Source organism: Hordeum vulgare, chromosome 2H, assembly GCF_904849725.1.
Source record: "Hordeum vulgare subsp. vulgare chromosome 2H, MorexV3_pseudomolecules_assembly, whole genome shotgun sequence".
NCBI lineage: Eukaryota > Viridiplantae > Streptophyta > Magnoliopsida > Poales > Poaceae > Hordeum > Hordeum vulgare.
In genome coordinates, this window is record NC_058519.1 from 430890305 (window position 1) to 430962393 (window position 72089).

The window sequence follows — 72089 nt, forward strand, 5'->3', positions numbered from 1 at the left end:
GATGCCTATATGCATGATCATTGCCTTAGATATCGTCATGACTTTGCGCGGTTCTATCAATTGCTCGACAATAATTTGTTCACCCACCGTGATATTTGCTATTTTGAGAGAAGCCTCTAGTGAACACTATGCCCCCCGAGTCTACTCCACACCATATTTTCAGCCTTACTCTTTTTCTTCGTTGCACTTTCCGCCTTCAGATCGCACTTTGCAATCAATCTTGAAGGGATTGACAACCCCTTTATAGCGTTGGGTGCAAGCTCTTTTGGTGTTTGTGTAGGTACTCTCGACTTGACGAGATTCTCCTACTGGATTGATACCTTGGTTCTCAAACTGAGGGAAATACTTACTGCTCCTGTGCTGCATCACCCTTTCCTCTTCAAGGGAAAAACCAATGCAAGCAAGTCTCCGTCAACGTGTCAATTTCTGGCGTTGTTGTTTGAGAAGTAGCAGAAGGATTTCTGGCACCGTTGCCGCAAAGGATCAAGTCAAGAACTCATCCAAGTAAGTGTCGCAAACTCATCTCTTGCATTTACTTTTTCGCCTCTCGTTTTCCTCTCCCCCACTTCTGAAGAACAAAAATTTACAAAAAACTATTTGCCTTCTTCGTTTTCCTTTTTCGTTCGCCCTTTTCTCTCGCTCGCTCTTTGTTCGCTTGTGTGCTTGCTTGCTTGCCGAAGTCACTATGACTGAAAACACCAAACTTTGTGACTTCTTGAATACTAATAATAATGATTTAATTAGTACTCCGATTGCTCCCGCTACTAGTGCGGAGTCATATGAAATCAATGCCGTTTGCTGAATCTTGTTATGAAAGAGCAATTCTCCGGCCTTCCTAGTGAAGATGCCGCATCCCATCTTAATATCTTCATTGAGATTTGCGATATGCAAAAGAATAAATATATGGATAATGATGTGATTAAATTGAAGCTTTTTTCCTTTCTCGTTGCAAGGTCGAGCAAAAACTTGTTTTTCGTCTTTGCCCAAAAATAGTATTGATTCTTGGAATAAGTGCAAAGATGCTTACATATCCAAGTATTTTCCGCCGGCTAAGATTATCTCTCTCTGTAATGACATCATGAATTTTAAGCAACTTGATCATGAACATATTGCACAATCTTGGGATAGGATGAAATTGATTATTAGAAATTGTCCCGCTCATGGCTTGAGCCTTTGGATGATTATACAAATCTTCTACGCTGGCTTGAATTTTGCTTCTAGAAATATCTTGGACTCCGCCTACGGTGGAACATTCATGGAAATCACGTTAGGAGAAGCCACAAAACGCCTAGATAATATCATGAAGAACTACTCTCAGTGGAACACGAAAGGTCACCTACTAGTAAGAAGGTACACGCTATAGAAGAAATTAACTCGTTAAGTGCTAAGATGGGTGAGTTAATGAATTTGGTTGCTAGTAGAAGTGCTCCTTTAGATCCTAATGATATGCCCTTGTCTTCCTTGATTGAGAGTAGCAACGCTAGCTTGGGCGTTAATTTTGTTGGTAGGAATAATTTTGGCAACAACAACGCTTTTAGAGGAAACTATGTTCCTAGGCCTTTTTCCTAGTAACTCCTCTAATAACTTTGGCAACTCCTACAACAATACTCATGGAAATTATAATAGATTACCCTCTGATATAGAGAGTAATATCAAAGAGTTTATTAACTCACAAAAGATTTTCAATGCATCCATAGAGGAAAAACTACTCAAAATTGACGATTTGGCTAGGAGCGTTGATAGAATGTCTATTGATATTGATGCTTTGAAAGTTAGATGTGCTCCTCCCAAGATCAGTATGGATGAAACTTTGAAAGCTATGCGTGTTTCCATGAGTGAGAGCAAATAAAGAACCGCCCAAATTCGTGCTAGACATGAATGGCTTAAAAAGGCGTGTTCTCGTGATAAGAATCACGAAGATCGTAAAGTGCTTGGTGTGACTCCCATTGAATCTTTGTTTTCTTGTGTCAAACCTAATGATGATGGGGCTGGATATGAATCCACCTTGGTTGAAAAACGCCCCAATGATTCGGAGTCCATCTATCTTGATGCTAAAAGCATTAAAAGTGGAGTAGAAGATATTAAAACTTTGAGTAGTAATGGAATTACTACTTTGGATTTCAAGGAATTCAATTATGATAGTTGCTCCTTGATTGAATGCATTTCCTTGATGCAATCCATGCTAAACTCTCCACATGCTTATAGCCAAAACAAGGCCTTTACCGATCATATCGTCGAAGCTATGATAAAATCTCTTGATGAGAAACTTGAATTGGAAGTATTTATCCCTAGAAAGCTTCATGATGAGTGGGAATCTACTATAAAAATGAAAATCAAAAACTATGAATGCAATGCTTTGTGTGATTTGGGTGCTAGTGTTTCCGCGATTCCGAAGTCTTTATGTGATGTTCTAGGTTTTAATAAGATTGAGGAGTGTTCTCTTAATTTGCATCTTGCGGATTCTACTGTCAAGAAACCCATGGGAAGGATCAATGATGTTCTTATTATTGCAAATAGGAACTATGTACCCGTGGATTTCATTGTGCTTGACATTGATTGCAATCCTACATGCCCTATCATTCTTGGTAGACCTTTCCTAAGGACTATCGGTGCTATCATCGATATGAAGGAAGGGAATATTGGATTTCAATTTCCTTTAAATAAGGGCATGGAACATTTTCCTAGAAAGAAAATAAGTTTGCCTTATGAATCCATGATGAGGGCTACTTATGGTTTGAGCACCAAAGACGACGATACGTTATTCTATCTCTTTATGCCTAGCTAAGGGCGTTAACAATAGTGCTTGTTGGGAGGCAACCCAATGAATTTATCTTTTTCTTTTATGTTTTGTTGCGTCCACACTATCATAATTCTGTTGTGATTCTGTCTTTTGTGTTTCTTTTTGTGTTTGAGCCAAGCAAAACCATTATGACTAGTCTTGGTGATGGTTGTTTGATCCTGCTGGAAAAAGACAAAAACTTTTTGATCACGAGATTATTTTTCATTTTTATTCAGAAAGAGATTTTGAGTTGATTCTTTTTATGCTGGTTGACATGCCTTTTTCCCAAGCAGTCGTAATTTTTCAGAATTTGTGAGATACCAGAAGTATACGAAGTATACAGATTGCTACAGACTGGTCTGTTTTTGACAGATTCTGTTTTTGTTGAGGTGGTTGCTTGTTTTGATGAAACTATGGATAGTATCGGGGGTACTAGCCATGTAAAAGTGAGAATAAAGTAATCTAACACCAATATAAATATAAATGAAGTTTACTACAGTAGCTAAAGAGGCGGTAGTTTGTTTTCTTGTGCTAATGTTATCACGAGTTTCTGTTTAAGTTTTGTGTTGTGAAGTTTTCAAGTTTTGGGTGATGTTCTCATGGACAAAGAGATAAGCAGTGGAAATATCTCAAGCTTGGGGATGCCCAAGGCATCCCAAGCCAAATTCAAGGACACCAAAAAGCCTAAGCTTGGGGATGCCCTGGGAAGGCATCCCCTCTTTCGTCTTCAATCCATCGGTAACATTATTTGGAGCTATATTTTTATTCACCACATGATATGTGTTTTTCTTGGAGCGTCTTGTATCGTAGGAGTCTTTTCTTTTTGTTGTGTCACAATCATCCTTGCTGCACACCTTTTGAGAGAGACATGCACTCATCGTGATTTTGCTAGAATGCTCATCGTGCTTCACTTATATCTTTTGAGCTAGATAATTTTGCTCTATGTGCTTCACTTAGATCTTTTAGAACACGGTGGTGCGTAACTTCGTAGTTGGCTTGTTCTATGAAAGTAGTCCCAAAGTTGATAGGTACCCAATGAGGATACAAAAACCTCCATCTTCATGTGCATTGAGTAGAAAGAGAAGTTTTGATTCCTCTCAATTAGTTTTGAGACATGGATTTGGTAATATTAAGAGTTATGTTAGTAGGGTGTTGTGAATCTAAAAATAATTGTGTTGAAGTTAGTGATTCCCGTAGCATGCACGTATGGTGAACCGCTATGTTAGGAAGTCAGAGCATAATTGATCTATTGATTGTCATCCTTTGTGTTGCGGTCGGGATTGCGCGATTGTTAACACCTACCAACCCTTCCCCTAGGAGTATGCATTTAGCACTTTGTTTCGATTACTAATAAAAACTTTCGCAACAAGTATGTGAGTTCTTCATGACTAATGTGAGTCCATGGTATAGATGCACTTTCACCTTCCAGCATTGCTAGCCTCTCTAGTGTCGCGCAATTCTCACCGGTACACAAACCCACCATATGCCTCCGTGAAAATAGCCACCATACCTACCTACTATGGCATTTTCATAGCCATTCCGAGATACATTGCCATGCAACTCCCACCGTTCCGTCTCATGACTTATGTCGTCACTCTCATATTGCCATTGCATAATCGTAAGATAGCTAGCGAGATGTTTCAACGTCATACGCCAAGCTAGATCGTTGCACATCCCGGTACACTGCCGGAGGCAATTCCTATAGAGTCATCATCGTTATGATTTTTGAGTTGTGAGTAAATAAAAGTGTGATGATCATCACTATTAGAGCATTGTCCCATGTGTGGACAAAAGAGAGTCCAAAGAGCCCCCCCCCCCAAAAAAAGGCCCAAGAGCCCAAATAAAAAAATAAAAAATAAGAGAAAAAGAGAGAAGGGACAATGTTACTATCTTTTTCCACACTTGTGCTTCATAAAAGCACCGTGTTCTTCACGATTGAGAGCCTCTCGTTTCTTCACCACCATATGCTAGTGGGTATCTTCATTATATAACTTGGCTTGTATATTCCAATGATGGGCTTCCTCAAAATTGCCCTAGGTCTTCGTGAGGAAGCAAGTTGGATGCACACCCACTAGTTCTCCTTTTGAGCTTTCACATACTTATAGCTCTAGTGCATCCTTTGTATGGCAATCCCTACTCATTCACATTGATATCTATTAATGGGCATCTCCATAGCCCTTTGATACGCCGAGTCAATGTGACCATCTCCTCCTTTTTTGTCTCACAACCACCACCACACTCTATTCCACCTATAATGCTGTATCCATGGCTCACGCTCATGTATTGCGTGATAGTTGTAAAAGGTTTGAGAAAGCAAGAGTGCGAGAACAATTACTTGGCCAATACCGGGGTTATGCATGATTTAAATTAGTTGTGTGGGGATGATGGAGCATAGCGAGACTATATGATTTTGTAGGGATAACTTTCTTCGGCCTTGTTATTTCGAAAGTTCATGATTACCTTGCTAGTTTGCTTGAAGTATTATTGTTTTCATGTCAATAGCAAACTATTGTTTTGAATCTTACGGATCTGAACATTCATGTCACACCAAAGAAGTTGCAAAGGACAACTATGCTAGGTAGCATTCCACATCAAAAATTCAGTCTTTATCACTTCCCTACTCGAGGACGAGCAAGAGTTAAGCTTGGGGATGCTTGATACGTCTCCAACATATCTATAATTTTTGATGGTTTCATGCTATTATCCTGTCAAACTTTGGGTGTTTTGTATGCCTTTTATATCTTTTTTCGGACTAACCTATTAACTCAGTGCCAAGTGCCAGTTCCTGTTTTTTCCGTGTTTTTGACCCTTTTCAGAGGAGGATTTTAAACGGAGTCCAAGCGGAATAAAACTTCCAAAAATATTTTTCCCGAAACAGAAGAAGATCGGGAAGCTTAAGAACCAAGGTAGGGGGCCCCACAAGCTCCCTAGCCGCGGCCAGGGGGGCCCATGCCTCCCAGGCTTGTGGGCTCCCTGGGCCACCTCTCCCTAGGTCTTTGGCCTATAAATTCCCATAAATTCCAGAAAAAATCAGGAGATCATCGAAAGTACTTTTCCACCACCGCAAGCTTCTGTCTCCGCAAGATCCCATCTGGGGCATGTTCTGGTGCCCTGCCGGAGGGGGATTCAGATACAGAGGGCTTCTTCATCAACACCATGACCTCTCCGATGATGCGTGAGTAGTTCACCATAGACCTACGGGTCCATAGCTAGTAACTAGATGGCTTCTTCTCTCTCTTGGATCTTCAATACAAAGTTCTCCATGATCTTCTTGATCTATCCGATGTAATCTTCTTTTGCGGTGTGTTTGTCGAGATACGATGAATTGTGGATTTATGATCAAATTATCTACGAATCTTATTTGAGTTTCTTCTGATCTCTGTTATGCATGATTTCATATCCTTGTAATTCTCTTCGAGTTGTGGTTTTGTTTGGCCAGCTTGATCTATGATTCTTGCAATGGGAGAAGTGCTTGGTTTTGGGTTCATACCGTGTGGTGACCTCACCCAATGAGAGAAGGGGTAGCGAGGCACACATCATGTTGTTGCCATCAAGGGTAAAAAGATGGGATTTACATCATTGGTTTGAGTTTATCCCTCTACATCATGTCATCTTGCTTAAGGTGTTACTCTGTTCGTCATGAACTCAATACACTAGATGCATGATGGATAGCGGTCGATGTGTGGAGTAATAGTAGTAGATGCAGAAAGTATTGGTGTACTTGTCTCGGACGTGATGCCTATGTGTATGATCATTACCTTAGATATCGTCATGACTTTGCGCGGTTCTATCAATTGCTCGACAGTAATTTGTTCACCCACCGTAATATTTCCTATTTTGAGAGAAGCCTCTAGTGAACACTATGGCCCCCGGGTCTACTCCACACCATATTTTCAGCCTTACTCTTTCTCTTCGTTGCACTTTCCGCCTTCAGATCTCACTTTGCAATCAATCTTGAAGGGATTGACAACCCCTTTATAGCGTTGGGTGCAAGCTCTTTTGTGTTTGTGCAGGTACTCTGGACTTGACAAGATTCTCCTACTGGAATGATACCTTGGTTCTCAAACTGAGGGAAATACTTACTGCTCCCGTGCTGCATCACCCTTTCCTCTTCAAGGGAAAAACCAACGCAAGCAAGTCTCCGTCAACGTGTCAATTTCTGGCGCTGTTGTTTGAGAAGTAGCAATAGCCACTTTGCCAAGTCCCAATACCTTGCTTTTACCTTTATCAGCATAAGTGATTTGCTTCAGTGGTGATGGAGTCAGTGGCATATTCATCAAGAAGTTTTTATCACCAGACATGTGATTTGTGCAACCACTGTCAAGAATCCACTCTGTATTCTTGGGTTTATCATCCTGCAGATGAATTAGTACAACTTACCATCTTATATGCTTCAGAATTGAAGAATATGATATCAATTTCATAAGATAAGTATTTCATCATAAACATTAAATTTGAGGACATGTGAAATGTTATCATTTCATCAATTTTAGCTTGCGTCCAATCAAGCAATTTCCTTATGTCTCCAGCAAATTCTTCAGATGATGACTTTCATCTGGAGACCTGACCTGCAAAAGTGATTAGTTCAATTTCTTCGCCACCCACATCTGAAGGGGTGGCAAAGAGTTCATCATCATGCGAGGTCCATGTGAGAAAGGAGGCATTTAAGCTAATGCACTTCTTTTCACGGCAGGGAGGTTAGAGTACTCAAATGAATAGGCACGGAAATTCTTTGAGGACTTATGAGTATAATGATTTGAGGAATAATGCTCATATTCATATCCTCTATAATTTCCCTGCATATCAGAAGCATTAGCACGAGTACGAGCATAGTATTGATCATTTGAGGCTTTTGATCCTCGTGAAGACTTTGGTCCACCTGAGAAATTTGATCTGGGGTTCAGGTTCTTTACAGGTGGTGTCATGAGGACATTCACCTGAAGATTTTCCAAGCAACTTTTGGGGACCCAGATTTTCCTCCGGGGTGGTCCAATATATCAAGCAAATACTTCACTAGATTGATTTTTGAACAATTTATAATTAGAGTCAAATGACTCATCAGAGGAATACGATATTTCACATGCAAAGCCTCTTAGAGTGGATGGATCAACGGGAGGTCCTTTAGCAACAACCCATGAGGTTTTGGGGTACTCCTCAGGTTTCCAGTATGATCCATCGGCATTCTATTTCCTCTCAAAAGCAATGCCTTCTTTCCTTGGGTTCCTGTTCAGAATCTGCTTTTTGAGCACATCGCAAAGGGTTTGATGTCGTTTGAGACTTTTGTATATGCATGTCACATACAATTCCTTCAACCCTGCATTTTCGTTAGTAGCATTTGTGGTTTCCTCAAGTGAAGAATTTATTCCACAGGAACAGTTGAAGAATTTGTACTAATAGAAGCATTTGATGATTCTGGTGAAGAATCAGCAGTTTCACGCTCGATGCATTTCAGGCATGGTGGAATGAATTGAACCTGATCGGTACTGATCTGTTGAGCAAGCAATGAATCGTTTTCCATTCGAAGATCATCATGAGACATTTTCAACTTCTCAAGATCAAGCTTCCTTGAAGAAATTCATAGGAAAGTTTCTCATGATCAGCCAAAAGTCTGCCATAACGATCTTGAAGACTATCAAACCTAGACTGAAGACTTTTCACATCTTCAGTGAGGACTTGAGTATGATTCATTTCATCATTCAACAGATCATTGCTTCTATCTAGCAGTTTTTGAAGCTTTTCAATGGCACTTTGTTGCTTAGTGGAAATGTTGGCAAGTTTATAGTAACTGGGTTTTTGATACTCATCAGGTTCGCAGTCACTAAAATCAGAGGAGGAAGTATGGTTTGGTACATTTGAACCTTTTGCCATGAAGCAATAGGTTGGAGCAAGGTCGTCAGCCTTTTCATTAGTGTAGATAGCATTGCAATTTTCTTCAGGGTTGAAGATTGACTTGCTGAGAATGTGGTAGCCAGTGCAAGACTTGCCACACCAGACTCTGAATCCTCTTCAGAACCTTCCTCTTCATCACATTCCTCAGATTCTTCTTCAGAATCCATTTCCTTGACAATGAGTGCGCGAGCCTTTCTGAAATTGGTCTTCTTGTGCCATGAGGACTTTGAGGACGAGGACTTTGAAGATTTCTTGTTTTTCTTTGAGTCATCAGAACTTTCATCCTTGTATTTCTTCTTCTTTGATTCCTTGACCCAGCGAGGAGAGTCAGTAATGTAGTGACCAAATTTCTTGCATTTGTGGTAGGTTCTTTTCTTGTAATCCTCAAATGAAGATTCTGATTTCCTCATATCTCTTCTTGAAGATTTACCAAACTGGCCACGCCTTATGAACTTCTGGAATTTCCTCACGAGCATAGCAAGTTCCTGTCCCGGTTCTGCAGGATCACCAATGCTGCAATTTGAGTCTTCTTCTTCAGATGAGGAAATATCATTAGCCTTCAGTGCACGGGGTCTTGAGTAGCTTGGTCTATACAGTTCTTTCTTTTCTTCTTGTTGGAATTGATGAGTCTCGAGTCTCTCGAGTATATCGGCAAGATCAATCATTTTGTAGTCTCTTCGTTCTTGAATCATCAGAACCAGAGTGTCAAATGATGGGTCAAGAGATCTTAGCAATTTATTCACAACATCATGGTGAGTGATGTCTCTAGCTCCTAGTGCTTGCAGTTCATTTGAGATGTCAATGAGGCGACCAAAGCTATCTTGGCAGCTTTCATTGTCAAGCCTCTTGAAGCGATTGAAGAGATTGCGAAGAACATCAACACGAGAGTCACGTTGTGTTGAGACTCCTTGATTGACTTTGGACAGCCTGTCCGAGATAAGTTTAGTAGTGCCCAAAGCACTCGCTCTGCCATACTGACTGTCGTGGGTATAAGCCTGACAGTAGATGTGTAGGGTACGAATGAGATGGGCAGAGTCCTAGCTACGGCAAGGTTGTATGAGTTCAGGCCCCTCTGCGGTGGAGGTAACAGCCCTACGTCTGAGTGCTCTCGGAGCTTGTTGTCGAGTGTAATATGGAATACAATGATTTGCTAACCCCTCTACCAGTGGGGGAGGGCGGCTTATATAGAGTGCGCTGCCCTCCGCAACGGTTCCGGTACAGGGGTGAAGTAACGGGGGTTGAATGCGTACGTTACAGGTAACGTATGCCCTAAATGCTAATAAATGCACCCGGAAACGTACGGCAGTTTCCCTCCAGAGAGGTTACGATGTACCGAGTGTATCCAGTCGGTTAGCTTGGTATCCTCCGAATGCTAGTCTCCGACTGGATGGTTGAGGACCTGTTACCGACTGGATGATGGGGACCCCTTAATTCAGTCGGGACTGACTAGGGCCTTTCCCTTAGTAAGGGGTAGTCCTTGGGTAGGACCTATATGACAGGCCTATGACCCTACCCTAGGACTATGACCCCATCATTAGTCCCCGAATGGATTGGGGTTGAAACGACGAAGCGGTGCTTGAAGTCTGGATCTGACTGGAACAGATTCGGTTTGGGCGTTGCTTGCCTCGATCCATTTTATCTTTTCTGACTAACGATCCGAGTGGAAGTACTCGCGAAACAGACTGTCGGAAGCCGAGTGCTTCTGCGACATCTTTTGACGCGACCGGTCAACTGACAGCGGCGGATTTTCTGGGATCTTCAAATTTTGGTTTCGGCGCGTCCAGCGGGGATGACGCCGGCGCGCTCGAGTAGCGCCTGACGCCTCGATTCTCGTGCCTTCAACTCCTCCACTTATATCGCCGCGGCCGGTCGGGCGGATAAGGTTTCGGGGCCACCTGCCAGTGACCCAGTCGAAACCCTATTTAAATCTCGGCGGCGAGGCTTCTTCGTTACGCTCGCCGAATCTTTCGCTCTCTCCTGCTCCGTCTTCCTCGCCACCTACAGCGCTCCTACACTCCTTCCTTCTCTTTCCTCCCGAGGGTTCGCCGTCGCCTGCATGACCAAGGGTCAGACCAGCAAGATGGAGGCGAGGAAGAAGAAGCGCAAGGCGGCGGCGCCTGCTCAGCAGCGACAGCGGCCGCTGCTGGCGGGGTGGATTCAAGGTGATTTCCTTCCCTCCACGGTGACGGAGGGGGATCTGCTGTAGCTAGTGGAGCACGGAATGCTCTTGCATAAGTCCTGGAGACTGCCGGCGGAGGACGAGGTCGAGCCAGTGCCTCGGGAGGGGGAGCGCGTCCTGCTCCTCAGCCATGTCCACCGAGGTTTTTCTTTGCCCCCGCATCCTTTCTTCAAGGGCATCATGAATCACTTCGGGGCCCAACTTCACCATTTTCCTCCGAATGCCATCGCCCATCTTTCTGCCTTTATAGTTTTGTGCGAGTGTTTCATCGGCTGCCCTCCCCATTGGGGTTTGTTCAAACACATCTTTTCCGCCAGATCCCAAACCATCAAACGACTTAGCCAGTCGGATGATAAGACGCATCTCCTCCAGCTCTGCGGGGGTTTAGGTTTTCAGAAGAAGAGTCAGAGTAGTTATCCTGCTCTTCAGTTAAGTGAGTCGGTCAGGAACTGGCAGTCGACGTGGTTCTACTGCCAGGATATCGCCTGTCCGAATGCGTCGACTGGGCTGCCTCCTTTTAGTTTAGACCGGCCCGCCCCACCTAAGCAACTCGCGCTCACGAGGGCGGAGAAGAACGACATCCAGCCTCTGGTCGGGGCGCTCGTAGACGTCGTCAGGAGGGGGTCACTGGCATAGACTTGCTCGAGGTCTTCCTTGGTCGGCGTATCCAGCCCCTGCAGGCTCGCGACCACGCCATGTGGCATTATACGGGGCCCGAGGATTCCACTCGGACCAATGTTGTGGGCGTGACTGAGGAGAGGGTGACCTCATGGGTGCTCCAGATCACGCCCCCCTGGGAGAATCCCAAAGGATCACGGCGAGTGAAGCCCTTCTGCATGGATAATCCTCCGCCGAATCAGGTGAGAGACTCTTGTCGAGTGCTCCTAACTGACTTAATCTTGTCGTTTGCTTGAATCTCTATGTGATGTTTGATGTCGCCGACTGAATTTTATGCAGGAGTGGACCAACTGGTTTTCTCCCGTCTCGAACGGGAACTCGGCCGAGGAGGAGGAAGGCAGCCAGGAGGGCAGCGTGGAGAGTGCTGAATATGTCTCCGACAGCGGGGAGTCGGAGGAAGAGTCCAGCGAGGAGGAGGAGGAAGATGAAGAGCAGGACTCGCCGCCTCCGCAAACAGAGCATCGGACCAAGCGCCGACACGAGCCTGCCGTTCCCTCGGCCCCTCCAGCATCGTCGAGTGTTCCGCCCATTGCCCCGATGGTCCCGAGTGCTTGGAGCACTAAAAGGGCCAGGGATGCTGCCGCTGAGCCTGCGGGTCAGTCTTCTAAGGCGGCCAAACCGAGTGGGTCCAAACCTCGGAAGGCTCTGCCGCGGATGAGGGTTGCTGTCCCCGTCACCTCCACGTAAGTGTGTCGGTCTTCTAATTTCTGATATCCGAGTGAATTCTTGTTCATTGGTCTAATGGATTTCACTCGACAGAGTCGCCACTTCTGCTACCTCTCCGGCGCGCCAAGAAGACGACCCCATGGACACGGACAACGTCGTCTCGTCCCCAGCCAGGTGCGTTGTAGTGACTCCGAGTGTTTTGTTCTATCATAGGTTCTGTCTCTTTCTTTTTCTGAGACCTCGTGTCGTTTGGCCTGTCAGGGGCGATTTGCCTGGACGAGGGCGACCAGGGGAGAGCCGACCCAGCTGTGGAGCCTATTCTTGAGGCTGCTCCTCCTGCTGCCGCTCTCGCCGCCGACGTGCTGCCGACTGAGGCGCTGCCATAGACTGAACCAGTGTTGGTGGCTGAGGAGCCGACTGGGGCGGTCCTTAGGATGCCTCAGGAACCTCCGACGATTCCAGGCTCGTCGAATGCTGAATTCGGCATTCAGCCTCTTCCGGAGGAGCAGGTGGGAGCGGCCAAGGGGGCTATGGTGCAGGCGGAGCTGATGGCTGGAGAAGCCAAGAGGGCCCACGACTCCGTTGCGGCCTTGTACCAGCGGAGCTTGGAGCTGCGCGATGATATCCGAGTAAGTGGTCTAGTAAGTATTTACTTTTGTCCTGTAACCCACTGAGTGTTCTTGAATAGCAGTTGTTGTTTGCAATGGGTTCACTCTGAGTGAACCCAGTGGGTGTAGTCCCCGAGACTTCTGTCGAGTGCTTGCACCGACAGTTGTCTTTATACATATTGTCTTTGCTTTGGTCGTGTCTGTAAATAATATGACCGACTCCTAGCAGTTGTGGCACTCGGAGTGCATTTACTGTAAGAGTCTCCGAGAGTAAGTTGTACTTAGGTCGGGTAGCATTTGCCTCATAGGCGTAGGTGATAACATGCATCTCAATAGGGCAGGCCTGCTTGAGCTGCATGCCAGTGGGGTCACTCTTAGTGAACCCACTGGGTGTAGTCCTAGAGACCGCTGTCGACTGCTTGCGTCGGCAGGGGTCTGAAGAACTTAGACTTTTAACTGTTGAACTTTCTGATTGTGTCTTGGTGTTTGGTGGCAGAAAACCTGTGAAATGGGATCAGCCTATGAGACTCTCAAGGCGGAGAGGAATCAGTTCGCTGGTGAACTTGATGCGGCCATGCTTGCAATGGTCGGCATGAAGGATGCTCTGGCGGAACGGGAGAAGTCATTGGAGCAGGCGCGTGAAGTGAACAAGGTGTTGACTGAGGAAGTGGAAAAGATGGGGAAACAGAGGACTGCGCTGATGAGTCAGATGGATGTGCTGAACAAACGATGCAGAGCGCAAGAGAAATATGTCAGCGACTTGGCTCGACAGATGATGACGCGTCTGGCTGGTAAGTCCTTCTTTTTCCGAGTGGTTGTGCTAAGCGCGTAACACTCGGCGCTTATTGTCTGTTTGTCCTATTGTCGCAGATTTTTGCTTTGATGCCGAAGCTGAAGCGGCTGACGTGGAGGGTTCGATTCTTGAGAACGTTCCACTCGGCGACGACGCCAATCGGGATCTGCTCCGTGCGCACATCCGAGTGGGCAAAGTTGGTCCTTTCATCGGTCGACTAAGAGAAGTCGTCGGCCGAATCGACAAGGAGCTTTCGCCAGAAGATGAGTCGCGACAAGAGATGGAGAACCTGATGACCCGACTGGGGGAGATTCCCAACAGAGTGCAGTCGTGGAAGAAATCTGCAACTCGCTGCGGTGCAGATGTTGCTGTGTCCTTGGTCCGAGTCCATTGCAAGGAGGTGCGTGAGGAAAAACTGAAGATGCTGAAGGTCGCCAACACGAAGAAGCTTCGATTCGAAGACTTCATGGAGACGTTCCTTGAGAGTGCTACCCGCATTGCCGACGGAATCGACTTGGACACTTTCGTGGAGCCCTCCAGTCCTGGCGCCGGCCCAGCTGACGCGTAAGAAACTTTATCCTCGGTATGCCGAGTGTTTATCTGTAAGGTACTTTGGCCACTTCTGTTGGCCGTCACACTTTTAAATCGGTGCGGGTAAGCTTGATCCGCATCGAGTTAGCTATCTTTGCGAGAATTTTGGAATCCGATTTTTGCTCTTCTGTTGCAATGTTGATTCGAGTTTTTGTTTGGCGTTTCTTGGTGAAGCAAAAGGCAAACAGTCGATGCTGGATCACGGCTAAGCCCCCCCCCCCCCGAGTGTGACGTGAAGTGCACACTCGGATAAGGTTAATACTTAGGCGATGCTGGATCGCAGCTAAGCCCCCGAGTGTGACGTGTAGTGCACACTCGGAGAAGGTTGGTACTTGGGAGATTCTGGATCGCAGCTAACCCTCCGAGTGTGACGTTGAGTGCACACTCGGAGAAAGGTAATACTTAGGCGATGCTGGATCGCAGCTAAGCCCCCGAGTGTGACGTTAAGTGCACACTCGAAGAAAGTTAACACTTAGGCGATGCTGGATCGCAGCTAAGCCCCCGAGTGTGACGTTAAGTGCACACTCGGAGAAAGTTAATACTTAGGCGATGCTGGATCGCAGCTAAGCCCCCGAGTGTGACGTTAAGTGCACACTCGAAGAAAGTTAATACTTAGGCGATGTTGGATCGTAGCTAAGCCCCCGAGTGTGACGTTAAGTGCACACTCGGAGAAAGTTAATACTTAGGCGATGCTGGATCGCAGCTAAGCCCCCGAGTGTGACGTTAAGTGCACACTCGGAGAAAGTTAATACTTAGGCGATGCTGGATCGCAGCTAAGCCCCCGAGTGTGACGTTAAGTGCACACTCGGAGAAAGTTAATACTTAGGCGATGCTGGATCGCAGCTAAGCCCCCGAGTGTGACGTTAAGAGCACACTCGGAGAAAGTTAATACTTAGGCGATGCTGGATCGCAGCTAAGCCCCCGAGTGTGACGTTAAGTGCACACTCGGAGAAAGTTAATACTTAGGCGATTCTGGATCACAGCTAAGTTTTTTTTGAGACCGGAGTCTGCGACCGTAGAAGAACTTTGAACCTGCAAAAAACTCAATCTGCTTTATATTATTTCGCCAATACTTGTTCTTTACATCGCTTCAGTCGACGGTCACGTGTAGAAGCGCTTCAGGAGATCTCCGTTCCATGCGCGCGGCTCGTCTGTCTCCCTCTCGATGTTGTAGAGTCTGTATGCCCCGTTGTTCAGCACCTTGGAGATGATGAAGGGTCCTTCCCAGGCCGGAGCCAACTTGTGAGGTCTTTGTTGATCCACTCGGAGCACCAGGTCGCCTGCTTGGAACGCCCGACTTCTGACGTGGCGTGCATGAAAACGCCGCAGATTTTGTTGATAAATGGTCGAGCGAGTTAATGCCATCTCGCGCTCCTCTTCCAGAAGATCCACTCCGTCTTGCCTTGCTTGTTCTGCTTCGGCTTCGGAGAAGAGTTCAACTCGTGGCGCATTGTGAAGCAAGTCACTCGGAAGGACCGCTTCTGCTCCATAAACGAGGAAGAACGGTGATCGCCGTGTAGATCTGTTCGGGGTTGTACGAAGTCCCCAAAGCACTGAAGGTAGCTCGGTAACCCAAGCGCCAGCGGCATGTCCTATCTCTCGCAGGAGTCGGGGCTTCAATCCTTGCAAAATAAGTCCGTTTGCCCGCTCTGCTTGTCCATTGGACTGAGGATGTGCTACGGAAGCAAAATCCACTCGGATGCCTTGGCTTGTACAGAAACCTTTGAATCTGTCCGAGTCGAAGTTTGTCTCGTTGTCCGTGATTATACTGTGAGGTACACCGAATCTGAAGATCATGTCCCTGACAAACTTGACGGCTGTTGAGGCGTCGAGCTTCTTGATGGGCTTCGCTTTGATCCATTTCGTGAACTTGTCGACTGCCACCAACAGATGTGTGTATCCACCTTGGCCTGTCTTGAATGGGCCGACTGTATCTAATCCCCACACTGCAAACGGCCACACCAGAGGGATCGTCTTCAACGCAGACGTTGGCTTGTGGGACTTGTTGGAGTAGAACTGGCAACCCTCACATCGATCAACCATATCCTTAGCCATCTCGTTAGCCTGCAGCCAAAAGAAGCCTGCCCTGAATGCCTTGGCTACGATTGCTCTCGAAGAAGCATGATGACCGCAGGTCCCCGAGTGAATATCCTCCAGAATCAGCTGCCCCTCCTCTGGGGAGATGCATCGTTGAAGAACGCCTGAGATACTTTCCTTGTACAATTGGCCTTCAATGACAGTGAATGACTTCGACCTGCGGACTATCTGCCTGGCTTGGACTTCGTCTTCTGGAAGTTCTTGCCTCAAGATATATGCCATGATCGGCACAGTCCAATCGGGAATGACAGCCAGAATCTCCATGACCAGATCAACCACAACAGGTACATCGACTTCAGTCGGATCTGTTGTGCTCTTGGGTTGTACCGGTTCTTCTGTGAAAGGATCTTCTTTGACTGAGGGGAGGTGGAGGTGCTCGAGGCAGACGTCACTCGGGACTGGTCTCCGAGTGGATCCGAGTTTCGCTAACTCGTCAGCTGCTTGGTTCTTCAGTCTTGGAACATGGTGAAGTTCTAGACCTTCAAACTTCTTCTCAAGCTTCCTCACTGCATTGCAGTATGTAGGCATGGTGGGGTTTCTGACGTCCCACTCTTTCATCACTTGATTGACCACCAGATCTGAATCGCCGTAGACCATCAGGCGACGGACGCCGAGTGAGATGGCCATACGCAACCCGTAGAGGAGAGCTTCATACTACACCTCGTTGTTGGAGGAATCGAAGTGTATCTGTAGCACGTACTTGAGCTTGTCGCCCTTCGGTGATATGATCACAACACCAGCGCCAGAGCCATTGAACATCTTGGACCCATCGAAGAACATTGTCCAATGGGCCGAGCAGATGTGGATCGGTTGCTGTTGTTCTACCCATTCTACTATGAAGTCAGCCAGAGCTTGAGACTTAATAGCTTTCTTGGCCTCGAACTTGATGTCGCAGTACAGCATCTCCATCGCCCACTTCGCCACTCGGCCTGACGCATCTCGATTGTGGAGAATTTTCGACAATGGAGCATCAGAAACGACACACACCGAGTGGTCTTGGAAATAGTGAGCCACCTTCTTCGCAGTCATGTAAATCCTGTAGATAAGTTTTTGATAGTGGGGATACCTCTGCTTGGAAGGAGTCAGGACTTCAGAGACATAGTACACTGGCCGCTGAACTTTGTCTGCTTTGCCTTCTTCTTCTCGTTCGACTGTAAGAACAGTACTGACGACTTGATTTGTAGCCGCGATATACAGAAGAAGGGGCTCTTTACTGAGCGGAGCAGTAAGAACCGGTTGGGTGGAAAGTAGGACTTTGAGGTCGTCGAATGCGACTTGGGCTTCATCTGTCCACTCAAAAGTATCTGATTTCTTCATGAGTCGGTACAGAGGAAGTGCTTTTTCGCCGAGTCGACTGATGAACCTGCTCAAAGCCGCTAGGCAACCTGTGAGCCATTGAACATCGTGTATTCTGACCGGCCTCTCCATTCGGACGATGGTCCCGATCTTTTCGGGGTTGACATCGATCCCTCGTTCGGAAACGAAGAAACCGAGTAACTTTCCGCTGGGAACGCCGAACGAACATTTGGCGGGGTTGAGCTTGGTATCGTACCTACGAAGGTTGGCGAATTTTTCTGCCAAGTCAGTCAGCAGGTCGGAACCTTTGCGTGACTTGACTACGATATCATCCATATATGCCTCCATATTCCGACCGATCTGATCGAGGAGACATTTTTGGATCATGCGCATAAAGGTAGCTCCTGCATTCTTCAGACCGAATGGCATAGTGATGTAGCAGAAGCACCCGAATGGGGTGATGAAGTCTGTTTTTAATTCATCGGGACCATACAGACGGATCTGATGATAGCCCGAGTAGGCATCAAGAAATGACAGACGCTCGCAACCCACAGTCAAATCGACAATTTGATCTATGCGGGGGAGCGGAAAATGGTCTTTCGGGCAGACCTTATTGAGATGCTTGAAGTCGATGCACATTCGGAGTGACTTGTCCTTCCTGGGCACCATGACAACATTGGCGAGCCACTCGGAGTGGTGAACCTCGCGAATGAAGTTGGCTGCCAGCAGCTTGGCCACCTCTTCCCCGATTGCCTTCCTCTTGTGCGCGGCGGACCGGCGTAGGCACTCTCGGATAGGCCGAGCCGTGGAATCCATGTGCAGTCGGTGCTCAGCCAAATCCCTGGGTACACCTGGCATGTCAGAGGGTTTCCATGCGAAGATGTCCCAGTTCTCACGGAGGAATTGGGTGAGCTCGGCTTCCTATTTAGGATCGAGGGTGGTGGAGATGTTCGTCGGGGTAGCAGTGGCGTCCGTCGGGTGGATGCTGACCTTCTTCGTCTCTCCCGCCGACTGAAATGCAGACTCTGAAGCTGGCTTCTTCGAGCGCATCAGGTCGGTGGGGTCGACTGTTTTCTTGTACTCGTCCAGCTCGAGGACGGCCATCTGCTGGTCCGCGATCCTTGATCCCTGCTGCAGACACTCTTCAGCCCGCTGCCGATTGCCTGTGATGGTGATCACACCTTTCGGGCCCGGCATCTTTAACTTCAGGTACACGTAACATGGATGGGCCATGAAGTGCGCATACGCCGGGCGACCCAGAATTGCGTGATAAGCGCTCTGGAAGTCAACCACTTCGAACGTCAGCTTTTCCTTGCGGAAGTTCTTGTCGGAGCCGAAAACGACGTCCAACGCGATCTGGCCGAGTGACTTGGCCTTCCGTCGAGGGACGACTCCGTGGAACTGCATGCTGCTCTCGCTGACTTTGGACATCGGGATGCCCATCCCCTTGAGGGTGTCGGCGTACATGATGTTCAAGCCGCTGCCGCCATCCATGAGGACTTTGCGCAGTCGGACTCCTTCTACCACCGGGTCGACGACTAGGGCCTGTCTCCCCGGGGTGGGTACATGTGCCGGATGATCCGACTGGTCAAAGGTGATCGCAGTCTGGGACCATTTGAGGAACTTGGGGTTGGAAGGGGTGGCCATGTTCACCTCTCTGTTCACCAGCTTCAGTGGGCTCTTGCTCTCGACGTCAGCAAAGATCATCAGGGTTGCATGGACTTGGGGGAACGGATCCTCCTTATCCTCCTCATCCTGTTCATGGTCCTTCTCACTCGGTTGCCCTTCGCTGAACCCCTGGATCAAGAGGCGACACTGTCGAGTGGTATGCTTCGCATATATGGCTTTTCCTTCTTCGTCCATCTTCGTGTGAACCGGACAGGGCTGGTCCAGGATGGGATTATTGAACTGCTTTTTCTTGGGGGTGAACTGAGCCTTCCCTTTACCCTTGAACTCGGCATTGGTTACGGCTGCAACCTCCGCTTGCGGAGCGGTCGGAACTTTCTGCTTTTGCTTCCGAGTGTTGCCCCCATCGCCATCAGCGACTGTTTTGTGCTTGCCGCTCCGGATGCGGTCCTCTTCTTCGCCATTTGCGTAGCGTGTTGCTATCTCCATCATCTTGCTCATGGAAATGTCGCCTGTTTGGCCGAACTTTAGGTACAGATCCCTGTACCGCATGCCTGCCTTGAAAGCGCAGACTGCTTGATGCTCGGTGACGTTCTCCACCGTGTGATAGAGAGTTGTCCAGCGCTGGATGAAGTCACGCAGGGGCTCATTCTGCTTCTGGACGCAGTGCTGGAGCTCCACTAGGCCAGTAGGGCGCTTGCACGTCCCTTCGAAGGTCCTGATGAACACTCGGGCCAGATCTGCCCAACTGTAGATGCTTGAGGGGGCCAACTGGTTTAGCCACGCTCGCGCCGAGCCGTCAAGCATCAGAGGGAGGTGCTTCATGGCGACATGGTCGTCCCCTCCTCCGATCTGGACTGCCACTCGGTAGTCATCCAGCCACGTTTCTGGCTTGGACTCTCCTGTGAACTTGCTAATTCCCGTCGCCAATCGGAAGTTGGGAGGGATGTGAGCCGAACGGATGGCTTGACTGAAACACTCGGGACCAGACACGGTGGCCCTGTTTCCACTTGGACGGTCGGTATCGCGACCATCGCGGTGGGCTCGACCTCTGTCGACTCTTCGTTGGGCGATATGCCCTCTTGCATCGGGTCTTGGGTCGTAAGTGTCGCCGACTGAACGCCGATCATCATGATGTCGGGACCCATATGGCCCACCCCGCGGAGGGGTGCGTGAGCGGCGGTGATCTTCATGAATCATGGAACGACTGCCTCCCCTGTGGCGCTGATGGGAACCAGGGCTGTGAACCGACCGATGCGTATTCGCGTGGACGGAACCGTTATAGATCCGGTTGTGCGACTCGGAGACCGCCGAATTCTGTTGCTGCGCCGTGTGCAACAGGGCTCGGATCTGCTCGATCCCTCTACCAGCCTCTGAATCAGTCGGCTGGAGGGAATCGGCTATCTTGGCAGCTCCAGCCAAGTTGAGGAGGGGTGGGCGGAACAGCTCCACGTTGCTCCACCGAGTGTGCTGACTAGCAGAACGGCGAGGTGGACGACGTGCGCCGGACGCTTCGCCGATCTCGTGCTCGTTCCGGCCAGCCTGACGGGGATCTTCATGGGAGTTGGCCATGTGTACTTCTGCTTCGGGCCCGTGACCCGCATACTCGGAAGGAAACTTAGTCGGAACCGAGTCCGAGTGCTGGGCCGACGGGGCAACCACAACGGACTCAAGAACCGCCACTTGCGAAGATGCGTTCTGGCGCGCCTGGGCGTGTTGCACCCAACGCTGGAGCCGCGGACGGCGGGACCGCTTGACGCGGCGCGTGACGGCGGTGTAGGTCGACACGGGAGCCGACCGCTGGAGAAGAAGAATGCCGCGGGCGCCGGCACGGAAGTGCGTAGCCCCGCGACGGGGAAGCTCCTCGATGTCGAGGGGCGCATCCCGAAGCCACGCCGGGTCATCGACGATGAAGGAGAGAGCGCCGAAGAAGATCTGGTGACCCATGCTCAAATCTCCACCGGACGACATGACGAAAAAGAAGTAGTCGCAAACTCGCCGGAAGTCGCTTAGACGCCTGCCCCACGGTGGGCGCCAACTGTCGTGGGTATAAGCCTGACAGTAGATGTGTAGGGTACGAATGAGATGGGCAGAGTCCTAGCTACGGCAAGGTTGTATGAGTTCAGGCCCCTCTGCGGTGGAGGTAACAGCCCTACGTCTCAGTGCTCTCGGAGCTTTTTGTCGAGTGTAATATGGAATACAATGATTTGCTAACCCCTCTACCAGTGGGGGAGGGCGGCTTATATAGAGTGCGCTGCCCTCCGCAACGGTTCCGGTACAGGGGTGGAGTAACGGGGGTTGAATGCGTACGTTACAGGTAACGTATGCCCTAAATGCTAATAAATGCACCCGGAAACGTACGACAGTTTCCCTCCAGAGAGGTTACGATGTACCGAGTGTATCCAGTCGGTTAGCTTGGTATCCTCCGAATGCTAGTCTCCGACTGGATGGTTGAGGACCTGTTACCGACTGGATGATGGGGACCCCTTAATTCAATTGGGACTGACTAGGGCCTTGTCCTTAGTGAGGGGTAGTCCTTGGGTAGGACCTATATGATAGGCCTATGACCCTACCCTAGGACTATGTCCCCATCACTGACCTTTGCTCAGATGGCTACAGATGATATTCTTCGCTTGTGAGTCAAGTTGCTTGAATTTCTTCACATCAATAGCAGAGACTGTAGCAGAAATGGATGGAATACCATTTTCCACAATATACCAGAGATCATTGTCAGTAGCCTGAAGATGCATCTACATCTTGGTCTTCGATAGGAAAGTCCTTTCCTTCGAAGGTAGGACATCCTACAGTAACCTTGATCATACATGCGGTCGACATAACTAAAACTCCAGGTGGTTAACCAAAATCACACAGAACAAGGGAGTACCTTGCTCTGATACCAATTGAAAGTGCGTTATATCGACTAGAGGGGGGGGTGAATAGGCAATTTTTAGAATTTCATCGCTGAGGAAATTCCTTGTGAGGAAAGTCGTCAATGATGAATTAAGTGCAGCGGAAGTAGTACAGGATCAGGTGTGCAAAAACTACTATAGCATATTAATCGTTGAGGATTAGGAGATTCGGTTTGCACAGTTCGCAAGTACAGTGTAAGCAGGTGAAGATTAACTCAAGTGAAGAATTTGAGGTTGACGAAATTCAGAGAAAGTCTTCAAAAAAAATTCTTCAAACAATGCATATCAAAGTCTTCAACATACAATTTGAGGAAATGAAAGAGTTGAAGAAATAGAACCCGTATCACGATGAAGACAATTGTTGATGACCCAGTTCCAACTACTGTGACAGTTGTATGTCTGGTTTGGAGCGGCTTGGTATTGAAACCAAAGCACAGACAGTCCCTACCGTATTCTACTTAAGCTAAGGACACACAGTCCTCGCCCAACACTCGTGGTAAGTCTTCAGGGCATACTTCCAAACCCTCACGAACTCAGTCACCCGATGATCCACAATTGACTGCTGGATACACAGTCATCAAAGGTAAGAGGCTTCAGTTCCACACTGGAACAACTTCTTTAGTGATGCTCAATCACTTGGTTTTTGATTTGGGGTATTTCCTCACTTGATGATTTTCTCTCGAGGACTCTGAGGAATTTGGGTTGCTCTAAATGACAAGTACCTGTTTCTCTAAGAGCAGCCAACCATCAAGTGGTTGTGGGGGCAGCTATTTATAGCCTGGGAGCATCCCAACATGACTTGACATAAATGGCCTTAAATAATGTGTCCGTTGGGTGGATAAGATCAGTGAGGTGGCACGTGTCGCGACAACGGTCGGAACTTTCAACTCTGGAAGTCCTCATGTCTCTCATATTCCTCACTTTGAGGCTTTGGTAGGCTTAGGCTTGGTTTGAGCATCATGATGAAAATCATTCCGTAGCTTCACCTCGACCCCCTTTAACACTACGGTGTTTCTATTAATCAATAGTGAAGAAAATGGAACAGAAAGAGTAAATCTTCATGCTTCAAAGTCTTCAGACTGTTTTCTTCAGAACACACCGAATTCCTCATCTTCAATATCTTCATGAGGAATATCAATTTCATCGCAATTTCTTCGCGATCAACGTCTTCAAGGTAAGACCAAGGTCTTCAGCCGAAGACATACATTTTTAGGGGTCGATATTCATCGTATAACTCAAACTCCTTAGCGACTTATAGAGCCTGTGTACACTCACAAACATATTAGTCTCTTAACCTATAATTCTTCAAACCACCAAAATCACTAAGGGCACTAGATGCACTTACATGACTCCTCCCTCGCGCTTGGCAGAGCGTCGTCACTGCCACGGATGGCAGCGTCGGCTGATGGCCCGTCCTCACGCGACACCCCACTGGCCAATAGTGACGTCGTCAAGCACCAACATAACACGACGCACGACCCCGGCCCCGGCGAGGTATCCTCCTCCTGCGAGGCCAACGGCCAGGCCGACGGCGACCGTTATAATTTACTCCAAATTAGGAACCGCATGGGAGAAGGAAAGGACAAAAGCTTATCCCTGTGACCATTTTATAGTAAGGTCCCTGAATTTGCAGGGATTAACAAAACAAGGCTAAACAGTGGTCGAGACTAGTTTCGCCACAATACCCATCTTGTTATGGGATTTCACAAATTGGTCGTGTTAACAGTGCTATTTACTAGCATTCACTTGTTATAGACCCTGTTATTTCCAGTATTTGTCTTATATATTGTATTTTCTGTTGAGTATGGATGTATTCCAGATCTTAAGTTGATGTAATATAATTCCATGTTCACCACATGTCGAGATTAATTACGTCCATTTGCAATTGAGATTTTTAATCTATTGCAAAGATAAATTCAGTAACTTTCCGTCACTGTTTCTCCGTTGAGTGTGATGTATTCCGGAATGTATGTCTCTACATGTTTGCTCCATGTCGAAATTAATATGTCCATTCGCAATTGAAAATTTTAATTTCTTGAAAATACCCATGCAACATTCAAAGTGATTTCTTCAAATTGATGCTTGGGATCACAAGGTAGTGTGTAGATCTACTGCTTTGTAGATTATCACCACTACTGTTAAAGCCTATATTTTTTCATTTCGACATTATAATTGTTTTACACAGTGCTCTCCCACACATTTTACTAGGTCATGACATACTACATTAAGAGTGCGTATCTACTGGGTTCATCAAATTATACTCCCTTGTGCTATGAGATCTACTCCCTTTTTGGAGATTATCTTCAAGGTGTCATACTTAGCAATTTGAGATTCACATTAATGGTTTCAAGATAATTTCTTGAAATACCCATTAATTTTGCTAAGTTCATTACAACATCAACTATGATGGTCTTTAATTTACTGACCGTAAATTAATTATCTCTGGTAACCGATGGCTACAAAATTTGAGCATTCACCCTCAATGGCCACCAGTGCCCATGATCACTCTCGTGTCTCGTGGGATAATGTGTGAAATTCAAGACCGTAAGATTCATCTCTTGTTAGGATCACACCGCTAAGATAAAAATGTTGTCTTATACATCATAAGACACTATATTGATTCATATCTCAACACTTGGTTATTGTGTATCAGCAACTCCTAGGACACAATGAACCTCAAGGGCAAAGGACGGGACCCTATGGGCACGAAGAAAGTGATGGTTGAATATGCCTCAACTAACATGTTTGATGACTATGGATAGTCTCTCAATCTCTTGAGTGGTCAATATTTATTTATGTCCATTTATGATGTTGTATTAACAACATAAGTATTGTTGTCATCATATATTGTATATCACAATATATTGTATCAACACTTTGGTACAAATATATTTATATGTATCCTATATATCTCATAGTGATTTTCATATTGAGAATCTTCATGTCTATATAGAGATTTCTACGGGGGTCAATCCAATGAAAGATGATTTGTGCCTTGTGGACATATGCACCACAAACTCTATACTCAGGGAAATGAAATATTTCCACTCTCGTTGAGAGAAATGAGATCTTTTAAAATCGCTAGACGCGTTGAGGTATTTGTTGGCTGAACTCGAGTCATATTTACTATCCCAATGGGTACTTGAGTAACGTCAGGATGCTTTATTGCTTTCCAGTTTAACTCGTACCCTACTAAACTATAGAGGTGTCCGTCCAAATAGTTTCCACAACTAAACTTATGATGACAACAAAGAGGACTAACTTATCTTGACCACATAGTAGATATGGCAAGCACATTCTCTCTATATCAGCTGTATTGTACTACACATCCTACAAAACCCATAACAAATGTTGCATCTAATATAGTTTTCCAAAATGTCTTGTATGTGACAAACTTGGCATAACTGCCTTGGTCATCATTGACATTGCGTTGGAACCAAAACTACCAGAAATTCCATTGGTTTATGATTATTATGATGCTAAGTTCTAACAATATTCGTGTGCACTACATGTGACACACCGAAGCTAATTTTAAGGCTCGCGCACCTTAAAGTCTATGCTGACCACTCAGACTCCTTGAATGCATCAAGTTGAGGTAAGTGTCTCTTTCCATCCATTAACTAGGCTATTCAGGTATTCCATGGTTCTAAAAGACATATCTACATGATGGTCTTGAATGTGTACTTTATTCACACAAAACCATTGGCTCATTATCCTGACATCGATTTCAACCCAATTGAATGGATAACATTGCAGAATTCTCTTTGAGTGCCTTCTCTATGGCTATAACGACTAAGATGCGACCATTTCCTTATTTGGGGGCGAGGCCTCAAAGGGGGAAAGAGGTGCATCTACGTGTTTCGCAAGCAAGATAATCATAGCAAGTTGAATAACTGAAAGAGTGACAAGTAGGGCATATAGTTGCCATCTGATAAAGTACATAGTCATATAGTCATACATTATTCAGAACATAGAATGGTCCGGCTACAGACAAGATAAACAACAAAAGCAATGATATCCCGCATGTTGTCCCCACGATCGCGACCAAGCCTCTAGTCCTCACGATAAGTCACGTACAGCCTACCGCTGTCCTCATCGAACTCTCACTTCAGTTGGCTGTCATCGGGAACTCCTGCATCAGGGGTACCTGTACCTGTGGGAATTTGAAGTAAACCGTGAGCCACGGGGACTCATCAATCTTATGACCTTGGTATCGAACCTAACTGAGTTAAATGGGTGAGGAAGGTTAAGTTTTTGAGTTTGCAACAACCTAAGCTCATATGGTGGCTATCTTACGATGAACATAGTTAACATATGGTGGCCTACGCAAGACGGTCGAAAACTATATTGATCACTAAGTGATCCTGAACAGCTACTTGCGTCATTCATAACCCCACCGTGTTCTCGATCCGAGAAGGAGCTCTGAAGGGGACATTCACGGTTATCCACTCAGTTGGCAAGTTTTATTAGAATTACTTTAAGTTGTCTAGAACCGGATGTTAACAAAATATTCATTTTGCACATAACCGCGGGCACGACTTTCCGAAAGATTAAACCCTGCAGGGGTGCTCCAACTAGTCCATCACAAATTACCACAGGCCGCATAGTAATCCTCTTGCACGAAACTCATGATCTCGTCGGACTCCTTGGAGGAAAACCTCAACTCTGAGAAGACCGCAAAGTCTCACCGGAATCCCAATGCGCAAGATATATCACTAAGGTAAGAGAAATCTGGCAAGACCTCCCGACGTGTCGACGATCCCGATAAGAGCCGTGTATCTCGTTCTCAGGACACGATGGATAAGCTACGCGTATGTGGCCTGACAGAAATCACTCAAGTTGCCCTGAGTTGGCCCCGCACAGTGCTCTAGTTGAACCAACACTCATGAGGAGCACTGGCCCGGGGGTTGATTAGATTCCTCGGGGTAGCTATTCCCTATGAATTTATTTATTAAGTTGTTAGCAGATTAACACCAAAGTTGGGTCCTGCCAGGCAAGTCTTAACACTCTACGATTTATCGAGGGGTCCCCTTAACAACCCCGAACGTGTTAGGAGCGCTGAGTTATGGAATAAAACACCGTAGCTGAAACTAAGGCGCCAACAACGGAACAAATCACCCGACAAAAGGCTAGGCCTTCCGTTATTTACCAAGTATATAGGTGCATCGATTAAATAACAGTTAAATATAATGATATCAAATTGCCCATGTTATCACATGGACCAGCTGGCACCTGCAACTAGCAATGCTATCAAATTAGTGGTTGAGCAAGCTTACTTAGCCAAACAATATTTGCTAGGAGGGGAGGTGTTTGAGGTTTCATGGCAATGTTTGATGGCCTATATATCATGTGTTCGGCAGCGGAGATGTAATGAAGGAAGCGTAACATTAAGCATAATAAAGCTAGAAACGGTGTCAAGGTCATGATCATCTTGCCTGTGAATTCTTCAGACTGGAACTGCTCTTGTTCTTCCTGCACGAACTCTCCGGACTCCTCGTACTCATTTCTGGCCCCGGTAACTAACCAAAAGAATACAACAACTAATAAATACCAGCAGCAAATGATGCAACAGACAATATGAGGCATTCGTGCACTGCTCCAAACAAGCACATAAAATAGCCCTACATCGATAATTCTATTATCACCTCACCACAAGGGGATTTTTTACAGAGATGCCCAAAACCAGAAACTAACAACACCATTGGATTCACTCGGTCTTTCTACCCCAAATCCATATATCATACTGCCACCTTTTTATACACAAAAACTCCACAATAGTAAACGAATAAATTCACAGGATCAAACTACAACATTAATTCAAGAACAGGGTCTGTTCTTAAGGCAACCCAATTTGGCAAGTCCAAATCTGGACATTTCCAGAAATGAAAATATTCCATTTTTAGCATCAGGACAATCAAAAACTAAATAAAATGACAGGGAAAAATAATATGAGGAGATGGTCCCACCTGGCAGTGGCCCCTCTCCGAGTGACATGTGGGACTAGGGGGCCCACTGTCATACAGACACACAACACCACACAACTACACACACACTAGCCACACCAGATCCACACACAACACACTGGATCCAGCACAATTCAGAAAAAGAATAGGCAGAGGGGGGTTTCGAACCCACCACCGCACACACACATGCGCAATATGCTACCACTGGGCTAGCAATCTGCATATGAACTAACAGAGGCTCCAGCCAACGTAAGCTATTCTGCAGGAAAAGAATTCCACCAAAAAATAAAAGGGCATGCGTGGGGATTGAACCCGCAACCTCAGGGTCATTGCGCCTTCTCTGCTAGGGGATCCATACCAACAAAAGTAAAAGCAACGCCTTCTCTGTTAAACAGAGGGGCGCCGGCGACGACTACATGAATGAACACGGGGAGGGGCTGTTGCTGCGAGCTGCTGCTAGTTACGTGATACGTATCCAACGTATCTATAATTTTTTATGGTTTCATGCTATTATGTTGTCAAAATTTGGATGTTTTGCATGCCTTTTATATATTTTTTGGGAAGAACTTATTAACTCAGTGCCAAGTGCCACTTCCTGTTTTTTCCATGTTTTTGACCCTTTTCACAAGAGATTTTGAAATAGAGTCCAAACGGAAGAAAATCCCCGAAAAGATTTTTTCCGTAACATAAGAAGATCGGGAAGCTTAAGAGCCAAGGCAGGGGAGCCTCAGGGGCCCCACAAGCCCCCACTCCACGACTAGGGGGGAGGCCGCGGACCACAGGCTTGTGGGCCCCCTGAGCGCCCTTTGCCCTAGGGGTTGCGCCTATATATTCCCTAAAAATCCCAAAAAAATCAGGAGATCATCGAAAGTACTTTTCCGCCGGCGCAAGCTTCTGTCTCCGCAAGATCCCATCTGGGGCACGTTCTGGTGCCGTGCCGGAGGGGGGATTCGGACACGGAGGGCTTCTTCATCAACACCATGACCTCTCCGATGATGCGTGAGTAGTTCACCATAGACCTACGGGTCCATAGCTAGTAACTAGATGGCTTCTTCCCTCTCTTGGATCTTCAATACAAAGTTCTCCATGATCTTCATGGAGATCTATCCGATGTAATCTTCTTTTGCGGTGTGTTTGTCGAGATCCGATGAATTGTGGATTTATGATCAGATTATCTATGAATCTTATTTGAGTTTCTTCTGATCTCTCTTATGCATGATTTCATATCCTTGTAATTCTCTTCGAGTTGTGGGTTTTGTCTGGCCAACTAGATCTATGATTCTTGCAATGGGAGAAGTGCTTGGTTTTGGGTTCATACCGTGCGATGACCTCACCGAGTGACAGAAGGGGTAGCGAGGCACGCATCGTGTTGTTGCCATCAAGGGTAAAAAGATGGGGTTTTCATCATTGGTTTGAGATTATCCCTCTACATCATGTCATCTTGCTTATGGCGTTACTCTGTTCGTCATGAACTCAATACACTAGATGCATGCTGGATAGCGGTCGATGTATGGAGTAATAGTAGTAGATGCAGAAAGTATCGGTCTACTTGTCTCGGACGTGATGCCTATATGTATGATCATTGCCTTAGATATCGTCATGACTTTGCGCGGTTCTATCAATTGCTTGACAGTAATTTGTTCACCCACCATGATATTTGCTATTTTGAGAGAAGCCTGTAGTGAACACTATGGCCCCAGGGTCTACTCCACACCATATTTTCAGCCTTCAGATCTCACTTTGCAAACAATCTTGAAGGGAATGACAACCCCTTTGAAGCGTTGGGTGCAAGCTTGTTTGTGTTTGCGCAGGTACTCTGGACTTGACGAGACCCTCCTTCTGGATCGATACCTTGGTTCTCAAACTGAGGGAAATACTTACGGCTCCTGTGCTACATCACCCTTTCCTCTTTAAGGGAAAAACCGACGCAAACCAGAGAAGTAACAAGAAGAATTCCTAGTGCCAAGGAAGGACTTTTGTTGCCGTAGCAGAAGAATTTCTGGTGCCGTCGTCGGGGAGGAAGATCAAGTCAAGAACTCATCCAAGTAGGTGTCGCAAAATCATCTCTTGCATTTACTTTGTTTGCCAGTTGCCTCTCATTTTCCTCTCCCCCACTTCAGAATTTGCCTATTTCGTTTGCTTTTTTTGTTCGCCCTTTTTCCTCGCTTGCTCTTTGTTTGGTTGTGTGCTTGCATGCTTGCCGAAGTCACCATGAATGAAAACACCAAACTTTGTGACTTCTCGAATTCTAATAATAATGATTTTATTAGTACTCCTATTGCTCCCGCCACTAGTGCGAAGTCATACAAAATCAATGCCGCTTTGCTGAATCTTGTTATGAAAGAGCAATTCTCCGGCCTTCCTAGTGAAGATGCCGCATCCCATCTCAACATCTTCATTGAACTTTGCGACATGCAAAAGAAGAAAGATGTGGATAATGACGTGATTAAATTGAAGCTTTTTCCTTTCTCGTTGCGAGATCGCGCAAAAACTTGGTTTTCTTCTTTGCCCAAAAATAGTATTGATTCTTGGGATAAGTGCAAAGATGCTTATATATCCAAGTATTTTCCGTCGGCTAAGATTATCTCTCTCCGTAATGATATCATGAATTTCAAGCAACTTGATAATGAACATGTTGCACAATGTTGGGAGAGAATTAAATTAATGATTAGAAATTGTCCCGCTCATGGCTTGAGTCTTCGGATGATTATTCAAATCTTTTATGCTGGCTTGAATTTCGCTTCTAGAAATATCTTGGACTCCGCCTCAGGTGGAACATTCATGGAAATCACGTTACGGGAAGCCACAAAGCTCCTAGACAACATCATGACGAACTACTCTTAGTGGCACACTGAAAGGTCACCTACTAGTAAGAAGGTACACGCTATAGACGAAATTAACTCGTTGAGTGCTAAGATGGACGAGTTAATGAATTTAGTTGCTAATAGAAGTGCTTCTTTGGATCCTAATGAAATGCTCTTGTATTCTTTGATTGAGAATAGCTACACTAGCTTGGACGTTAATTTTGTTGGTAGGAATAACATTGGCAACAACAATGCTTTTAGAGGAAACTATGTTCCTAGGCCTTTTCCTAGTAATTCCTCTGAAACTTTTGGCAACTCCTACACAATTACTCATGGAAATTACAATAAATTACCCTCTGATCTAGAGAGTAATATCAAAGAGTTCATCAACTCTCAAAAGATTTTCAATGCATCCATAGAGGAAAAGCTACTCAAAATTGACGATTTGGCTAAGAGCGTTGATATAATTTCCAGTGATGTTGATGCTTTGAAATGTGCTCCTCCAAAAATCAACATGGATGAAACTTTGAAAGCTATGCGTGTTTCCATGATTGAGAGCAAAGAAAGAACCGCCCAAATTCGTGCTAGACATGAATGGCTTAAAAGGCGTGTTCTCGTGATAAGAATCACGAAGATCTTAAAGTGCTTGGTGTGACTCCCATTGAATCTTTGTTTTCTTGTGTCAAACCTAATGATTATCGAGTTGGATATGGATCCACTTTGGTTGAAAAGTGCCCCAATGATTCGGAGTCCATCTATCTTGATGCTAAAAGCATTGAAAGTGGAGTAGAAGACGTTAAAACTTTGAGTAGTAATTAAATTACTACCGCGGATTTCAAGGAATTCAATTATGATAGTTACTCCTTGATTGAATGCATTTCTTTGATGCAATCCATGTTAAACTCTCCACACACTTATAGCCAAAACAAGGCCTTTACCGATCATATCGTCGAAGCTATGATAAAATCTCTTGAAGAGAAACTTGAATTGGAAGTCTCTATCCCTAGAAAGCTTCATGATGAGTGGGAACCTACCATCAAAATCAAAATCAAAAACTATGAGTGCAATGTTTGTGTGATTTGGGTGCTAGTGTTTCTGCGATTCCAAAGTCTTTATGTGATGTTCTATGTTTTAATGAGATTGAAGAGTGTTCTCTTAATTTGCATCTTGCTGATTCTACTGTCAAGAAACCCATGGGAAGGATCAATGATGTTCTTATTATTGCCAATAGGAACTATGTACCCGTGGATTTCATTGTGCTTGACATTGATTGCAATCCTACATGCCCTATTATTCTTGGTAGACCTTTCCTAAGGACTATTGGTGCTATCATCGATATGAAGGAAGGGAATATTAGATTTCAATTTCCTTTAAGGAAGGGCATGGAACACTTTCCTATAAATAAAATAAAATAAGATTGCCTTATTAATCCATCATGAGGGCCACTTATGGTTTGAGCACCAAAGATGACGATACGTGATTCTATCGCTTTTATGCCTAGCTAAGGGCGTTAAACAATAGCGCTTGTTGGGAGGCAACCCAATGAATTTATCTTTTTCTTTCTGTTTTGTTGCGTCCACACCATCAAAATTCTGTTGTGCTTGTGTTTTTTGTGTTTCTTTTTGTGTTTGAGCCATGCAAAACCTTTATGACTAGTGTTGGTAATGGTTGTTTGATCCTGCTGGAAAAAGACACAAACTTTTCGCTCACGAGATGATTTTTCATTTTTATTCAGAAAGAGCTTTTGAGTTGATTCTTTTTTCTGCTGGTTGATAATGTTTTTTCCCAGACCTTCATAATTTTGCAGATTTTTGAGGTACCAGAAGTATACGAAGTATACAGATTGCTACAGACTGGTCTGTTTTTGACAAATTCTGTTTTTGTTGAGTTGGTTGCTTGTTTTGATGAAACTATGGATAGTATCGGGGGGTACTAGCCATGGAAAAGTGAGAAGATAGTATCCCAACACCAATATAGATAGAATTCAAGTTTTCTACAATACCAAAAGAAGTGGTAGTTTGTTTTCTTGTGCTAATGTTATCACGAGCTTCTGTTTTTGTGTTGTGAAGTATTCAAGTTTTGGGTGATTTTCTCATGGACAAAGAGATAAGGAGTGGAAAAAGCTCAAGTTTGGGGATGCCCAAGGCATCCCAAGCCAAATTCAAGGACACCAAAAAGCCTAAGCTTGGGGATGCCCCGGGAAGGCATCCCCTCTTTCGTCTTCAATCCATCGGTAACATTACTTGGAGCTATATTTTTATTCACCACATGATATGTGTTTTGCTTGGAGCGTCTTGTATCATAGGAGTCTTTTCTTTTTTTGTGTCACAATCATCCTTGTTGCACACATTTTTGAGAGAGAGAGACATGCACTCATCGTGATTTTGCTAGAATGCTCACAGTGCTTCACTTATATCTTTTGAGCTAGATACTTTTGCTCTAGTGGTTCACTTATATCGTTTAGAGCACAGCGGTGCGTGACTTGGTAGTTGGCTTATGCTATGAAAGTAGTCCCAAATGTGATAGGTACCCAAAGAGGATGCAAAAACCTCCATCTTCATGTGCATTGAGTAGAAAGATAAGTTTTGATTCCTCTCAATTAGTTTTGAGACGTGGATTTGGTAATATTAAAAGCTATGTTAGTAGGGTGTTGTGAATCTAGAAATGCTTGTGTTGAAGTTAGTGATTCCCGTAGCATGCACGTATGGTGAACCGCTATGTTAGGAAGTCGGAGCATAATTGATCTATTGATTGTCATCCTTTGTGTTGAGGTCGGGATCGCGCGATGGTTAACACCTACCAACCCTTCCCCTAGGAGTATGCGCTTAGCACTTTGTTTTGATTACTAATAAAAACTTTCGCAACAAGTATGTGAGTTCTTCATGACTAATGTGAGTCCATGGTATAGATGCACTATCACCTTCCACCATTGCTAGCCTCTCTAGTGCCGCGCAATTCTTGCCGGTGCACAACCCACCATATGCCTTCCTCAAAATAGTCACCATACCTACCTACTATGGCATTTTCATAGCTATTCCAAGATATATTGCCATGCAACTCCCACCGTTTCGTCTCATTACTTGTGCCGTCACTCTCATATTGCTTTTGCATGATCGTAAGATAGCTAGCGAGATTTTTCAATGTCATACGCCATGCTAGATCGTTGCACATCCCGGTACACTGCCGGAGGCATTTCCTATGGAGTCATCACAATTTTGAGCTGTGAGTAAATAAAAGTGTGATGATCATCATTATTAGAGCATTGTCCCATGTGAGGAAATAAAAAAAAGAGGCCAAAGAGCCTAAAAAAAGAGAAAAGAGAGAAGAGATAATGCTACTATATTTTTCCACACTTGTGCTCCATAATAGCACCATGTCCTTCATGATTGAGAGCTTCTTGCTTTGTCACTACCATATGCCAGTGGGAATCTTTGTTATATAACTTGGCTTGTATATTCCAATGATGGGCTTCCTCAAAAATTGCCCTTGGTCTTCGTGAGCAAGCAAGTTGGATGCACACCCACTAGTTTTCCTTTTGAGCTTTCACATACTCATAGCTCTAGTGCATCTCTTGTATAGCAATCCCTACTCATTCACATTGATATCTATTAATGGGCATCTCCATAGCCCTTTGATATGCCGAATCAATGTGACCATCTCCTCCTTTTTGTCTCACAACCACCACCACACTCTATTCCACCTATAGTGCTATATCCATGGCTCACGCTCATGTATTGCGTGATTGTTATAAAAAGTTTGAGAAAGTAAGAGTGCGAAAACAATTACTTGGCCAATTCCGGGGTTGTGCATGATTTACATTAGTTGTGTGAGGATGGTGGAGCATAGCTAGACTATATGATTTTGTAGGAATAACTTTCCTTGGCTTTGTTATTTTGAAATTTCATGATTACTTTGCTGGTTTGCTTGAAGTATTATTGTTTTCATGTCAATAGCAAACTATTGTTTTGAATCTTACGGATCTGAACATTCATGTCACGTGAAAGAAGTTGCAAAGTAAAACTATGCTAGGTAGCATTCCACATCAAAAATTCATTCTTTATCACTTCCCTAATCGAGGACGAGCAGGAGTTAAGCTTGGGGATGCTTGATACGTCTCCAACGTATCTATAGTTTTTGATGGTTTCATGCTATTATCTTGTCAAACTTTGGATGTTTTGCATGCCTTATATATATATTTTGGTACTAACTTATTAACTCAGTGCCAAGTGCCAGTTCCTGTTTTTTCCATGTTTTTGACCCGAAACAGAGTCCAAACGGAAGAAAATCCCCGAAAAGATTTTTTCCGTAACGGAAGAAGATCGGGAAGCTTGAGAGCCAAGGCAGGGGAGCCTCAGGGGCCCCACAAGCCCCCACCCCGCCGCTAGGAGGGGAGGCCGCGGCCCACAGGCTTGTGGGCCCCCTGAGCGCCCTCTGCCCTAGGGGTTGCGCCTATATATTCCCTAAAAATCCCAAAAAAATCAGGAGATCATCGAAAGTACTTTTCCGCCACTGCAAGCTTCTGTCTCCGCAAGATCCCATCTGGGGCACGTTCTGGTGCCGTGCCGGAGGGGGATTCGGACACGGAGGGCTTCTTCATCAACACCATGACCTCTCCGATGATGCGTGAGTAGTTCACCATAGACCTACGGGGTCCATAGCTAGTAACTAGATGGCTTCTTCTCTCTCTTGGATCTTCAATACAAAGTTCTCCATGATCTTCATGGAGATCTATCCGATGTAATCTTATTTTGCGGTGTGTTTGTCGAGATCCGATGAATTGTGGATTTATGATCAGATTATCTATGGACCTTATTTGAGTTTCTTCTGATCTCTCTCATGCATGATTTCATATCCTTGTAATTCTCTTCGAGTTGTGGGTTTTGTCTGGCCAACTAGATCTATGATTCTTGCAATGGGAGAAGTGCTTGGTTTTGGGTTCATACCGTGCGGTGACCTCACCCAGTGACAGAAGGGGTTGCGAGGCACGCATCGTGTTGTTTCCATCAAGGGTAATAAGATGGGGTTTTCATCATTGGTTGAGATTATTCCTCTACATCATGTCATCTTTCTTAAGGCGTTACTCTGTTTGTCATGAACTCAATACACTAGATGCATGCTGGATAGCGGTCGATGTGTGGAGTAATAGTAGTAGATGCAGAAAGTATCGGTCTACTTGTCTCGGACGTGATGCCTATATGTATGATCATTTCCTTAGATATCGTCATGACTTTGCGCGGTTCTATCAATTGCTCGACAGTAATTTGTTCACCCACCGTGATATTTGCTATTTTGAGAGAAGCCTCTAGTGAACACTATGGCCCCAGGGTCTACTCCACACCATATTTTTAGCCTTACACTTTTTACTTCGTTGCACTTTCCGCCTTTAGATCTCACTTTGCAAACAATCTTGAAGGGATTGACAACACCTTTGAAGCGTTGGGTGCAAGCTTGTTTGTGTTTGCGCAGGTACTCTGGACTTGACGAGACCCTCCTTCTTGATCGATACCTTGGTTCTCAAACTGAGGGAAATACTTACTGCTCCTGTGCTGCATCACCCTTTCCTATTCAAGGGAAAAACCGACACAAACCAGACAAGTAACAAGAAGAATTGCTAGCGCCAAGGAATGACTTTTGTTGCCATAGCATTTCGCTGTTACTACACTTCATGCACGTGTTGAAGCTGCTGCCGCTAGCTACCGAAGCTATGTGCACGCTCTGAAGTTGCTGCCACTAGCTACTGAAGCTCTCTGCAGCTGAACCTGCAACTACGCTCTGCTGCTGCTACAGATGCACACGCGCGATGAGCAGCTCGCCGGCGGACATGGCTACCGACGATGGGGCCTAGGCTAGAGAGGTGAAAAGCGGAGGAGAAGGTGCTCATCTCACATAGGGTCAGAGAAGGGGAGCCCAGCGACAGAGAGGAAGGAGTGCGCAGAGCTGCTGTTGGAGGCTTGCCGGAGGTGACGAAGACGCTGGCCGTCGTGGACGTCGTTGAAGAAGACTCCGCTCCCGATCTCTGCGAAAATGGAACCCCACCTGGGTCCTATTTCTCTTGGCAGCGTCGGAGAGGAGGTGAGGTCGATGCTACGCCGACGTCGAGCTCGGGCCGCAGCTCACCATGGCGATGGGGACGATCTGCTTGTTTCTGGCGGCGCTAGAGGGAGGAGTGTGACGCCCTCGATTTAATCGTACGCTAACCATACACGCAAATGCGTACGCTCAAACTCAAGGACTCACGAGAAGATATCACAAGACAACTCTAGACACAAATAAAACAAAACAAGCTTCATATTACAAGCCATGGGCCTCGAGGGCTAGAATACAGAAGCACGAAAAACACACGAGTCAGCGGAAGCAACAAAATCTGAGTACAAACTTTAAATAAGAGGTGCCTTAGAGAAGGCTAGCACAAAAGAAACACGATCGAATGAGGCGAGGCCTCCTGCCTGGGAACCTCCTAAACTACTCCTGGTCTTCAGCGACCTCCACGAAGAAGTCACCATCGGGGTGGCAGGCGTCGGCAAGAAACTCCATCATCTGGTCTCAGCAACGGATCAAGGGGGCAAAGGGGGAGAAAAGCAACGGTGAGTACTCATCCAAAGTACTCGCAAGACTTATATTAGAACTCTGCTAAGTATGCATCAGTATCAAAGAAAAGGGGGTTTATATGTGGACTGACTGCAGCAATGCAAGAATAGAGAGAGAAGGCCTAGTCCTATCGAAGACTATCATCTTTAGGGGTCTTGCAGCAATAAACGAAAGTAGAGCAAGGTAACACAATTAAAAAGTCATATTGTTGCAGCAATATTAATATGAGGTCACGCCCAGAGATCCTCCCTTGACTCCGTGCGACGAAGCAATCCCGGAGCAACTATTCCAGTTAAATAACAATTGTAGTTGTATAAGATCATGCCACAACTCCAAGTCGTCCTATAACCGTGGACACAACTATCCGAATAGTTAATTTTCATCCCTATAGGGGTGCACCAAGTTTCTTGTCACGCTCGATAACACTCTCGCCGGACACACTTTTCTGGGTCATGCCCAGCTTTGGAATATCGACACGTCGTAGCCCCACCTAAGCTCTATAGAGAGGCCAGCCCACCGGTCTAACTCATAAGCACAAAGGGGTCATGGGCCCACTTGCCCTCCACGCTCCTGCACGATGCGTGAGCGGCCGATGTTAGTCCTAGCACCCCTTAATACAAGAGCGATGCATCTCGGGACCACTCGGGCACGTGTCGCTCCATCGCCGACATCTGAAAGAGCTTTGATTGATACCGCAACGTCGAGTACCTGTAATTCTTCCCGCGTAGTCGGTTAGTGCGAAAAGGTCTCCGACCAACCCAGATCAAATACCCAAATCCATTATCAGTTTAATTATGTCATCGACACAAACACGCGGGAATCCACCCGCCTAACATCTATTCATCAAAGATCCCAGTAACATGATCAAGTAACTGTGTGGTAGAAACATCAGGGGGAATCTGAGGTATCACCCTCGTTGGATTCCGAACGATGTATCCGTCAAGGTGGACCTAGAGGAATCACCCTCGAGGGTCCCACACTTGAGGGTTTGCACGACAGAGGCATCGTCGGGAATGGTGAAAGAGGAATCACCCTCGATAACCACGACCATCTACCTGTACTACAGAGATATCATCAGGAGTACTTCGCGAGGTGTCACCCTCGGTACCCGATAGTATGTCTGTAGCGTCGCACAACTAAGGGGGGTGTAAGTGCTGTGTCGGGTTTGGCTCGTCGATCAGGGATCGAGACTCGACAATTTAGCGGGGCAACTGAACTAAGGGGTCAGAGGGGATGACTGCTCCACCTATACTAAATAGTTTAATGTGCAGTACTGAAAGTAGCAGTTCATAAAAAATAAGCTATGCATCAGATATAGGAGCTAACTACAACAGTAGCAAAATTCAAATGCAAGCATGGGGAAGAAAGAATAGGTGATATAGGAATGATCAAGGGGGTTTGCTTGCCTTGTTGACCTGTGGCAAAGGACTGGTCGTCAGGAGGGTAGATGTACCCGGTAGCAGCGTCAGTCTCGGGGTCTACCGGTAAGAAGAGGGGGGAGAAACAATAAATAACACCAACAGGTGCAACACTAAGCATGACATGGCAAAAAGCAGGCTAGGCATGAGCTAACGCAGCAACACATGTCGCAGACGGGTCAGAAGAATATCTGACGATATTTTCCGGGTCTCTCGCTACTACTGGTCACACTGAAACCGATGTAAAGGTTCCACGTTTGCTATGCTAGGGACGCGTGACACGTGAATGGACCGTGTATTAGGGTTCGTCTCGTTCTGCTGATCAACTTTCATGATGAAAATATTTCCATTTGAGCTACGGGTTATTTTATATTAATTTTCAAAGTTTTATTAATATTTAGGAATGAAAAACAGATTTAATTAATTTAATTAAATGCTATTATGACATCATCATGATGCCATGCTCACACCAGCAGTTGACTCGTCAAACTGACGAGTGGGTCCCATGTGTCATAGACACAATTTTTAATTAGGGTTAAATATTAATTAATCAGATTAATTTAGTGGGGACCCACGTGTCATACTCTAATAGGATAATTTAATTATCCTAATTAATAGATTATCTAATTTATCTATTTAATTAATTAACTAATTAATTAAATAATATATCTAATTATTTATTTATTTATTTTATTATCTATTAAAACATATATATATATAATTATTATTTCTTTATACTTATTATTATTATTATTGTTATTTCATTTTTATAAGGGGGCCCACATGGAAGTGACCCCACGGCCAAACACACACATACACATACATTCAGTACATATACTTTATGTTTCTTCTTCTACATACATGCATACATACATAATACATACATACACTTGCATACACATAGGGGCTAATCCCCTCTGTCAACACGGAGGAATCCAAGGTGCACAACCGGCGGCTCGCCGGAGTAGGGAGGAATCCAAGGTGCACAACCCGCGGCTCGCCGGAGTAGGGAGAGGAAGGAGAAGGTGGGAGGAGCCCGAATGGGCTCACCGTATGTTGCCGGGAAGAGGGGCGGCGAGGCTCGATGGAGCCGGCGTGGAGGATGACGAGGAGGCCGACAGTGATGGCCGACGAGGGGAGCGCCAGCGAGGTGGAGACGCACGGTGGAGGCGAGGCACGGCGGATCCGACGGGGGGCCTCATCCGGTGTGGATCCGGCATGGGGCCAGTGCGGTTCGGTGCTGGAGAAGGAGACAACGGGGCAGTGAGGGGAGGAGGGGCCCTGGCACGGTGACTGAGTGAGGCGCAGGAAGATGGGGTCTTCGGTGGGGGGACGGCTGGCGCTCGAGGGGATAGCAAGGGCGTCAGCGACGGGAGGAGAGGCGGTGGGGAGGAAGCGGGGCGACGGGGATCCAAGGAACGAGCGGCGCTGGGCGGGCGTGGGCAGGAGGCTGACGTGGGGGGGGGCTCGCGTGGGGAGGGCACACGTAGCGACGGGGTTTGGGGCGTGGCGGACGGGGCGACGGGGGTTCGTGGGGCTGACGAGGGGTGAGGAGCAAGGGGGATCCCCTCGTTTGATTCTAGCGGCGCGTGGGAATGGGGAGGGCGAACGCTAGGGTTCCCCCTGGGGGTCTTATACCCTCAGGTGGGTGGGCCGGTGGGGGTGTGGCCGGCTGGGCCACTTTGGCGCAGTTGGGCCAGGCCTTTTGGGGTTTTTTGTTTGTTTGCCTTTTTTTGTTTTTTATATAGTTTTTGTTTTAATTATATAGGGGTTTTAAATAACTTCAAAAATGCCCAATTCACTTTTATAATTTATTAGGGAATTTTTATAACTCCCCCAACATTTTTATTTTAACATTCTAAAACTTTTCTCGTTCAACTAATGACGAGATCAACGATAGAAATCACGGTGACGTGGCATCATTAGCGTGGGATCAGTTTAGCTTAATTACATACACTACTATAGCAAAAGATGAGGATGTCACAACTCTCCCCTACTAACAAGAATTGTCGTCCCGAGAATTAAGAGGTAGAAGGAAAGAGCTCGGGGTATTCATCACGAACATGATCCTCGCGTTCCCAAGTGGCTTCGTCTTCAGAATGATTTGACCACTACACTTTAAGGAACGTGGTGACTTTGCGACAAGTCTGACATTCAGCCTGGTCGAGAATGCGGACCGGATGCTCTTTATAAGATAGGTCTTGTTGGAGCTCAAGCATATCATGATTGTCACGCCCAAGATGCGACCCTATCCTCAATTAGGCACGAAGGCCTCGTCAGGGATAGAAGCGCATCTCGTCGTGTCGCAAGAATGGATATCGTCACAAGTACATGTACTGAAAAGAAGAGATATACAATAGAATTGGCTTACACTCGCCACAAGCTACATCAGAGTCACATCAGTACATTACATAAACATCATGAAGAAGAGCAGGGTCCGACTACGGACGAAAACAAACGACAAAAGAAGAACGACGTCCATCCTTGCTATCCCAGGCTGCCGGCCTGGAACCCATCCTAGATCGATGAAGAAGAAGAAGAAGAAGAAGCAACTCCAAATGAACAATCAACTCGCTCGCGTCAAGTAACCTTTACCTGTACCTGCAACTGGTGTTGTAGTAATCTGTGAGCCACAAGGGACCCAGCAATCTCATTTCCAAAGGTATCAAGACTAGCAAAGCTTAATGGGTGAGATATGGTTAAGTGGTGAGGTTGCAGCAGCGGCTAAGCATACATTTGGTGGCGAAACTTACGAGTACAAGAAATAAGAGGGGGAAGATCTACGCATAACGGACGTGAACTACTGATGATCAAATGAATGATCCTGAACACCTACCTACGTCAGACATAACCCCACCGTGTCCTCGATCGGAGAAAGAACTCACGAAAGAGACAGTCACGGTTACGCACACAATTGGCATATTTTAATTAAATTACTTCAAGTTATCTAGAACCAGTGTTAAACAAAGTTTCCACGTTGCCACATAACCGCGGGCACGACTTTCCGAAAGATTTAACCCTGCAGGGGTTCTCCAACTAGTCCATGACAAATTACCACAAGCCGCATAGAAATCCTCAATCACGAAGCTCGCGATCTCGTCGGATTCCCCAATGGAAAACCTCAACTCTGAGATTACCCAAAGCATCACCGGAATCCAGATGCACAAGATATCTCGTCAAAGGTAAAACTAATCCAGCAAGGCCACCCGGTGTGTCGATGAACCCGATAGGAGCCGCGTATCTCGTTCTCAGGACACACCGTCTATGCAAAGTGGACGGGAACCAAACCTCGAGTTGCCCCGTGGTGGCACCGACGACTGCTAGGTGGGTGGACCAACACTCATGAGGAGCACTGGCCCGGGGGTTGATTAAATATCCTCGGGTTAATTACTCCCTATGCAGTTCATTAGTTATTAGGCAAATGTAGTACCAAAGTTAGGCCTTGCCAGACCATCTTTAATCTAAAACGAATTATCAAGGGGGTCCCCATAACAAGCCCGATCGTGTTAGGAGCGCTCATTTATGGAACATAACACCGGTAGCCGAAAACTAAGGGGGCAAAGGTGGAACAAAACACCAGGCTAGAAAAGGCCGAGCCTTCCACCTGTTACCAAGTATATAGGTGCATTAAATTAAATAGCATTTAAATATGGTGATATGACAAGGAACCCATGTTATCACATGGAATCATCTGCACCTGCAACTAGCAACGCTAACAACATGGTTAAGCAAGCAGTAACATAGCCAATCAGTGGTTTGCTAGGTCGAACAGGTTGAAGGTAATCATGGCATTGTTGAGAGGCTGATATTTAACAAGTGGTAGGCAACGAGACATAAACGATAGAAGCGGTAAAACTAGCATGACAATGATAGTAATGGTATCTGGGGAAATGGTCATCTTGCCTGAGATCCCGCTTGGAAGAAGAATCACTCTGTGAAGCGGACGAACCAACGTAGTTGAACGGGTCCTCACATTCCGACACGCTTGCGGAACTCTATCGAGACGGAACAAACCGGAAACAAACATCAACACAAATATTCACCACACGATGCACAACATGATGCACAACCTAATATGATGCATGAACAGATCAAAATGCAAGGGATGGCATGGCAATTCACCTCACACAAACTCTACACATTAAGTGAAGCTCGATATGCAACGGGTTGCATATTGACGAAACTCCACGATTAAATTATTTAATTCACTCCCGATTATTTTACACTGCGATATTAAGTGTGGTTAACATGGCAAGGGGTGAAGCGATGATCCTACATGGCATCCTAGTCGGTTAACACGAGGGGCTTAGAACGGACGCTACGGCACAAGAGCCATGCAACACAAGATTATATGCCATGAATGCGTCATGCATGCGAGTTCAAACAACACGGGAAAGAAGAGAAGACGCATATGTCGCCACGGCGAGTGAAAGGGGAACTATGGTGGCAAGACGGTAATGAAGCCACGACAACGTTCCTATCCCGATACTCAACAAGATATCGTGCCAACGTACTGGAAGCGCGCGCGTGACATGCCAAGAATGATGGGGTGATCCACGGTTACCGGGTTCCCATGTGTCGGGGCACGACGAAAGAGAAATAACGTGCACCTAACATGGCCTATACGAAACGGACGACAGCACACTCATACAACAATGCGTGCCTCGAAAAATAATAAAAACGCGGCAGGGAAATATATGCATGGCCGAATTACAACATAATGTATAGGGCCAGAATTGTATCAAGCCCGAGGGCTGAGTGTGTGTGTGTGCAAAAAGAAAAAGCAACATGTCATAAATTTGAGTGTTGGGCATTGCACCCAAGACCTCCTGGATGGAATACACAACACAAGCCAGCTAGCCTAGCTTCAAGTGTGGGAACAAATAGGCCACGGTTAAACCTGAAATAGAGACTAACCTGCTACTCTAAAGGCACTCACAAAAAAATGCAGTGATGGGGATTTGATCCCGCGAACTCCACAAGCAAGACTGTGATATCTGGGACTCGAACCCGCAACCTCGTGGTTAAACAAGGGTGGAGCTAACCACCCTGCTACAATATTTGTTCATGACAAAACATAACGGCGATACTAAATAACCTGAAGTACAACTGATTTAGGAATACAAAAGCTACAGAGGTCTCACAGCGGGGAACAGAGAAGCGGCCATGGCGCGGGGGTGCTTGCTCCAGCCGGTCCCGGCACGGCTCCTCGCGGCGGGGATGGGCCGATCCAGCCTTGGGGAACCACATCTGGCCAGAGGGGGAGGTCTATGGCAGCGATGGCCCCTGCCCATGGCCCTGGGGTTCCCTGGACCCGCGAATCCTCGGGGATGCTGGGATGGCGCGAGGTGCGACGCCTTGGACGGCCACGGGGGTTCGTGTGAGAGGAGAGAAGGCTACACGCGGGGCGCAGCACGGTCGGAGCTCACTTCCATGGCAACACCTGCACAAAGAACATGGGGAGGGAGAGAGCTTAGACGAGAGGAGTGGAGAGACACGAGGAGGAAGAGAAGCGAGGGCCCTGGCCTGGTGGTGTTCGTTGGCGGCGGCGTCGACTTGGCGCAGCAGGTCGCCGACAGAAGACCGGATCAGAGGCTCCATGGGGTTGGCGACGAGGCGCTGCAGCTGCGGGAGGAGCGTGAGGTCAAGGCCTCGGGAGCGGGGCTTTCGCTCGCCTCTGGTGCATGTACGTGCGTGCAAACGGTGGCGCTGTCGGGACGAGGGGGAGGGAACTGAGACAGGGGGGAGGATGCGGCGCTGAGGAGACGAGCAGGGGATCGGGCGAGCCTGCTCGTGTCGCTAGGGCTAGCAGGGGCAGGCTGGGCCTTGGGCCGGCTCGGGCGAGGCTAGGCTTCTCACTCTCCCGAAGAAAAAATAAATAACAAAAGCCGGTTTTAATAAGAATAAAAATACCACAACCAAAAGAAAAGTTTTTTTTAACCAAAACAAAAATACTTTTGGGGCTCCTTAAAACATGCTCCAACTATAAAAATTAGTTGGGCATTTTTTAAACAAATAAAAATGAAACCTTTTTTTAAGAATTAATATAAAACCCTTTTCCTTTAAAGAATAAAATAAGAGCTCTTTAAAGAAGAAAAGAAAATGAGACGTTTTAGAAAAAAATAAACAAAAGGGAAAAATAAAGGAAACCAAGGGGTGGCCCTCACATTCAATAAAAGGGTTTTAAGAGAAGACGCTCTTTTTTTAGAAGGGTTAAAACGGAAACTTTAGCAAACCGCAAAAACGAAATAAGAGGGGAGAGTGGAGTAAAGGTTTTAGGTCCTCGGTGCAAAAGGGTTTAGCGGTGGCTCTCACGCACGCATTCTCATCACGCCAACAAACGACGTCACACTCACAAAGCACTAATACCCAACAACACGGAGCAACAAGCAACACCGACAAAACACAGTTGACATGATGCCATGCATGATGCGGCGATGCAAACTAAATGACGATGCAACAAATAAAACTAATCACACGGCGGAAACGGAAATAAAGGGGAAATCTTCTGGGGCGTCGGTCTCGGGCTGTCACAATGATCCACTGCTCGAATAGGATCCTTGAAGCAGCGGCGGAGCTGAGACACATGGAAGACATCTTGAACCTAACAAAGGTTTGTCGGCAGTTCCAATTGATAATCCACTCTTCCATGCCTTTCGAGAACAGTAAAAGGACCAATATAGCGAGGAGCTAACTTGCCCTTGATCCCGAAACGGTGTGCACCTCTCATTGGTGTGACACGAAGATAAGCCTCTTCGCCAGGTTGATAAACCATATCTTGATGATGACGGTCATACTGATTCTTCTGACGAGACTGAGCAGCCTACAGATTGTCATGAATAATGCGGACTCGATCTTCAGCATGTTGGATAATATCCGGACCGAAGAGTGATTGGTCCATTGAACGGTGGCTCTGGAATTCCATACGAAGCCAAGTGTAAAAGATACCTTGGAGTCAAGGATGTACAAGAGAGTCAGGTTTCAATCCTGTGGAACTTTGGGTTACGGGCCCACCATGTGGTCCTCGAGCAGGCAGAGGGGTGACATATTATACGGTCTTGGTAGCAAGACATGTTAGAGGATAGCCTGTCAGTTATGTTGGCAACAATGTCGGTACCAAGGGTGGGGAACAAATAGAACCATTTTCCTCCTCATTGCAACGAGGCGGACAAATAGGCAAGGCTCTCGTCCACCGGGGGCTACCGGAATGTTATCCACAATAGTAACAGGGTCTTACCTTCAGAGTTGTATACCGATGTTATTACCTAAGTAGGGAATTAACAATGCTTAGATGAGTTATGCCATAAGAAAAGTCAAACAGACCAATCGGAAGGAAAATGTGTTCACGCACACAAATTTTAGAGTATACCATTCCCGAGGAAAATATAGAGTATGGTATACATGATAGGCCATCAAGTACATAACCATTTTGATAATAGGGCAAGGGGAATCATGATGTTTACCCATACCATATGGTTTGGATAACTGATCATGAACAATTTAGCATTGCACTTCCAATGTTCCTGTTGATAACTGAAGTACCACATTCGTGCTTTGGGATAGCATCTACATGGTTATCAGGTAAAGGTCGGACCAACAGTTATACAAAGAGGACCCATGAGGAACAACTTATGAAATAAGTCCTATAGTTTTCGCATGGAAGATGGCGAATCTTACATATGGAAGAATTTATAACAATAGGTCCTGCGGCCCGGTGTGCCAGACAAGACATCACCGTACCGGGTTACATACAACCAAAGTTATAACTATTGGGAATGTTCCAACCATCATATCTGCCCCGAGATTCAGATCTGATTGGTGTCAGGATACCTCAGGCTCACGATGCGCGAGAAGAAAAGATGATGTTGCAAGATTCTCAGGATATGAACTACACATCAATCTTGGGATCACGAGTTAGATTGTTAGACATATGAAGACAATGTCGATACATTCGTGCCCACATAGAATTCTTACATCAAAATGCAACTGAGTTCTGATTTGAGACCAACATCGAGGATATCGAGGTCCTTGTGTAAGCCTCGATCAGCTCTTATGAAAGGAAATTCTTTTCCTTGATCAAATTAGTCAGAGGCTTGGGGTGCTACGGGAAAGTTATACCAAGTGAAGATAGCAAATCTTCAAAACATATAACACTTCGCACATGCATGAATGACTTCGGATGATCCTAGAGGAAGCGAAGCAAAACTTTCACATATTCACGGTGGCAAGAGTGCACGTGAACTTTGGGAAAACACTTCTTCTATCAACATATCCTTCATGAGCTAGGCACAAGGCTAATGCTTTCATAAGCTTCACCGTTGCACCATGCATAAGTTGAGGGTGTGGTCGATGGGCTCAGCAACAATCCCTCAAGATTTTGACAGGGATGAATTCCCAAAATTATAATATCAAGGAGATAGCATTTGTCAAATCAAATGGTATAATGTCGTATGCTCGAGGGAACAACAACAATTAAACATTGGTTGAAGGGCATAGTCGGAAATACGGACGAAGTAGCACAACCAATGTAAAAAATGATGTGTCAACAGCCAACACACCAAGAATGAAAATATCAGTCGTTAACCTCAAGGTGATAGGGTTGACATAAGTATTGGAATCACACATCAGAGTTCACTTGTCGGTATACCGGTTAGAAACAACACGTGGACCAAGAATGAACGGCAATGGCGAGAAGTATCACTATATCAAGAATTATTAAGAGGTGCAATGATGCTCACAACATTCTTGACATAAAGATGGAAATACTCCAAGGTAGAAGATAACATAAGCTGGATAGCGAGGAACACAGGGGACAACACAAAACAGGAACAAGTTTGTGTAGGAGGGAAGGCAACAAGGATGTAGATGATAATGTAAATCATCGAGGGGCAAGGATGGCATTTCTCATCATGCATTCGATTGATACCCTGCAAGAGCTCGGGACGCTGATGGTGATCACGACACATTTGTCGAGAAGCTTCACGAAGATGTAATCATTCAGCAACAATATCAAGCAAGGGAATGATGAAGCAAGAGGTTGTCGGAATCACAAATAAGGTTGCTAGCTTATAATTGAGATTGCCTTTCAAGACAACCAACATGATGTGGAAAGCTTGATGCAAGCTTAACGCACAGTTGGAATTGTGTTCCTGGGATGAAGGGTATAGATAGCATGGTAGAGCTCCAACATGACAATGATGATGTAGCTTAGCAGCTTGGAATGACATGATCGAGTACAAACTCATACACAAAGAAGATCACTAAAAGTTGTTGAATCGCAATGCGTACTCAACTCAGGTATCGACGTACTCGCGTGTCCAACACCTCAAACACGAGGAAACTGGAATTAGTGAAAATATCATAGTTGATGAGGAGCTCACAAGAAGTTATATGGCTCCGCGATATCCTCGAGCTACAAGGAATAATACTCGGAGGTAGATCAACATTAAGGCTTGGACCGATGTATTGATCTGAAGAAGACAAGTACTTTAACTCGTCTGAGAATGAAATCAAGGTAGGACAACATGGTCGGAACCACGATTGCAAATGACAAGATCACGAATACCAGATTTAAACCACAGAATGAATGGTTATTGATACGAGAAGTTTCTATGATAGGATCAACGTCATTTTCCATGGGCATGAACACAAGTTCAAGGTCGACTCCCACTTCATCAATGCATCACCTGCCATTTACTCCCCGCCTTTGATGAGGTTGTAGCTTCGGAAGATTATCTCGCAAAACACCAGAAGAGCAAGACTCGTGAAAACTCATCGGATCATATTGTTTTATGAAGGCATAGGTTCAACCTGTCTGGGCATCTTAGGAACGTATACTGCAAACTTCAAGAGTAATTAACACATGCTTGAAGAGCATGGCTGGCAAGGGCATAGGATACAACTCATCAGAAGGAGAAGACACAATTTACCAATGGCATTATATATCAAGGGAACAATATCAGAAGAATTTTTGGAATGTAAAGGATGTCGTCGGATAGTAACCCAGCAATGGGTCTGGCAATCCACAAAGGACCTGATGTGAGTATCGGCACTCAATCAGAGGGAGATAGTATGCAATGCGTCGGGTTATAGAACATCTGAAAAATACTGATACTTAATCACCAAAGGAATTAGGATTTCCCGGTTGGTGTATCATCTGATCAAATGCAAGTAAGCTGAATGGATTTAGATGGACAACCACCACAGTTGATTTGTCGAGAACCAGCTCTGTCTGGAAGGACGTCTGAGCCGGAAGATAACTCATGAGTATCTGCAGATGATTGTGTGCATTCACACAAAGGTAGAATCAATAAGATCATAGGAAATTCACAAAGGATTTTAGTGAATGTTGCTAGACATATGGATTTAACCATAACACAAGCAGGTGAGAAAGGTCAAAAGCAATAGGCTACTGGGGATTCCGAAAGTACGAATAGTAATTCGAAGAACTTTCGTAACCCATGACAACTGATGAAAAACGAATCCCCGATAAGATAATTCGTTACCTCTCGTAAAACAAGAGCAATTGGAAAAGAAAGTATGGACGACATTTGTATGTCGTCATCCATAGGGGTTGACGTTGGAAGGGAAATCGCAGAAGCGATGAGCACAAGTTCTCAAGAGAACATGAGAGAGTATCCTCGGCGTATTCTGACGGATCAAGCCATCGTCTGGAATACAGGGCTCTCCAGGAGGAAGTATTTATGAGAACCTAGAGTTAGAGTTAGTAAATCTTTAACCCGAAAGAGAAGAGAGAGTAGAACCCAGAGTATAGAAAAGGAGTAAAAGATACTAATACCACCCAATTGAGATGTGGGCCCGTAAGCCACAACATTAGTGTTAGTAAAGTTTTTCAAACAATAGACTCAACTTCGGCCAAGGAGTTGGAAAAGGGGGCTACCTATAGGCAGTCGGCTCTGATACCAACTTGTGACGCCCTAGATTTAATCGTACACTAATCATACACGCAAATGCATACGATCAAACTCAAGGACTCACGAGAAGATATCACAACACAACTCTAGACACAAATAAAACAAAACAAGCTTCATATTACAAGCCATGGGCCTCGAGGGCTAGAATACAGAAGCTCGAAGAACAAACGAGTGAGCGCAAGCAACAAAATCTGAGTACAGACATTAGACAAGAGGTGCCTTAGAGAAGGCTAGCACAAAAGAAACACGATCGAATGAGGCGAGCCCTCCTGCCTGGGAACCTCCTAAACTACTCCTCGTCTTCAACGACCTCCACGAAGAAATCACCATCGGGGTGGCAGGCGTCGGCAGGAAACTCCGTCATCTGGTCGAAGCAACGGATCAAGGGGGCAAAGGGGGAGCAAAGCAACGGTGAGTACTCATCCAAAGTACTCGCAAGAATTATCCCAGAACTATGCTAAGTATGCATAATATCAAAGAAAGGGGGGTTTATATGTGGACTGACTGCAGCAATGTGAGAACAAAGAGAGAAGGCCTAGTCCTATCGAAGACTAGCATCTTTAGGGGCGTTGCAGCAATAGACGAGAGTAGAGCAAGGTAACACAATTAAAAAGTCATATTGTTGCAGCAATATTAATATGAGGTCACGCCGAGAGATCCTCCCTCGACTCCCTGCGAGGAAGCAATCCCGGAGCAACTATTCTAGTTAAGTAACAATTGTAGTTGTATAAGATCAGGGCACAACTCCAAGTCATCCTGTAACCGTGAACACGGCTATCCGAATAGTTAATTTTCATCCTTGTAGGGGCGCACCAAGTTTCCCGCCACGCTCGATAACACTCTGACCGGACACACTTTTCTGGGTCATGCCCGGTCTCGGAATATCGACACGTCGCAGCCCCACCTAAGCTCAACACAGAGGCCAGCCCGCCGGTCTAACTCCTAAGCACAAAGGGGTCGTGGGCCCACTTGCCCTTCGCACTCCTGCACGATGCGTGGATGGCCGATGTCAGTCCTAGAACCCCTTAATACAAGAGCGATGCATCTCGGGACCACTCGGGCGCGTGGCGCTCCATCGCTGACGTCTAAAGAGCTTCGGCTGATACCGCGACGTCGAGTACCCATAAATCTTCCCGCGTAGCCGGTTAGTGCGAAAAGGTCTCCGACCAACCCAGATCAAATACCCAAATCCATTATCATTTTAATTATGTCATCGACACAACCACGCGAAAACCCACCCTCCTAACATCTATTCATCAAATATCCCAGTAACATGGTCAATTAACTGTGTGGTAGAAACATCAGGGGGAATCCGAGGTATCACCCTCGTTGGATTCCGAACGATGTATCCGTCAAGGTGGACCTAGAGGAATCACCCTCGAGGGTCCCACACTTGAGGGGTTGCACGACAGAGGCATCGTTGGGAATGGTGAAAGAGGAATCACCCTCGATAACCACGACCGACTAGTTGTAGTACAAAGATATCATCACGAGTACTTCGCGAGATGTCACCCTCGGTACCCGATATTATCTCTGAAGCGCCGCACATCTAAGGGGGGGTGTAAGTGTTGTGTCGGGTCTGGCTCGCTGATCAAGGATCGAGACTCGACAATTAAGCGGGGCAACTGGCCTAAGGGGTCAGACGGGATGATTGCTCCACCTATACTAAACAGTTTAAAGTGCGGTACTAAAAGTAGCAGTTCATCTAAAATAGGCTATGCATCAGATATAGGAGCTAACTACAACAGTAGCAAAATTCTAATGCAAGTATGAGGAAGAAAGAATAGGCGATATAGGGATGATCAAGGGGGTTTGCTTGCCTTTGTTGCCCTGCGGCAAAGGGCTGGTCGTCGGGAGGGTAGATGTACCCGGTAGCAGCGTCAATCTCGAGGTCTACCGGTAAGAAGAGGGGGGCAATAAATAACAGCAACAGGTGCAACACTAAGCATGACATGGCAAAAAGCAGGCTAGACATGCACTAACGCTAAAACACAAGTCGTAGACGGGTAGGAAGAATATGTGAAAACGATGGAAAAGTTTCATGTTTGCTATGCTAGGGACGCGTGACACGCGAATGGACTGTGTATCCGGGTTCGTCTCGTTCTGCTGATCAACTTTCATGTTGAAAATATTTCCATGTGTGCTACGGTTTATTTTATATTAATTTTCAAAGTTTTATTAATATTTAGGAATTAAAAACAGATTTAATTAATTCAATTAAATGCTATTATGACATCAGCATGATGCCATGCTGACATCAGTAGTTGACTGGTCAAACTGACCAGTTGGTCCCATGTGTCATAGACACAGTTTTTAATTAGGGTTAATTATTAATTAATCAGATTAATTTAGTGGGGGACCCACGTGTCATACTCTAATAGGATAATTTAATTATCCTAATTAACAGATTATCTAATTTATCTATTTAATTAATTAAATGATATATCGAATTATTTATTTATTTATTTATTTATTTTATTATCTATTATTAAAACATATATATATAATTATTATTTTTTTATACTTATTATTATTATTATTTCATTTTTAGAGGGGGGGCCCACATGGAAGTGACCCCACGGCCAAACACACACATACACATACATTGAGTACATATACTTTATGTTTCTTTTTCTACGTGCATGCATACATACTCAGTACATACATACATAATACATACATACACTTGCATACGCATAGGGGCTAATCCCCTCTGTCAACAGGGAGGAATCCAAGGTGCACAACCGGCGGCTCGCTGGAGTAGGAGAGGAAGGAGAAGGTGGGAGGAGCCCGAATGGGCTCACCGCGCATTGCCGGGAAGAGGGGCGGCGAGGCTCCATGGAGTCGGCGTGGAGGATGACGAGGAGGCCGACGGTGATGGCCGACGAGGGGAGCGCCGACGAGGTGGAGACGCACGGTGGAGGCGAGGCGCGACGGATCCGACGGGGGGCTTCCGCCGGTGTGGATCCGGCACGGGGCCGGTGCGGTTCGGTGCAGGAGAAGGTGAGGGCGGGGAAGTGAGGGGAGGAGGGCCCCTAGCGTGGTGGCTGAGTGAGGCGCAGGAAAATGGGGTCTTCGGTGGGGGGACGGCTGGCGCTCGAGGGGAGAGCAGGGCGACAGCGACGGGAGGAGAGGCGGTGGGGAGGAAGCAGGGAGATAGGGATCCGGGGAACGGGCGTCGCTGGGTGGGCGCGGGAGGAGGCTGACGTGAGGGGGCTCATGTGAGGAGGGCACAGGTAGCGACCGTATTTTAGGCGTGGGGGGCGGGGCGACGGGGGTTCGTGGGGCTGACGAGGGGTGAGGAGCAAGGGGGATCCCCTCGTTCGATTCTGGCCACGCGTGGGAATTGGGAGGGCGAGCGCTAGGGTTCCCCCCTTGGGGTCTTATACCCTCAGGTGGGTGGGCCGGTGGGAGTGTGGCCGGCAGGGTCACTTTGGCCGAGTTGGGCCAGGCCTTTTGCTTTTTTAGTTTGTTTGCTTTTTTTACAAAGTTTTTGTTTTAAATATATAGGGGTTTTAAATAACTTCAAAAAATGCCCGATTCACTTTTATAATTTATTAGGAAATTTTTATAACTCCCCCGACATTTTTATTTTAACATTCTAAAACTTTTCTCGTTCGACTAATCACGAGATCAACGAAAGAAATCACGGTGACGTGGCATCATTAGCGTGGGATAACTGTAGCTTATTTACATACACTACTATAGCAAAAGCTGAGGATGTCACAAGGATAGGAGGGGAATCGAGAGGCTAGGGTTGCGAGGAGGAGAGGGCATGCTAAATAACCTCGGGGAACGCGCTTGGAGCCACTAGATCAAGGGGAAGAAGGGATCGGTGGTGCTCCTCTGTTCGTACTGGTGACAACAGCGAGAGGAGGGCGACGATAGCGCATAGGGCCTCTCTGGCTGAGGACATGGGTGATGACCCACAAGTATAGGGGATCAATCGTATTCCTTTCGATAAGTAAGAGTGTCGAACCCAATGAGGAGCAGAAGAATCTGACAAGTGGTTTTTAGCAAGGTAAAATCTACAAACACTGAAATTTTCTGTAACAAGTGATTGTGTGGTGAGATGATTTGTAGCAAGCACCAAGTAACAAAAGTAGCAACGGTGCAGCAAAGTGGCCCAATCCCTTTTGTACCAAGGGACAAGCCTGGACAAAGTCTTATAGGATGACAAACGCTCCCGAGGACACATGGGAATTTCTGTCATGCTAGTTCCATCATGTTCATATGATTGGCTTTCGTTACTTTGATAGTTTGATATGTGGGTGGATCGGCGCTTGGGTACTGCCCTTACTTGGACAAGCACCCCACTTATGATTAACCCCTCTCGCAAGCATCCGCAACTACGAAAGAAGAATTAAGACAAAGTCTAACCATAGCATTAAACTAGTGGATCCAAATCAGCCCCTTACGAAGCAACGCATAAACTAGGGTTTAAGCTTCTGTCACTCTAGCAACCCATCATCTACTTACTACTTCCCAATGCCTTCCTCTAGGCCCAAATAATGGTGAAGTGTTATGTAGTCGACTTCACATAACACAACTAGAGGAAAAACAACATACAACACATCAAATATCGAACGAATAGCAAATTCACATGACTACTATTAGCATGACTTATCCCATGTCCTCAGGAACAAAAGTAAATACTCACAAAGCATAATCATATTCATGACCAGAGAGGTAATGAGTAGCATCAAGGATCTGAACATAAACTCTTCCACCAAATAATCCAACTAGCATCAACTACAAAGAGTAATCAACACTACTAGCAACCTTACAAGTACCAATCGGAGTTGCAAGACGGAGATTGGTTACAAGAGATGAACTAGGGTTTGGAGATGAGATGGTGCTGATGAATATGTTGATGGTGACGAGTCCCCTCCGATGAGAGGAGTGTTGATGATGACGATGGCGATGATTTCCCCCTCCGGGAGGGAAGTTTCCCCGGCAGGATCGTCCTGCCGGAGCTCTACATTGGTTCTGCTCATGTTCCGCCTTGTGGCGGCGGCGAAACCACGAAAAAGCTCCTCCTTGATTTTTTTCCTGGACGAAACCCTTCATATAGCAAATAGGGGGGGGGGGGAAATGGGCCAGCACGCTGCCCACAAGCCCTCATGGCGCGACCTGGGGCGGTGGCCACGCCGTGCATGCTTGTGGCCACTTGCACGCGCCCCTTTGGCACTGCTTCGGCCCAGTATTTATGATAAATCTGGAAAAAAAATCCTCGTTGATTTTTACGGCGTTTGGAGTTGCGCAGAATAGGTATCTCAACTTTGCTCCACTTTCAGACCAGAATTCCAGTTGCCGGCATTCTCCCTCTTCATGTAAACCTTGCAAAATAAGAGAGAAAAGGCATAAGAATTGTACCGTGAAGTGAAATAACAGCCAAAGAAGCGATAAATATCAACATGAAAACATGATGCAAAATGGACGTATCAACTCCCCCAAGCTTAGACCTCGCTTGTCCTCAAGCGAAAGCCTAGCTCAATAAATATGTCCACATGTTTAGGGAGAGAGGTGTCGACAAAACAAGATACGAACATGCATGCATCATGATCAAGATCAGAACAGCAATACCAACATATAATCTCTCATGCTAAAGTGATAAATCCTTCACAAAGTAAAGCATGGATCAAGAACCTTACCGAGAAGTAACAACCGATAGCCTTTAGTCATTGAAGCAATTGCAATTTATCACAACATGAGAAAGAGTCAAATAAGTGCTTGTAAAGCAAATCCACATACTCAATCATTCTTTCGTTTTCTACAATTGCTACAACTCACGTGGTACTCATGAGATCAAAGTTTCAGCTAGACACACAGAAAGATAGGGGCTTACAGTTTTGCCTCCCAACTGCTTACCTCAAGGGTAATGTCAACAATAATAATTCATGAATGCCTACCTCCAAGTTGACATATGAATATAGATCTTTCCTAAGAATATGACGGTAGCCAAGACAAAGGCGAAATAGGGAATTGGTGAAGATCACCATGACTATTTCAAGGGCAAAAAGTAAAGGTACAAGATAGGCCCTTCGCAGAGGGAAGCAGAGCTTGTCATGCGCTTTTGAGGTTTGGATGTGTGTCCTCTTAGTGCGGAGGAACGTCACTTTATATTGCCTCCTGTGATAAAGAACTTTATTATGCAGTATGTCGCTTTTATGTCTTCCTCATCACACGTTCGTATAAAGCTTATTTTACACACACTAATAGATCATACATATTAGAGAGCAATTTTTATGGCTTGCACCGATAAAAACTTACTTGAGGGATCTTATTCAATCCATAGGTAGGTATGGTGGACACTCATGGCAAAACTGGGTTTAAGGTTTATGGATGCACAAGTAGTATCTCTACTTAGTGCTTTAGTTTTGGCTAATGTGAGGTGGAAGCAATCTTCACATGCTAAGGGATCTCTAATCATATAACATTGTTCAGAGCCAAGCAAACACAATTCATTATGTTGTCTTCCTTGTCCAACATCTACTTCTAGGCATGTAATAGTTTAGTGAGTGTTCATAATCATAGATGGTGTCAGAGATGATATATTTATATGTGAACCTCTCCTTCTTTATCACTTCCTATTAATTGCAACCATGACCAAGGTCTACGTTTGCCTACCCTCAACAACTTTCAATCCTCATTCTTTTTATATGTGAAGCCATCACTTTCCATAAGATCATTACATGATATTTCATGCTTTTGTTCTATTCTCACTCTTTTGATCATGGCAAGAGGCAAAGCCCTTCAACTAAGACACTCTTTATTATATGGCTCATGAGCTCGAATACATCGGTGGTGACACAAAGCAAAACTCAAGACTAAAACACTAAGACTTTTAATCTACTAGAGAAAGAGAAAACTGAAAAGGAAAACTAAAACAAATGTAAAGGCAGAAAATGTCATGGTGATACGATACCGGGGCAACTCCCCCAAGCTTGGCACAAGCCAAGGGGATTGCCCATACCAATGCTCAATTGTCTTCCTTTGGTGGTGAAGGTGGAGTTGTTGCAATCTTTGACTCCAAGAGGGCCATTAACTTTGATTTATACCTTGGAGATCTGCGATATGTTTTTCCAGCAAAACAACTTCATGAGTGAGACAAGTATTGTGAGCACGAGTTGTTTCACAAAACCTCAAGAGTTCAATCAAAGATGGAGACGGTAGGTGGAGGTAGGGTTGGAGGAAATCCACTTCTTCAACTTCTTCCTTGTTGAGCACATATTGCACTTCGTCCCATGCCTGATCCTTCTCCTTAGCTTTGCCCTTGGTTTCTTTAGGTAGCCTTTCCTTAGCCTCCATGACCTCCATCCTTTTTAGATCAGCATGAACTTCTCCATAGATTTGACGGAGATTGTTCTCCCCCACAGATTCCTCGGACGACATCTTGCTCTAAATCTGCTGCAGAAAACAGGCTCAAAACGAAAAACAGAAGAGATCTGCGTGATGCACGGGTCAGACCAAAATGGGGTATATATAATGATTTTTTTCAGACTAGAAGGAGTACCCCGCACGAAAATGGAGTCCGAGAGGCGCACGAGGTGGCCACAAGCCCTCACGGCGCGGCCAGGGGGTGGCCCCGCGCCGTGCAGGCTTGTCGCCTCCTCGCGCACTTTCCGGACTACTTCCAATTTTTGTATTTTTTCAAATATTCCAAAACAGAGAAAAGTTTTGGACTCTGTTTTCTTACCAAATCACACACCTCTTCGTTTTCAGAGTCTGAAACAGTCTGATAAATATCCCTTAGGTATTCTTCCGGAGTTATGGTATTGATAATATTGCTTTCAACATTTATGGGAGTACCTGAGATATAATGCTTGATTATCTGCCCATTTACCACTCTCAGACAATTACCCTTCGTGTTGTTGATCTTGATAGCACCGGAACGATATACTTCCTCAACAACATAGGGACCTTCCCATTTAGAGAGAAGCTAGTCTGCAAAGAATCGTAAATGAGAGTTATATAGCAAGACATAATCACCTACATTGAACTCACGCTTTTGTATCCTCTTATCATGCCACCTCTTAACCTTCTCTTTGAACAACTTGGCATTCTCATATGCCTGAGTTCTCCACTCATCAAGCGAGCTAATGTCAAACAAACTCTTCTCACCGGCAAGTTTGAAATCAAAGTTGAGCTCTTTGATTGCCCAATAAGCTTTATGCTCTAGCTCAAGAGGTAAATGACAGGCTTTACCGTACACAATTTTGTACAAAGACATGCCCATGGGATTCTTATAGGCAGTTCTATAAGCCGACAGTGCATCATCGAGCTTCTTAGACCAATTCTTTCTAGACCTGTTGACAGTCTTTTGCAGAATTAGTTTAATCTCTCTATTACTTAACTCTACTTGACCACTAGACTAAGGGTGATAGGGAGACGCAATTCTATGGTTGACATCGTACTTAGCAAGCGTTTTACGGAAAGCGCCATGAATGAAGTGTGAACCACCATCGGTCATTAGATATCTAGGGACTCCAAATCTGGGGAAGATAACTTCTTTAAGCATCCTGATAGAAGTGTTGTGATCAACACTACTAGTGGGGATAGCTTCTACCCACTTAGTGACGTAATCAACAGCAACTAAGATGTGAGTATACCCATTGGATTTTGGAAAAGGTCCCACATAATCAAAGCCCCAAACATCAAATGGTTCAGTGACAAGTGAATAGTTCATAGGCATTTCCTCACGTTTGCTAATATTACCTATTCTTTGACATTCGTCACAAGACAAGACAAACTTACGGGCATCCTTGAAGAGAGTGGGCTAATAGAAACCTGATTGCAATACCTTGTGTTCAGTTCTATCTCCCGCATGGTGTCCTCCGTAGGCCTCGGAGTGACACTTCTGTAGGATCTGTCCCTGTTCATGTGCAGGTGCACAACGTCTAATAACACCATCTACTCCTTCCTTATAAAGGTGGGGATCATCCCAAAAGTAGTGTCTCAAGTCAACGAAGAATTTCTTCTTTTGCTGGTATGTGAAACTAGGTGGTATATATTTGGCAACAATATAGTTTGCATAATCAGCATACCACGGTGCACTACGTGAAGCATTGACGACATTCAATTGCTCATCGGGAAAGCTATCATCAATAGGTTGTGGGTCATCAAGAACATTCTGCAACCTAGACAAGTTATCTGCTACAGGGTTATCAGCACCCTTCGTGTCGACAACATGCAAAACAAGTTCTTGTAGCAAGAGAACCCATCTGATAAGTATAGGTTTAGCGTCCTTCTTCTCCATGAGGTACTTAATAGTAGCATGATCAGTGTGAATAGTGACTTTGGAATCAACTATGTAAGACCTGAACTTTTCACATGAAAACACGACTGCTAAAAACTCATTTTGTGTAGTAGCATAGTTTCTTTGGGCACTATCTAGAGTTTTACTAGCATAGTGAATAACATTCAACTTCTTGTCAACTCTTTGCCCTAGAACAGCACCAACAGCATAATCACTAGCATCACACATGATTTCAAAAGGTAAGTTCCAATCAGGTGGTTGAACAATAGGTGCGGTTATCAAAGCCCTCTTAAGTATTTCGAAGGCTTCCTCACAATCATCGTCAAAGGCAAAAGGAATATCCTTTTGCAAGAGATTGGTAAGAGGCCTAGAAATCTTAGAGAAGTCTTTAATGTACCTTCTATAGAAACCAGCATGACCAAGGAAACTTCTTATACCTTTGATATCTGTGGGGTATGGCATTTTCTCGATTGCATCAACCTTAGCCTTATCGACTTCACTACCTCTTTCAGAAATTTTATGTCCTAAGATGATGCCTTCATTAACCATAAAGGGGCACTTCTCCCAATTCAAGACAAGATTGGTGTCTTTACATCTCTGCAAGACTCGATCAAGGTTGCTGAGGCAATCATTAAAGGAAGCCCCGTAAACGGAGAAGTCGTCCATGAAAACCTCAACAATCTTTTCACAGAAGTCAAAGAATATAGCCATCAGACATCTTTGAAAGGTGGCAGGTGCATTACATAAGCCAAAAGGCATACGTCTACAAGCAAAGGTACCGAAATGGCAGGTGAAAGTGGTTTTCTCCTATTCAGGTTGTGCAACTGGTATTTGGGAGAAACCAGAATAACCGTCTAGAAAGCAGAAGTGTGTGTGTTTAGACAGTCTTTCTAGCATTTGGTCGATAAAAGGCAGAGGGTAATGATCTTTCCTAGTGGATTTATCCAATTTCCTCAAATCGATCACCATCCTATAGCCAGTAATAATCCTCTGTGGGATCAATTCATCCTTATCATTAGGGACAACGGTAATGCCTCCCTTCTTAGGGACGCAATGCACCGGACTCACCCAATCGCTATGAGCAATAGGGTAGATAATACCCGCTTCCAGGAGCTTTAGTATTTCTTTTCTCACTACTTCTTTCATCTTAGGATTTAATTTCCTTTGATGATTAGCAACTGGTTTGAAATCAGGATCAGTTTTAATCTTGTGCTGACATAGAGTAGGACTAATGCCCTTGAGATCATCAAGAGTATATCCAATAGCAGCACGGTGCTTCCTCAGAGTTTTTAGTAACTTCTTTTCTTCATGCTCTGAGAAGCTAGCACTAATTATAACATGATATATCTCTTTTTCATCAAGATAGGCATACTTAAGAGTATCAGGCAACTGTTTAAGATCGAACAAAGGATCACCCTTTGGTTGGGGTGGATCCCCAAGCAGTTCAACACGCAAGTTATTCTTAAGGATAGGATATTTTCTAAGACAACTCTATCTATCTCATCCCTTTCATCCATATGCATATCATTTTCATTCTCAAGCAAGTATTGCTCTAAGGGGTCAGTAGGAGGCACGACAATAGAACCTAAGGCAATAGTTTCATCCCTACTAGGCAACTCCTTTTCATGAGGTTGTCTACCGAACTTAGAGAAATTGAACTCATGTGACACACCTTCAAAGCCAACAGTGACAGTTTGCTTCTCACAATCAATATGAGCATTGACAATATTGAGAAAGGGTCTACCAAATATGATGGGACAAAAGCTATCTTGTGCGGTAGCAAGAACGAAGAAATCAACAGGATACTTCGTTTTACCACACAAGACTTCAATATCCCTAACAATTCCCACAGGGCAGATAGTATCTCTATTGGCAAGATGAATAGTGACATCAATAGGCTCTATCTCAATAGGTGCAATCTCATCTTTGATTTCATCGTATAAGGATTGAGGTATTGCACTAACACTAGCACCCACGTCACATAAGCCATGATAACAATGATCTCCTATCTTAACAAAAACCACAGGCATGCCAACAACAGGCCTATGTTTGTCTCTAGCGTGAGGTTTAGCAATTCTAGCAGCATCTTCAGAGAAGTGAATATTATCTCCCTCAACATCATCGGATAGAAGATCTTTAATAATAGCAATGCTAGGTTCAACTCTAATTTGCTCAGGGGTGTAGGTGTTCTAATATAGCCTCTACGTATCACAGTTGAAGCTTTAGAATGATCCTTTATCCTAACAGGGAAAGGTGGTTTCTCAATGTAAGCACTGGGAACAACAGGATCATTATAGGCAATGACTTGCTCTTCAACTGGAGTGGGTTTAACTACATTGACTTCTAAAGGAGGATGATATTTAAACCACTTCTCTTTGGGAAGATCAATATGAGCACCAAAGGATTCACACAAAGAAGCTACTATCTCAGAGTCAAGTCCATACTTAGCGCTAAAATCACTAAAGGCATTTGTCTCAACAAAGGATTTAACGCAATCAAACGTGAAATTCATACCTGACTCCTTACCTTCTTCAAGCTCCCAATCTTCAGAGTTGCGTTTAATTCTCTCCAATTAATTCCATTTGAAGTCAATATCTCTCTTCATAAAAGAACCGGTACAAGAAGTGTCAAGCATGGTGCGATCATCATGAGAAAGCCGAGCATAGAAGTTCTGAATGATAATTTGTCTCGAGAGCTCATGATTGGGGTATGAATATAGCATTGATTTAAGTCTCCCCCAAGATTGAGTGATGCTTTCTCTGTCATGAGGGCAAAAATTATAAATATAATTCCGATCACGATGTAATAAATGCATAGGATAAAACTTTTGATGAAATTCCAATTTCAACCGATTGTAGTCCCATGATCCAGTATCATCACATAGCCTATACCATGTCAATGCCTTATCCTTCAAAGATAAAGGAAAGACCCTCTTCTTGACCTTATCCTCGGGCAAACCTGCAAGCTTAAATAAACCACAAACTTCATCTACATAGATTAGATGCAAGTCTGGATGTGATGTTCCATCTCCTGTAAAAGGATTAGCCAGCAGTTTCTCAAGCATACCCGAAGGAAATTCAAAGCAAATATTTTCAGTAGGTGTAGCAGGTTGAGGAGCAACTATTTGTGCTTCCGTTCGAGGTGAAGATACCCCGAACAAGCCCCTCAATGGATTAGTATCCATAGTGACAAGTGACAAGAAATTTCAGCACACTGTATGAATGTTTCCTTACCAAGTTCCACTTACCAAAGGCGCTCCACTCCCCGGCAACAGCGTCAGAAAAGACTCTTGATGACCCACAAGTATAGGTGATCCATCGTAGTCCTTTCGATAAGTAAGAGTGTCGAACCCAACGAGGAGCAGAAGGATCTCACAAGTGGTTTTTAGCAAGGTAAAATCTGCAGGCACTGAAATTGTCGGTAACAAGTAATTGTGTGGTGAGATGATTCGTAGCAAGCAACAAGTAAAAAAAGTAGCAACGGTGCAGAAAAGTGGCCCAATCCCTTTTGTAGCAAGGGACAAGCCGGGACAAAGTCTTATAGGAGGAAAAACGCTCCCGAGGACACACGGGGATTTCTGTCATGCTAGTTTCATCATGTTCATATGATTCGCGTTTGTTACTTTGATAGTTTGATATGTGGGTGGACCTACGCTTGGGTACTGCCCTTACTTTGACATGCATCCCACTTATGATTAACCCCTCTCGCAAGCATCCTCAACTACGAAAGAAGAATTAAGACAAAGTCTAACCATAGCATTAAACTAGTGGATCCAAATCAGCCCCTTACAAAGCAACGCATAAACTAGGGTTTAAGCTTCTGTCACTCTAGCAACCCATCATCTACTTACTTCTTCTCAATACCTTCCTCTAGGCCCAAATAATGGTGAAGTGTTATGTAGTCGACGTTCATATAACACCACTAGAGGAAAAACAACATACAACACATCAAAATATCGAACGAATACCAAATTCACATGACTACTATTAGCATGACTTATCCCATGTCCTCAGTTACAAAAGTAACTACTCACAAAGCATAATCATATTCATGACCAGAGAGGTAATGAGTAGCATCAAGGATCTGAACATAAACTCTTCCATGAAATAATCCAACTAGCATCAACTACAAAGAGTAATCAACACTACTAGCAACCTTACAAGTACCAATCGGAGTCGCAAGACGGAGATTGGTTACAAGAGATGAACTAGGGTTTGGAGATGAGATGGTGCTGATGAAGATGTTGATGGTGACGAGTCCCCTCCGATGAGAGGAGTGTTGATGATGACGATGGCGATGATTTCCCCCTCCGGGAGGGAAGTTTCCCCAGCAGGATCGTCATGCCGGAGCTCTAGATTGGTTCTGCTCAAGTTCCGCCTCGTGGCGGCGGCGAAACCACGAAAAAGCTCCTCCTTGATTTTTTTTCCTAGGAAAAACCCTTCATATAGCAAAAGAGGGGGGCAAGTGGGCCAGCAGGCTGCCCACAAGCCCTCATGGCGCGACCTGGGGGGGTGGCTGCGCCGTGTAGGCTTGTGGCCACCTGCACGCGCCCCTCTGGCACTTCTTCGGCCCAGTATTTTTGATAAATCAGGAAAAAAATCCTCATTGATTTTTACAGCGTTTGGAGTTGCGCAGAATAGGTATCTCAACTTTGCTCCACTTTCAGACCAGAATTCCAGTTGCCGGCATTCTCCTTCTTCATGTAAACCTTGCAAAATAAGAGAGAAAAGGCATAATAATTTTACCGTGAAGTGAAATAATAGCCAAAGAAGCGATAAATATCAACATGAAAACATGATGCAAAATGGACGTATCAATGGGCCACGGAGACGAAACTGGCCAGAGCCCTCTGTCTTATAGAAAAAATAAAAAGGTTTGTTGGGGAACGTTGCATGGGAAACAAAAAAATTCCTACGCACACGAAAACCTATCATGGTGATGTCCATCTACGAGTGAAGATTTGGATCTACGTACCCTTGTAGATCGCACAACAGGAAGCGTTAAGAAACGCGGTTGATGTAGTGGAACGTCTTCACGTCCCTCGAACCGTCCCACGAACCGTCCCGCGATCTGTCCCACGATCCATTCCGATCTAGCGCCAAACGGACGGCACCTCTGCGTTCAGCACACGTACAGCTCGACGACGATCTCGGCCTTCTTGATCCAGCAAGATAGACAAAGAAGTAGATGAGTTCTCTTGCAGCATAATGGTGCTCCAGTGGTGGTGATGATCTACTCCTGCAGGGATCCGCCCGAGCTCTTCAAAAATCCGATCTAGAGGTGAAACTGTGTGGTTTAGGCTAGAGTTGCACGTGGCAAAGTTGTGTCTCAAAAACCCCTAAACCACCACTATATATAGGAGGGAGGGGAGGGGCTAGCCTTGAGGCACAAGGCCTTAAGGTTTCATCGGCCACCAGGGAGGAGGAGGACTCCTCCTCCAATTTGGTTTGGGAAGGAGGAGTCCTCCTCTTCCTTCCCACCTCCCTCTTTCCTTTTTCCTTTTCTGTTCTTTTTGGTATTTTCTTATGTGGCGCCATGGACTCCTTGGGCTGACTCCACCAGCCCACTAAGGACTTGTGGCGCCATCCTAGGGCCTTGGGCTCACTCCCGGGTGCGTGGGCCCCTCCTGGTAAACACCCGGAACCCATTCGTCACTCCCGACACACTACCGGAATTGCACGGAACTTTTCGGTGACCAAATGAAACCATCCTATATGTCAATCTTCGTTTTTTGACCATTCCGGAAACCCTCGTGACGTCCGTGATCTCAAGCTAGGACTCCGAACAACATTGGGAAACCACACATATAACTCAACTATACTAAAACATCATCGAACCTTAAGTGTGCAGACCCTGCGGGTTCGAGAACTATGTAGACATGACTCGAGGCACTCCTTGATCAATATCCAATAGCGGGACCTGGATGCCCATATTGGATCCTACATATCCTTCGAAGATATTATCGGTAGAACCTCGGTGTCAAGGATTCATATAGTCACGTATGCCATTCCCTTTGTCCTTCGGTATATTACTTGCCCCAGATTCGATCGTCAGTATCCGCATACCTATTTCAATCTCGTTACTGGCAAGTCTCTTTACTTGTTCCGTAATATAAGGTCCCATGACTTACACTTACTCACATTGCTTGCAAGGCTTGTGTGTGATATTGTAGTACGGAGTGGGCCCCGAGATACCTCTCCGTCACACGGAGTGACAAATCCCAGTCTTGATCCATACTAACTCAACGGGCACCTTCGGAGATACCTGTAGAGCACCTTTATAGTCACCTAGTTGCGTTGTGACGTTTGATGCACACAAGGTATTCCTCCGATGCGAGTGAGTTATATGCTCTCATGGTCATAGGAACAAATACTTGACACGTAGAAAACAATAGCAATAAAACGACACGATCAATATGCTACGTTCATAGTTTGGGTCTAGTCCATCACATGATTCTCCTAATGATGTGATCCAGTTATCAAGTGACAACACTTGCATATAGTGAGAAAACCTTGACTATCATTCATCAACTGGCTAGCCAACTAGAGGCTTGCTAGGGACATTGTTTTGTCTATGTATCCACACATGTATCTATGTTTTCATTCAATACAATTATAGCACGGATAATAAACGATTATCTTTAAACAGGAAATATAATAATAACTATTTATCATTGCCTCTAGGGCATATTTCCAACAGTCTCGCAGTTGCACTAGAGTCAATAATCTAGTCCTCACATCGCCATGCGATTTACATTGTAATAAATCTAACACCCATACAGTTGTGGTGTTGAACATGTTTTGCCCGTGGAAGAGGTTTAGTCAGCGGGTCTGCTACATTCAGATCCGTGTGCACTTCACAAATATTCACGTCCTCTCCTTCGACGTTGTCGCGGATGAGGTTGAAGCATCGTTTGATGTGTCTGGTCTTCTTGTGAAACTTTGGTTCCTTTGCTAAGGCAATGGCACCAGTGTTGTCACAGATCAGATTTATTGGATTTAGTGCGCTCGGCACAACTCCAAGATCCGTCATGAACTGCTTCATCCAGACACCCTCCTTTTCTGCCTCCGAGGCAGCCATGTACTCCGCTTCACATGTAGAATATGCTACAACACTCTTCTTGGAACTGCACTAGCTTACTACACCCCCATTAAGAATAAATAAGTATCCGGTTTGCGACTTAGAGTCATCCGAATCGGTATCAAAGCTTGCGTCAACGTAGCCTTTTACGACGAGCTCTTCGTCACCTCCGTGAACGAGAAACATTCCCTTAGTCCTTTTCAGGTACTTCAGAATATTCTTGACCGCCGTCCAGTGATCCACTCCTGGATTACTCTAAAACCTGCCTGCCATACTTATGGCCAAGCCGACGTCTGGTCTAGTGCACAATATTGCATACATGATAGAACCTATGGCTGAAGCATAGGGGACGAAACTCATTTGTTCTCTATCTTCCGCAGTTGCTGGGCACCGAGTCTTACTTTATCAAGGTATGTGCTTTGTGAAAGTCCTATCAGGCGTCTCGATCTATCCCTATAGATCTTAATGCCTAGAATGTAAGCAGCTTCTCCTAGGTCCTTCATAGAGAAACTTTTATTCAAGTAATCCTTTACGCTCTCCAAAAACTCCACGTTGTTTCCAATCAGCAATATGTCATCCACATATAATATTAGAAATGCCACAGAGCTCCCACTCACTTTCTTGTAAATACAAGATTCTCCAACCACTTGTATAAACCCAAATGCCTTGATCACCTCAACAAAGCGCTTATTCCAACTCCGAGATGCTTGCACCAGTCCAGAAATGGATCGCTGGAGCTTGCACACTTTGTTAGCATTCTTTGGATCGACAAAACCTTCGGGTTGCATCATATACAACTCTTACTTAAGAAAACCGTTAAGGAACGTTGTTTTGACATCCATCTGCCAGATTTCATAATCGAAAAATGCAGCTACTGCTAACATGATTCGGACGTACTTAAGCATCGCTACCGGTGAGAACGTCTCATCATAGTCAACTCCTTGAACTTGTGAAAAACCCTTTGCCACAAGTCGAGCTTTATAAACGATCACATTACCGTCTGCGTCCGTCTTCTTCTTAAAGATCCATTTGTTCTAAATAGCCTTGCGGCCTTCAGGTAGTACTTCCAAAGTCCACAGTTTGTTCTCGTACATGGATCCTATCTCGGACATCATGGCCTCCAGCCATTTGTTGGAATCCATGTCCACCATTGCTTCTTCATAATTCGCAGGTTCATTGTTGTCTAACAACATAACTGATAATAAAGGATTACCATACCACTCAGGAGCACTACGTGATCTTGTCGACTTGCGTGGCCGATAGAAACTTGATCCGAAGTTTCATGATCATCATCATCAACTTCCTCCTCAATCGGCGTCGCAACGACAGGGGTTTCCCCTTGCCCTGCACCACCATCCAGACGGATTAGAGGTTCGACAACCTCATCAAGTTCTATCTTCCTCCCACTCAATTCTTTCGAGAGAAACTCCTTCTCAAGAAAAGCTCCATTTTAAGCAAATAACACTTTACCCTCGAATTTGAGATAGAAGGTGTACCCAACTGTCTCTTTGGGTAACCTATGAAGACGCACTTTTCCGCTTTGGGTTCCAGCTTTTCAAGCTGAAGATTTTTGACATAAGCATCACATCCCCAAACTTTAAGAAACGACAATTTTGGTCTTTTGCCATACCATAGTTCGTATGGTGTCGTCTCAACGTATTTTGATGGTGCCCTATTTAAAGTGAATGCAGCTGTCTCTAATGCATAACTCCAAAACGATAACGGCAAATCGGTAAGAGACATCATAGATCGCACCATTTCTAACAAACTATGATTACGACGTTCGGACACACCATTGCGTTGTGGTGTTCCAGGCGGTGTCAACTGTGAAACTATTCCACATTGTCTTAAGTGAGCACCAAACTCGGAACTCGGATATTCACCCCCACGATCAGATGATAGGAACTTGATCTTCTTGTTACGATGATTTTCAACTTCACTCTGAAATTGCTTGAACTTATCAAACGTTTCACACTTGTGCTTCATCAAGTAGACATAACCATATCTACTCAAATCGTCAGTGAAGGTGAGAAAATAACGATATCCGCCGCGCGCCTTCACACTCATCGGACCGCACACATCGGTATGTATGATTTCCAACAAGTCACTTGCACGCTCCATTGTTCCGGAGAACGGAGTCTTAGTCATCTTGCCGATGAGGCATGCTTCGCAAGTGTCAAGTGAATCAAAGTCAAGTGACTCCAAAAGCCCATCGGAATGGAGTTTCTTCATGCGCTTTATACCAATATGACCTAAGCGACAGTGCCATAAAAACAAGGCGATATCATTGTTAACTCCAACTCTTTTGGTCTCAGTGTTATGTATATGTGTATCATCGCTATCAAGGTTCAATATGAACAATCCTCTCACATTGGGTGCATGACAATAAAAGATATTACTCATAGAAATAGAACAACCATTATTCTCTGACTTAAACGAGTAACCGTCTCGCAATAAACAAGATCCAGATATAATGTTCATGCTTAACACACGAACTAAATAACAATTATTTAAGTTCATAACTAATCCTGATGGTAACTGAAGTGAAACTGTGCCGACGGCAATTGCATCAACCATGGAACCATTTCCCATGTGCATCGTCACTTCATCTTACGCCAGCCTTCGTTTATTCCGTGGTTCCTATTTCGAGTTGCAAATATGAGCAACAGAACCAATATCGAATACCGAGGCACTACTACGAGAGTTGGTAAAGTACACATCAATAACATGTATATGGAATATACCTGATTTTTCCTTGGCCGCCTTCTTATCAGCCAGATACGTGGGGCAGTTGCGCTTCCAGTGACCTAGTCCCTTGCAATAATAACACTCCGTTTCAGGCTTAGGTACAGCCTTGGGTTTCTTCGTCGGATTGGCAACAGGTTTGCCGCTCTTCTTGGAATTACCCTTCTTGCCTTTGTCGTTTCTCTTTAAACTAGTGGTCTTATTGACCATCAACACTTGATGCTCTTTCCGGAGTTCTGACTCTGCGACTTTCAGCATCGCGAATAACTCACTGTGTGACTTATTCATCCCTTGCATGTTATAGTTCAACACAAAGCTCTTGTAGCTTCGTGGCAGTGATTGAAGAATTCTTTCAGTGATAGCCTCTTGCGGGAGTTCAATCCCGAGCTCAGCTAGACCATTTGAGTACCCAGACATTTTGAGCACATGTTCACTAACAAATGAATTCTCCTCCATCTTGCAAGCATAGAATTTATCGGAGGTCTCATACCTCTCGATCCTGGCATTCTTCTAAAAGATAAACTTCAACTCCTGGAACATCTCATATGCTCCATGACGCTAAAAGCGATGTTGAAGTCCCGGCTCTAAGCCATACAAGACTGCACATTGAACTACTGAGTAGTCCTCCTTACGTGTTAACCAAGCGTTCTTAACATCTTGGTCAGCCGTAGCGGGTGGTTCATTTCCTAGCGCAGCATTAAGGACATAATCCTTCTTCCCAACTTGCAGGAGCAACTTAAGATTATGAGCCCAGTCTACAAAGTTGCTTCCATCATCTTTCAACTTAGCTTTCTCTAGGAACGTATTAAAATTCAGGGTGACTGTCGCGTGAGCCATTGATCTACAACACAAATATTTCAAAGTGGACTTAGACTATGTTCAAGATAATTAGAGTTTAACTAATCAAATTACTTGCTAAACTCCCACTCAAAAAGTACATCTCTCTAGTCATTTGAGTGGTACATGATCCAAATTCACTAACTCAAGTCCGATCATCACGTGAGTTGAGAATAGTTTCAGTGGAAAGCATATCTATGCTAATCATATCAATTATATGATTCATGCTCGACCTTTCGGTCTCATGTGTTCCGAGGCCATGTCTACACATGCTAGGCTCGTCAAGTTTAACCCGAGTGTTCCGCGTGTGCAACTGTTTTGCACCCGTTGTATGTGAACGTTGAGTCTATCACACCCGACCATCATGTGGTGTCTCGAAACAACGAACTGTAGCAACGGTGCACAGTCGGGGAGAACCCAATTTTGTCTTGAAATTTTAGTGAGAGATCACCTTATAATGCTACCGTCGTTCTAAGCAAAATAAGGTGCATAAAAGGATTAACATCACATGTAATTCATAAGTGACATGATATGGCCATCATCTTGTGCTTCTTGATCTCCATCACGCAAGCACCGACATGATCTTCTTGTCACCGGCGCCACACCATGATCTCCATCGTCATGATCTCCATCAATGTATCGCCATCGAGGTTGTCGTGCTATCTATGCTATGGAAATATAGTAAATGCATCTACAAACACAAACATTATTCTAAAGACAACCCTATGGCTCCTACCGGTTGTCGTAGCTTCGACGTGCAAGTCGACATTAACTATTACAACATGATCATCTCATACATCCAATATATCACATCACGTCATTGGCCATATCATATCACAAGCATACCCTGCAAAAACAAGTTAGACGTCCTCTAATTTGTTGTTGCATGTTTTACGTGGCTGCTATGGGTATCTAGTATGATCGCATCTTACTTACGCAAAAACCACAACGGAGATGTGCAAATTTCTATTTAACCTCTCGAAGGACCGCCTCGGTCAAAACCAATTCAACTAAAGTTGAAGAAACCGACACCCGCTAGTCATCTTTATACAACGAGGTTGCATGTCAATCGATGAAACCAGTCTCTCGTAAGCGTACGAGTTATGTCAGTCCGGGTCGCTTCAATCAAACAATACCGCCGAATCGAGAAAAGACTAAGGAGGGAAGCAAATTAAACATCACCGTCCACAAAACCTTTTGTGTTCTAATCGAGATCACATCTACGCATGAACCTGGCTCATGATGCCATTGTTGGGGAACGTTACATGGGAAACAAGAAATTTCCTACGCACACGAAAACATATCATGATGATGTCCATCTACGAGTGGAGATTTGGATCAACGTACCCTTGTAGATCGCACAGCAGGAAGCATTAAGAAACGCGGTTGATGTAGTGGAACGTCTTCACGTCCCTCGAACCGTCCCACGAACCGTCCCACGATCCGTTCCGATCTAGCAACGAACGGACGGCACCTCCGTGTTCAGCACACCTACAGCTCGACGACGATCTTGGCATTCTTGATCTAGCAAGCAAGACGGAGAAGTAGATGAGTTCTCCGGCAGCGTGACGGCGCTTCGGTGGTGGTGATGATCTACTCCTGCAGGGCTCCGCCCGAGCTCCGCAGAAATCCGATCTAGAGGTGAAACTGTGTGGTTTAGGCTAGAGTTGCACGTGGCAAAGTTGTGTCTCAAAAAGCCCTAAACCACCACTATATATAGGAGGGAGGGGGAGGGGCTAGCCTTAACGCACGAGGCCTTAAGGGTGCGTCGGCCGCCAGGGAGGAGGAGGACTCCTCCTCCAATTCGGTTTGGGATGGAAGGAGTCCTCCTCTTCCTTCCCACCTCCCTCTTTCCTTTTTCCTTTTCTTTTCTTTTTGGTATTTTCTTATGTGGTGCCATGGACTCCTTCGGCTGACTCCACAAGCCCACTAAGGACTTGTGGCGCCACCCTAGGGCCTTGGGCTCACTCCCGGGTGGGTGGACCCCTCCCGGTGAACACCCGAATCCCATTCGTCACTCCCGGAACACTGCCGGAATTGCCCGAAACTTTCTGGTGACCAAATGAAACCATCCTATATATCAATCTTCATTTCCGGACCATTCCGAAACCCTAGTGACATCCGTGATCTCATCTAGGACTCCGAACAACATTCGGTAACCACACATATAACTCAACTATACTAATACATCATCGAACCTTAATTGTGCAGACCTTGCGGGTTCGAGAACTATGTAGACATGACCTGAGGCACTCCTTGGTCAATATCCAATAGCGGGACCTGGATGCCCATATTGGATCCTACATATCCTCTGAAGAACTTATCGGTTGAACCTCAGTGTTAAGGATTC